The 72,089-nt window shown below is 31.3% G+C and overlaps 2 protein-coding genes across 2 annotated transcripts in view; both read right to left on the bottom strand.

Moving 5' to 3' along the window:
- LOC139529888 (cell death abnormality protein 1-like) overlaps positions 1–19,230 on the bottom strand; it is a 21,174-nt gene extending 1,944 nt beyond the window's left edge. Inside the window, exons 1-8 of the mRNA XM_071325878.1 lie at positions 19,017–19,230; positions 18,380–18,580; positions 16,865–17,038; positions 15,216–15,416; positions 5,796–5,930; positions 5,368–5,503; positions 3,612–3,719; positions 1,424–1,453 (exon numbers count right to left, since the gene is read on the bottom strand). Coding sequence (XP_071181979.1) covers positions 1,424–1,453; positions 3,612–3,719; positions 5,368–5,503; positions 5,796–5,930; positions 15,216–15,416; positions 16,865–17,038; positions 18,380–18,580; positions 19,017–19,230 — 1,199 coding nt within the window. The remainder of the gene's footprint in view (positions 1–1,423; positions 1,454–3,611; positions 3,720–5,367; positions 5,504–5,795; positions 5,931–15,215; positions 15,417–16,864; positions 17,039–18,379; positions 18,581–19,016) is intronic.
- An 8,972-nt stretch (positions 19,231–28,202) lies between these two features.
- Positions 28,203–64,471, bottom strand: LOC139487913 (platelet endothelial aggregation receptor 1-like). Its single transcript, XM_071273147.1, has 13 exons — positions 64,287–64,471; positions 62,712–62,812; positions 58,874–59,095; positions 56,032–56,262; positions 40,821–41,021; positions 40,014–40,187; positions 38,397–38,591; positions 37,348–37,482; positions 36,466–36,609; positions 35,652–35,786; positions 31,476–31,622; positions 29,909–29,939; positions 28,203–28,703 (listed from the first exon to the last, which is right to left on the bottom strand). Exons 2-13 carry the CDS (start codon positions 62,794–62,796, stop codon positions 28,571–28,573), a joined length of 1,833 nt encoding a protein of 610 aa, XP_071129248.1. The 5' UTR covers positions 62,797–62,812; positions 64,287–64,471; the 3' UTR covers positions 28,203–28,570.
- Positions 64,472–72,089: the final 7,618 nt, after the last annotated feature.

Below are 72,089 nucleotides of genomic sequence, written 5' to 3'. Positions count from 1 at the left end.
ACATATCTCTAGTAAAATACCAGACACAATGCCTGGAGATGGACAAAACAGATATTTTATAAGATGATTATTGATTGTTGATTATAGTTGATACAACTATTTATCAACCATATTAGTCATGTAGGTGTCAAAATATTCGTCTCGGCTATTCTTCTTAGTAGATATCACATCTATTGTTTGGAGTAAATCATTGAAACTGATTAGATTCAAATAACTGTATAATATTACTGTGACTTAAATGCAAATGTTGCATTTTTCTTTCGTCTGTGATTCATTCAATTAGTATTTTTCAAACCTAACTGTTCAACTAGTTAGAAAACTGCTGTACAAAACCATGGTCAAGTCATGAAAGTGCAAGGTTATAAAATAAATAAAACTACAATCATATAAGTCATTAATTCCACTTCATTGCCAATATGAAAATGTGGCAAAAAATTATATAATATAGTTATTGTAATGAGTCACTTAAAAGGGGAGAGGCAGTTTTAAATTACACCGAAGAAAATTTTTACAAGTCGTCTGATATCAAAATTGGGTACTTTATTTTTAGAATTGGACTAGCGATAGAATAATAAACTATTCTAAGCGATTAACTAGGAAATGAATAGTTTGTTTTCTCCATTGTTATTTTTCATAACAGATTGAATGAAAAATCGAACTATTTGAATGTTGCCTTGAAGGTGCTATGACACATGCAATTTATTGAAAGAACAATCGCGTTTATGCCATATAACATGAAAATCGTTTAAAGTCATATGAAACTTCAAATTAAAAAACATATTATGCATATGCTTTTCTAACTAAATGGCTAGTTTTTATTATAAAACTTATGTACATATACTGTTTTCTCAAGAAAATTCTACAATTTGACAATTTAGAAGAAATTAACTTTTTTAATTGCTTGTTTCTAGCTAACACTTCGCCGACATGTTTTCTGTATACAGCGTGACCTTTCTCGTATATATCCGGTGATCGTAATACGCAAGTGCGAATGGAAAACCAAACGTAAACATTGCACCGATCCGTTATCAAGATTATCTATATCTTATTGTACCTGTTATTATACCTGTTATATATACACGTGCTTATCTGAATATCCATTCTTCTTTGTTGATTGTTTACAACCTTGTGATAATCGTTAATTGTCAATAATTTGATAAATTTCAACCAATAGTTTTCTAATCATAATGTATTGGTTAAAATGGACTAAAATCAAGTTAGGAAAAGTTTAACTATTTTGATGTATACTTTGGATGTCACTCAATTCATTCCTACTATTGGTATTACAATATTTTGTTAAGTAATGTTTTTGTGGAATGTTTCCTTATTGTTCTGATTTACATGATTAAGTAAATTGATAATTTACAAACAGCAAAGTTTGGTAAATAAATAATTACATTTTACAAGACTACAAAACTCATACCTCTGTGTTTTTCTTTTTTCTTTTCTTTTCCTATAAACCAATATACATTGAAAAAAACAACATTAAACGTATAAAAGTTATTTTCTAGAAGGAACTTTAGAAATACAAATATTGTTAGTTAATTCTAGATAGTTAGTGCAACTGTCAAATGTTAACGTTTATTAGTACTGATAAAGTGACATTACAAACAGCACCTGATCCAAATAAAGAACAGCTTTTAATACATTAATGACTCTAACGCAAGCAGCTTTAAGAGTTACAATACTAAAAATAATCTTTCTCTGATCTTTTAAATTACTCCTGATTCCGAGCCGAACAGTCCTTTGTCTTAATTCTATATGTTGCATGCTTAGGAAAGACCAAGTAAACACTAGATTTCATGTCTGAAGTGTCGCCTGGCTTTCAAACCAAGGAGCTGTCTCACTTGGGGAGACGATTGAATTATGTATACTTTGTTAGTTAGTAGTGGCAAATTGTATAAAAACGAGGATTATAACACTCCAAAATGCATCAATTCCTATTTGAAACATACATTTTAATATAAACGTCGTCTGAACAATTAATTGCTAAGTCATGTTCAGTCTTCATTCAATTTTAAGAATGTTCTATTGCAATCTATTTAGTAATGTTCAAACCAATTGTTTACAGTCAGGTCATTATTGCTCAGTCGCATTTCAGACAAATCAGTATGAATCGGAAATAATAGTTATGGTATGATTGCAAAAGAGACACCTATCTATCATAGATCAGATAACAAATAAGTTTTTTTTATCATTCATTTGTCATTGGTCCTCTTATTTTCTCTCTTACAGAAATGCAATTTTTAAAAAGAATAATTAGTTATCAAAGGTACCAGGATTATAATTTATAGTACGCCAGACGCGCGTTTCGTCTACATAAGACTCATCAGTGACGCTCATATCAAAATATTTATAAAGCCAAACAAGTACAAAGTTGAAGAGCATTAACATTAACGATAAAAACAAGAAATTAAAATGTTTTTTTTCTCAATATTTCGATTTTTATATGTTATTGAATGTCTGAAAAAAATGTAAATTTAAATCCTCTCCATCCCCATCCCCAAAGATTAAAAGTCAAATATGCGGAATTGACCGTGTGTTTTAGGTAGGATAAAAAAGGAATACCAAGAACAGGACATTTCAACCCATCTATATAACTTTCTTTCGCAAAAAGGAGATTGGTCTGGTGTGTCCTTAAAACATAAAAAAAAACAATGTTTAAAAATTGAAAAAAGGGAACATCACTTAATTGTTCAAAGATATGGCGAAACTGCTTATAATAGAGGTGGAGTGAATCAATTGTGGCTACTACAAAAATCCAAAGATCTATAAGAGTGCATACACTCTTAGATTCTTTCATCTCACAATAGTACTTATTATATCAAAACAGTTGATTTTTCTACACTTCAAACAAGTATTCCCTTGTCGAAACTAAAAGACAAATTTAAAGAGTTGGTATTGCTTTGTTACATAAAAAAGAATGGCCAACGTATGTACAAGTATCTTGTCTTAGGGAGGGATACATCCTACTTTGTAAAGAATCACTCTGATTTATAAAAAAATTTCTCTGAAACTGACATTATGAAGATGCTTGATTTCTTGATTGACAACACATTTGGTACATTTTCATTCCTCTATCAAGAAAATCATGACAGGAAATGCAAGCAAGGGACTATCGTATCAATTGGCAGGTATATACCTCGTATGCAGGTGCTGTTGGAATGTTGCTACTTAGAAATTGAAAGTTCACAATTGGAAAGCTGAAATCATCTCTTTTGTTGTAAAGTTTTGTTTTCTACTGACCCTCATTGTCAATTTCTAAATATTAGTCAAGGTCTGAGACCGACTTAACTGTATCTGTTGTATCCCTTATCTCTAGCTCGATGGGATAGATGCGTTCAACATAGTGACCACATTTTGAATTATTTAGTGAAAGAACATCATCTATATAGCGGAAAGTAGAGTTAAAGGATATTGCTAACTTCTTGTATTTCTTTCTTGGAAGTTCCCGTATGAAGTCAGCCTCATAATGATAAAGAAACCATTCAACCTTTCATTAACCTGCCTTTCCATTATGACGACCTATATCGCACAAATGTTGAGGTTTCACAAACAAGACTAACGATAATATTGGTTAAGATAGTACTTTCCAGAAATAATGAACTCACTTGTAAATTATCAATCCTGCTAACATTATCAAAATAACTGTAACGACAACACCAATGCTTCCACCTATCGCTGCACCGTTCAATTCCGTCTGCAATGCTGGTGTCTCTAAAAAAAACGCAAGGTGATTTGCGAAGATAGTAGATTATGATCTATATAGTAGAACATATTCATTTTATTAACCTTATAAAATATTTCCTTGTACAAAAATATAGTCCGTTGAATGAAAAGAAGTCCGGTAAATGGAACTTGTAAAATTGGGTTATTGCAGAAGATAAATTATCTATATCTTTTTATAAAAATGAAATCTGCCTCCACATACTAGAATGATATTTAAAAAAAAAATTAAAAAAAATCACCTTTTGTCTTATAAGTCAAACGAACACTGGTTGCCGTATTAAAGACCAGTTTAATCAAAGTGTGCCAAATAAACGACTCATAATACAAATTTCGAGTCATACTTTAGCATAATTAAGTTTTAAGGAACCAAAGAAATTTAAAAGTTTGGCGTTTTGGATATTTAAGAAATAATTCATGTGGGCTTCAATATATCGTGATTTTACCACTGGTTGGCCCTTTATTAGAAATATTTTACCCTGAACGATAGCAAGTGGTAAAATATCGGCAGAAAGGGACAACCCGTGGTAAAATCACAATATATTCAAGCCCCCATGAATTATTTCGTTTCTAATAGGACAAATAGTGCACTTGTTTTTGATCGAAGCGCTCTAGGTGAAGACATTATTTGCCGTTGCCATAAATAAACCCATTATCAAATTGACGTAAAAGAACGTAGCAAATTGAACAAGTGACATGCTTAAACTATTTACAATAACATATTTACATAGGTTTGGATAAATTTAAATGATAATTGTACTTAAATGTCTTTTATGTATACAAAAAAAGACTTATATAACACATTTTAGCATCGTTTGCTTACGTGTTTTTCCCCGTAAAATGCCTATATTCTGACGTCAACGTTTTATGACGTCGGGTAGCTCATTCATAAAAAACATATGACCTGGGAGTACGATCGGAACAGCTCAAACAATATATTAATATTTTACCACGGGTGTGTACTCGAAGCATTTGAAGGACTTCATGTTATAATGAGTATTATACCATGCTATAAAAAATGTTGATTTTCCAATCAATAAAGGACATATGTGACAAGCCATGAGATGAGTCAAAATGATTTGTTTACCTATATTCAAACCACCATGAGAAGTTATTATGCTAGATTCTTACAAATAACAAAATTATGGTAATTTTTGTAGCTTCGAATAAATTAATTTTTTTCATTCTCTTTCCTCAATTTTATACATGTAAGTTGTTGTATTATAAGTTGCTATGTCATATAAACGTTGGGCTTGTTTTTGGTTGTTTTTTTTTGTTTTCTATTTTTATGATCAGCTTTAGAACGTTTTATTAATCAAAACATTATAGAACTGTTGATAACTAAATAACTGAAGAATTTTAATTTTATTTCAAAATTCGCAATGTTTTGGAATCTGCAATCAAATTCATAATGACTTGACAGTTATCTTTCTTCCGAAAACTACATCAATTCTAGGAAAGTCAATACCAGGATATAAACCTCTCATGGAGTTATGCATTATGTATTATGCTTTTTAATGTTCATTGGTCTAATTTTGTTTGAATCGGTACCTTAAGTTCTCTGGAAAATGATACGACCTTGCTCTCTTTATAAGTAACACCGATTTCATATTGAAAAAAAAAATAAAGCAATAATATCCTTGTGTACAATCGAATCCCGTCCATCCGCTATTACATCCACCAACGCATTCACCAGTGGTGTGCAAACACGATGAAATTAAACAGTTAATTGAACAATTTTGAAGGCACTCACTTCCATAAAAGCCAGAACTACACGCTGTAAAAAAAATCACTAATATTGAAAATACTATTTGAAACTTTTTTTTCCACATATGCAGTCATCTTTTCATTTTAATCAAAACTTGGTATTTTGTTTGTTCTTTTAATCGTTGTTTTTCGTATTATTGGTTTAAAAAAATAGAATTGTGATGGAAGTACTAGTTATGTCTTCATTCATGCTACACTGATTGGAATTACGCATAGATGCCCTCACCAATGTTAATACTCATTAAGTAAAATAAATGCAAAATATGAAAGTTTAAATATACAAATAGATTGATTATGTATACTTTGTTCACAATTTACACCAATCCATCCATTTGAGCAGCCAAATATACAACGTCCGGTTTCAAGTTCACATGGTCCATGACAATTTTCTGGACATGCCTTACTACAAAGTGGACCATATTTTGTAGACGGACATCCTTTAAAAAAATCATATATAAGCTAAAAGAGATTTTCTATGACATTATTATATTAAAAGATTGGATTAAAAATTGTCGCAGTTGTTTTTCGTCATCTTAGTTTGCAAATAATTTTGTAGAATAGGACACAGCTTGATTTTTGTTTAGGTATGACAATTGCAAATCCAAAAAGAACAATTATTTAGAAATAAAGATAACTTAGTTTCGATACAAATTATAGTATACTACTGACGAAATACAAATATTAAATTATATGTACAGTTATAACACATATATCATATATGTTTCTCTTTAAAACCCAATATTTTCTATAGAAAAAACAATAGAATAAAAAGAAAATTAACAAAGTCTGTTCCAGTTATAAGTAAAGTTTAAAATAAAAAAAAAGAATCCATAACTAAATGAAAAAAAGAAGACAAATTGTCGTCTTTTGTCATTACCATAACATAAAGATAAAGAACTGCAAGGAATCGCTAAATCAATTATTGTTTAAAGCGAGATAGGCTGACAGACACAAAGACAGACATCGGTACAAAATAGATACTTCTGTCTTTGTCGGAGACCAAGTTTATCGATATTTAACTCAAAAATTGAAATCTTATCGGAGTTCACAAGTTACAATTAACTAATAATGCATGATAACAATGAAAATAAAAGTGATGTTTATTCGAGGCATCAGCATTAGTAATTAAAAAAAAATAAAATAAAAAATAGAACGAAATATGAGACAGAAAAAGAGTTCCTGGATGTTATTGATATATGTTTCACTTCTTATTCTCCTTTTCGGTAATCGGATAATCGCATTTGCGCGGTGATGTATGCTACTTTATAATGTTTATGATGAATCATTAAACTTGAAAACCGGAAAGAAGGAGATTTCTACCATGTTGCAGTAGGACAACCGGATGTGCCTTTTTGGCCAAAATGTGATTCGGCGGCGCTCAGTAGTCCTACGCCGAATATTGGACTTTTTTGCGTCGGCCGACGTCAGCTGAAAAATGGCGCGCTTTTGTAAAAACATTTCATTCGTTTACAGCAAAGTACCGGCGGTAAATGCTGTTGATTGTAAGCACATTTATAAGAGAAAAATATATGAGTTTACTTATTATTTACATGTTTGAACAAAAAAATAAAAGAAAATCTTATTTTTTCACATCTGAACATAGAATTTCGGATTTCGATATTCTGCACTGTAGAATTAAATAGCGATATTAAAAAGGGGTACAAAAAAAAGCCTATCCTTCAATTACCTTAAATTTTTTACATCGTAATTTCGCTAGTTTTTCAAATCGAAATCCGTAAAGAAAAGGGGTGTCCAAAGTAGGGCAAAAAATTGTACCCATTTTAAAGTAGGGGTCTAAGTTTTTTGAAGGTTTTTCCTTGCATGGCCGGTAGAATTAGCAATTGGAAAAGATTCTGTTTTTAAAGTAAATATTCATTCAACTATGAAGAATAGCTGAATCCTTATATATGTAACCCCTATAAAAATATCAATATGTGTCAATAAATTGTAAAATTATAGATTTTTTTTCGAAAATGAAGAAGACGCCATTTTCGCCTATTTCTCTATTACGTCTATTGGTCTGCTATAATTATTAGATGATTCTAAAAAATCTCCGCCTCGATTTTTTTTATACTTTCATTTTATAATCTTTGGTACATAATGCAGATGTTATGAAAAAATTAGGCACTTCTATCGAGTAGAAATGGAGAACGGTCATCTTTATTTTGTATGTCCCCACTATGGGGGCGTGGTCATCCTTTCACCTTGATTCTGAAGTACACGATAGCTATTCATCTCTCGAAATTAATTATCAAATAAATATCATTGAAACAAAATGAATATATTTTAAGACATCAATAAATTTTAAGTGCTACTGATTTGTTTAACAGAATATGCCGGAATCGATCCCATCCGATGTTGTGTCAATACATAGTTCAACGTTGTCAATTTCCGGCGCCGAAAATGTCATAAAAGTTGGAATCTTTTCTTCTTTGTGTCAATTTGGTTTATCTTAATGTCAAGAAAGTCATGCAATATGTTGAATCCATATCAACGTTATACCAAAACAGGCCTTACTTGGTAAACTAACAGTTTGAGGCCTACATCATCACCATGAGATTGACTTGTTGACATCGTACTTGTAGTTGATCAAGATTCATTTCGTGCATGTTGTTACCAGGTTACCGGTCGCTGAGTTTTTAAAATGAACAACTTTTCTGTTTGGTCATATTGATTTCTTTCATAATTTTCTTTTCGTTCGTTAATACATTTATCGTTATGTGTTTTGTTTTGTTTCCTTTTTTGGGTCAAAAAGGGGGTTGGGGTGGGGTGCTCTTTTAATTTTATCAAAGACATGCGTGATTTTTAGGGGCTTATGGTTCTCAATTTCTGGTTTGCAGTTAAGGTTCAATATCTACTTGACTTTACTTATTTCAAATCTGCAGTTTCTTAGAACAATGATTATTTATAATTACTATATTAGTACTACAAATATATAGTAATATATCTTGCATAGGGGAGGGGGTGACCATTTGCTTTTCTAGGTATGACTAGGTGGTGGGAATTCAAAGAGAATCCTGGTGTGTTTGTTTTAGTGCTAATATAAAAAAGAAGATGTGGTATGAGACAACTATCCACAAAAGACCAAAATGACACAAACATTAACAACTATAGGTCACCGTACGGCCTTCAACAATGAGTCTTTCAAACAATTGCTTGTCTGTCCTAGGTGCTTTACCTTTATATCCATTCAAAGGTACCTGTTCATTTTTTTTTGTTATTTTGTTTACTGTAAATTATTTGAATGAAGTATGTAAAAGTTTGTTGCCAACTTTTTTAATAAACCGCATAAACCATAACATTGGGGATCTATAGGATTTTTTTCTAGATTGACTATTTATTAATTTGCATCCATTGCATCATATGATTTTATTTCTAAATATATTTCACTATTGCATACAGACACAGAATATATTCCTTTTCAGGTCGTCTTGTGTCATGTTATTTAGGGGTCTTTTGTATATGTAGCTTACTATACGTTATTGGTTCTGCTAAAATAAATGTTGAAGGTTGATCATAAAATATTTCCATACACCAAATATAGTTGACCAATTGCATATAGTATTAGAAAAAAGACCAAAACTAAAAAACTTAACTTTGACCACTGAACCATGAAAATGAGGTCAAGGTTAGATGACACCTGCCAGCTAGATATGTTCACCTTACAATCATTCCATACACCAAATACAGTAGACCTATTGCATACAGAATAAGAGAAAAACAGACCAAAACTCAAAAACTTAACTATAACCACTGAACCAAGAAAATGAGGTCAGGTCAGATGACACCTGCCAGTTGTACATGTACACCTTACAGTTCTTCCATACACCAAATATCCTAGACCTATCTCTTATAGTATTTGAGATATGGACTTGACCACCAAAACTTAACCTTGTTCACTGATCCATGAAATGAGGTCGAGGTCAATTGAAAACTGCCTGACGGGCATGAGGACCCCGAAGATATGACATACCAAATATAGTTATCCTATAACTTATAATGAGAGAGAATTTAATATTACAAAAAATCTTATCCTTTTTTTCAAGAAGTCACTGAACCATGAAAATGAGGTCTAGGACATTGGACATGTGACTGACGGAAACTTCTTAACATGAGGCATCTATATACCAAGGATGAAGCATCCAGGTCCTAAACCTTCTAAAATATAGAGCTTTTAAGTAATTATCTAACATCGCCGCCTTAGCAGCCGGATCACTGTCCCTTTGTCTAGCTTTCTGCAACAAAATTCGCAGGCTCGACAAAAATGAGGAATCTTATAAATTATACAACAGTGATATTCCTTTGAAATTTTTTTTTCATAAAAACAACTGAGACAATAATCTGAATTTTTTACTAAATATGGTGACATTTCACTGTCACTTATGCACATTTTAATGTTGATGAGTCTTGCATATTTCAAAATCCTCTTTTTACTACACATTGAGCCCATAGTCAGCTTAAGACTGAGTTAAGTTTCATTTATTCAAATCCTGCACAAGTTCAACAAAAATGTCTGCTAATAACTCCTGAACCACATCGGTTACCATTCTGTACATGAATATATCTCTCATAACAAATTTCATATAAATTTTGCTGATTCCAGGTATCAAAATTTTCATCCTCCAGTAAAATTATTTTTCTGACAGGATGTGTTGTGTACTGAAAATAAAAAAAAATATTTTGTTATTATTAAATTAAGTTTGTTGATTCAATTGAAAAGTAATGATGAATGATAATTAAATTATATTATATTTCATTGTTATTGGCATCTTTGACCAAAATATGGTCTGCTTAAGTCATTCTCTTATCTGAAGAAAATGGTCAATTTTATTAAACCACTTCATTCTCATGAATATGATGCACATCAAGTAAGAGTTAATTCCCTTATATTGTTTTTTTTATCTTTATAAATTAATTTTAAATTACAGTACCCTTCATTCTTGAAATTTGGTTTTACATCCAAATGAAACTATATTGAAATTATACAGCATAGATAAAAGTATAAAATCTTTAAACTATTAAAAGTATACCATTTGGCCTTCAAGTCTGTGTATGATTTGACCTATAAATGTGCATTTCATAAATAAATATAAACTATAAATTTTAACTTCCATTCCCAATTTATTCCATTGGCAATTTTCTTGTCTGACTGTTAAATGTAAGATATTTACAGTCTATTTCCTTATCAAAATAGTTTTAATACATAATCATGAAAATGTCTTATCATGTTTTTGTTTCATATTTGAGGGATTGAAATCATAGCGCATTGTAAATAACCCACTGTTGTTACCCATAACAAACACATTTGGATTACTTAACCTTAATATATTCTAGTCATATTATTTTGTATTAACAAAATAATTTTGCTTTAGACATTACTGGTTGTTGACTCTCTATTTGATTACTGTTTTCCTGCTGTATGTAGATCAATCATACATGTGCATGTACTGCAATTGTTTTTGTTGATATATAAAAGTCCTCTGTTTTGAATTTTTGATTCATAGTGAACATCTTTCTCCATCCTGTATATATAAAGCAAATGTACATACAATTACTAAATAAGCTGAATATATACTAAATTATTCAAAGCAAAATTAAACTTTGCATTGTTATTATCAACACATGAATATAAATTTGCCAAATAAATGACCAAGAAAAAAACATATTTTCTTGCTCCAATGAAGACCCATTGGTGGCCGTCGACTGTTGTCTGCTCTTTGTTTGGGTTGCTGGTTCTTTGACATATTATCCATTTCCATTCTCAATTTTATATATTTATTATGTATTAGAAATTGTTATGCTCTAGCATTTCTGCTCAAAACATAAAAGTTACAGGCAAATAAAACATACATGTATTATAATAGTGTACATAAATATCTAACATGTCAATTGTACAATGCAAGCTGAAATTTTATACATTTTGGGGGCACTCACAACCTAGTTTTAATTTAAATTCATGAACCATCACTGTCATAACACCATTAATTGGATAATATTATGATATTAATGAAGTTGGGGTACATTTTTTTAAAGTAATTACTACAATGTATTGTCAATGGATTATCATTTCTAATTAGTTTGTATATATATATATATATATGACTATAGCCTATAGGATTAATATAACTTGATGGATATAAAGAAATTGTACAGGCATATTAAATTTGTAACATATCCTGCCATTCCTGGTCATGGGGATACATGTTAATGCATGTGTAAGCTCCCTAATGGGTGGGTGATTCAGTGGTTAATTTCAATGAGTAAATTTCTTTTAAAATATGAGATATAAATTTAGAGAATGGCTATCTTTTTTTTTTTTTTTTGTATATGTGAAAGAGAAATCTGTGACTGTGATCGCTTTCCCTTTGTATTTTTTGTCTATGAAAGATTTAATTTTTATGAATATAACATGTTGGTGTATATGAAATCAGGGACACAAAAATGTTTTTTCAAATGAAATATTATAGTAAATTGACCCATACAAATCAAGTGGTTGATTACTAAATTTTGTACACTGTCTCATTTTTAGTACAAATATCTTACTTTTGTAAATTCTCAAAAAAAAAAAAAAAACACTCACTTTTTGAGTTATCTGTGCCTATAGAAAATTTTGTTTTCATTTAGAGTACATAGAAAGTCTAAGCTTTAATTTGAATTTGTTTGTTTTTTTGGTTTTGCTTTCTGTTTTGTTTTTAGTATTTGTTAAAAAAAAATAAAAATTAGAAAGTTTGAATATCTTTTACTCCAAATAACTTAATATTTAAGACCAAACAAGTATTATAAAAAGTTAAATATACACTTGATATACAGCAGTTTGTGTTGTCTAGACACCCTGTAGCAATAGAACATTGTTTATCTATAACTGCTCAATTTTATTGTAAGAGCATTACCTTATATTTTTATTTGTATTTTAACATCTTGTTATTATGTGTCATAGTAAAGCTAATAGATCTGTTCCATCAAGATCTCAAGGTAATGCATGTAATTCTAGTAAACCAAAAGTAAAGAAAGATCTTAAATTTTGCTTCTGGAATGTTGGAGGCATAGTGCATGGTGGTATGAACAAATTGGACGATGATATGTTTCTGTCCGAGATCAAAGCATATGATATTATTCTCCTAGCGGAAACACAGATAGGGTATAATACCCCCCTCTCTATAGATGGTTATAAATACTACCCTGTTTGTCGACCCATTTCTGGCAACGGTAGATATTTTGGAGGGTTGGCTATATTTATCAAACAGGCCCTAAAGCCTCATATTTCTTTGCTAGTGAACTCACAAAAAGACTTTCAGTGGATGAAATTTGATAAATCTTATTTTAACTTTAATCATGATTTATATAAAAGAGGGACGAAAGATACCAAAGGGACAGTCAAACTCATAAATCTAAAACAAACTGACAACGCCATGGCTAAAAATGAAAAAGACAAACAGAAAAACAATAGTACACATGACACAACATAGAAAACTAAAGAAATAAACAACACGAACCCCACCAAAAACTAGGGGTGATCTCAGGTGCTCCGGAAGGGTAAGCAGATCCTGCTCCACATGCGGCACCCGTCGTGTTGCTTATGTGATTACAAATCCGGTAAATAGTCTAATTCGGTAGGTCAAATTCATGAAAGGGAAGGGGATTGTAGTTACGACGTGAGGAACATATCCGATATCATTTGTGAAATGGTTATTCCATAACGGTCAACCAACTCGTGATGGCGTCCGTAAAATTTACGAAGGGATGATTTCAACTTCACCATTTGGAACTCTTGATTTAATAGCTTCCTTGTGAGCAGTAAACCTCTATCAAGAAAATCATGATAGGAAATGCAAGCACGGGAATATCGTATCAATTGAGAGATATATACCCCGTATGCAGGTGCTGCTGGAATGTTGCTACTTAGAAATGGAAAGTTCACAATTGGAAAGCTGAAATCATCTCTTTTGTCGTAAAGTTTTGTCTTCAACTATAATATGCTTGGCATATGATCCACCAGCCCAATCCATTTATACTAAAAATCTGTCCACTGATATACTTCAGCTGTTAGAAAAGGACATATTACATTTCAAGTCTAAGGGTGATGTCCTACATTGTGGGGATTTTAATGCACGTTGTGGTAATCTATTAGACTTTGTGTCCTCGGACAGTACAGATCATCTTCCAATTAGTAATGATAATTATCCAGTTGATTTCAATTTAAATGTTAGAAACAGCAGAGATACAACAGTCGATACTAGAGGTAAAGAGCTGATTGAATTATGCCTGGGGAACCAAATTCGTTTGTTAAACGTTAGAACTTAAAATTGAAACTGGGAGATATTCCAAATTAGAAGTTCATCAAAGAATTTGTGATAAATGCGATTTGAATAAAGTGGAAGATGAACTTCATTTTCTTATAGAATGTCCTGTATACTCTAAGGATAGAGACATGTTATTTGATCTGATATTTAAAGAATGTAAAAATTTTTACTCCTTGGATATGGTCAATAAATTTATTTGGCTATTAAACTGTGAGTCTATTAATATTTTAAAACAACTTGGCTATTTCTTATCAAAACACCTGCCTTGAGTAAACATTTATAATATAACACTGGGATACTGTAAGTAATATTTAAAATGTCTAACTTTTTAAAGCATACTGTTTTGTTGTTTTGCTTTATTGTATTTGTAATTGTTTGTAACTATATATTGTCATGAATGTATATGCACTATGCCCCTTGAGGGTACCTCTTATGGAAATAAAAGATATTCTATTCTATTCTATTCTATTATACCAGGTATAAAATAGCCAACAGTGAAAGTAGGTGTCTTTAAATACATTCCAATGATTTAGTACATGGACTTTTAAGTTGAACCCGAGACGTTCAGCAGAATTCGTGTAGCCTCAGTAGCCTATAATTTGGGGCCTTGAAATTACCCCCCCCCCTTTTTTTTAGAGAACTTACAATCGGCATGAAACGTGATCATACGTGCTTTCGAATTTTATTCATTTTGGTCCGTATTTGCAGTTAGAGGTTTACAATGTTCTATTATCTGAGCAAGAAGTGAGTGCGTGAATATTTTCCATGGAGATCGTGAAGAACACCTTGACCAGTTTGAAAACGGATGTTGACAACTTGTGTGGGTGTAATATTTCCGGAAACAAGTGCGGATACCTAAGACCGAAATCCGAATGTAATACACGAGTAAATAGTTGATTAAATACTAGTATATGTCAGAAAAGGAAATGATTTCAATTTTCATCTTTGATATAATTTTACACTTTATTTTTACCGTTTAAATCATTTCTTTGGATCCGACTTATTTGATAATAATTAACTAAAATATCTGGAATAAACCTTTACCTTTTGTGTTGTTTAGCATAAAGTGTAAGCATCCAAGAATGTCATAAATGCAACTTTTCAGAGTGGAATGCCAAATCCAACGTCAAATAATGGCCGCCATTACGTGTTGACAACGTCGTCTAGTGAACCGTATCACTGAGCGCCGAAATCCTTACTCAGGCGCTTCCGGTTGTCCTGCTGTTGTTTAAGTTTTTAGTTTAGACGGTAGATCCAACGTAAAGAATCAATTCGACCTTTTTCTATCATTTATACCCCTTTCAAGAATAAGATAATTATTGGCAATCCTTTGCCTTATATAAAAATTTAATTAACGTTATGACTTCAACCTTATTCATTAACATTTTAAAATAATAAACTTATTTCGTTTCATATACTTACCAACGATTCCAATCTCACAAATTTCAAGATGCACCAATGCACTTTTTATAGATGGTATATATGTAAAGTATCTGAAAACGGAACTAACACTGAGATATCTTGGTAAATATTCTCCTTGATATAAAATACTTCCCTTTTCTGGGTCACCGCTAGAATTTGATGCGTAAAATTTATGGACAAGACCCTTTACTGTACTGTTAACTGAAAAAAATATTTATATTATTATATAATCAAAATACAAAAAACGCGTTTGATGTAGTCAAATAACGTGTTGTTTATCATAAGTTAGTGAAAGTCATCAATTGTGTAACGAATATTAACTAATCTTAATTTAATTATTTAGAGAATAATAGTATTGTACAAAATGATAACATATAATACTGATAAATTTTGTCATGATCTGTTTTCAGTTTTTTTTTGTTAAGTGATTTGCTTTGCTATATATATATATATATATGGTGAAAACAATGTATAATTATTGTTTTAACATTTTTTTTGTTTGTTTGATCATGTTTTTATTTGTGTCTTTTCGAATTAATTATCAGGTAGTGGCAATACTTGATTTTCAATTTACAATTATATCCCAGTCTTTTACAGTTTCGTTCTAATTTCTCGAACATGACTCAGCAAACCAGCCCATCTCCTGGAATGTCCTTACACCAGAAACACGACCCGTGTGATATGTGGATCAGGAATTGCTTACCCCTTCGGAGTAACCGAAATCATCACCTATTTGCATGGTCTTAATTAAGCTGTCTATGTTGTGTTTTTTGATTAATTGATATAATTTTTCATTTCGTCGTTTTTTTTTGCCATGTTAGTGTCTTTTTATCGACTGATGAATTTGAATATGACTTTTATATCTTTTTCCTCTCTTGTCTTAATCTACTTTCGAAATACAAACAAAACGGATGCCCCTCTTGTCGGATACATTGCTGTTGTTCGTGGGATTCCTCCCTAACCCATAGTGTATTGTGTGATTCTTCGTGGACTCTTATCATCTCTTTGTCAGTTTTCAATTGAAATCGGGCATTGTTTGTTCTTATAAAACATATTTTGAATATATTTTGTTTATTCTGATTTCGCTCCATTAATCATCAAAAACCGTACTTTAGTGACCTTGTTACGAAACACGATTTTTGATCTAAATTTGTTAGATGAGCCAGTTTACTAGCACTGGAAATATGTGAGATGATACCATTTTATACAGTGTCATCTTTCATAGAATTTTCAAAATTAAATCTTTGATTGTTCTTTTTCCAGCGTTTGGTGCAACAAACCAGGCAACGTTTGAACTATGTTAACCGATACATATGCCTATATCCTGGATTAGTCATCGATTGATTTATAAAATTTATATACATATATATTATTCTTTATACAAAATGCTAATATCAACACTGTTCGTATTGTGCAATGTGTAGGAGAGTGTTATAGTTAGATCAAACGTTTATAATTATGTTCACATACACCAAACAAACTCTGAAATCATGTTTAGACATCAAATATCTCAATTTGTAAAAACCGATTTGTCTCTTTTTATTTTAATCGCAAAGATATTAAGTTAGCAAATGGTCATTCTGAAGGAAAGGTTAGTTGGTGTTTGGTGTATTAAGTAGAATGTTTTATTTGGTCAACTATTAACATACCTTTGCTTGTTAGATAAATATTTGTCACAATGTTGATATTGTTCAAGTCAACCTGAAATCGTACGTTTGTTCCAACTGTTTCGAGACAAGATGTCTGATTGCCGTCATTTGCTTGATTTGCCGGTTTACTTCCACTTGGAATCTGTGATATTACACCATCATACGCAAGATTATCTGTCATAGAAAAATCATAAGTAATAGTTATATTCTGAAATAAACAAATGACCAAGCGGTCTGTGTGCATGTACCAATCCCGTAATGTATAAATATCGCTTTGTAAAAATGCCATTAAATGTGAGATGTTTCAATTGACACACTACCCAATAAAATAGTGGATGTTTTGCTTAGACAGTATATATATATATATATACATACAAATGTAAATTTTTGTGGCCTTGAGCTGTTTTCTGCTGTTTGGTTAGGTTGTTGTCTGTATGCTGTTTCTCCATTTTAATTCTCAATTTCATTTGTCAATTCCCCAAAAAAGTAATAAAACCATCTATATATTCATTGAAAATGTATATACAGGAAAATAAATGAATCCATGATAAAGATTTTGGTTTCGATGTTTTTAACGTTGTGTGTTTGGCTTTTCAAACGTGGTGTCTCTAGTTAAGTCGACGAAGGCTATCACAGGAACAAGGTTTGACGTCCATTACATACGCTTGTTTTGTGAATTATGTTTTTGACAAAAAAAACCTAATTTTGATAACAACGACTCTTGCCCTCATTTTTTGCATTTCAACTACACTTCGAAAGAAAAACCAAATACTGCTTCCCTCTGAATGGCCTTTTTAATAAATATATATGTCATATCTTGTTGCGATCTACTGTACAGATACGTTTGATTTTTATCGTCTTATACCTATTTACCTGTATCACAGTTTTAATTTGTAGAGGAACATGTTTCCTAACATTAGTTGAATGCAGTAATTTCTTTTTAGTAACTAAAGAGGGTTGACAAGCAAGGACACTTTATTGCACTTAATTTTTTCTGTCTAATTACCCTTCTTTACAGTTTGTACAATCCGTCATGGCGTGCTTTCAAAAATAAGTTTTACGTAGTAGCGCTGTTTTTATTGCATTTATAGCATTTCTAAGAGAAATTCAATCGTCAGCTAAAAAAGTATATCGCTCGTATAATCTGTCTGTCTGTTTGTCTGTCTGCTGGTTTGTTTGGGTGTCTGTTTGTATATTATATACGTATTTCTCACACTCTTTCTCTTTTCTTTCCTATTTTGTAATTATGGAATTACATATAGAGCTAGTTAACTATAATGCTCAGAATCTAATCATTTTTAACATTGTCATATGGGAATCATAAGTTTTGATTGCAGTATTCCTTGCACGATATGTTGACTAATCGGAAAATTAATTTGCCTTATGTTTTATGTTCGATTGTAAAGTTCATTTGATTATGTCTGCAGTGAAAATTCCATTGAATAAATTTCAATTAATACAAAACCATAGTGCAGGTTTCATCTCAAGTCAAACTTGAGGTATCAAATTGCTTACACTTGTTGCAAAAAAATCCAGTTCGTCTTTCCTTACAACCATTGGTACAGATTGCAGTGCTTTTATCGCAAACATCATTCATACAGCTTTTAGTGTTACACCCTAAGACGCACGAACCATTTCCTGGATAGCAATGTTTCTCTATACAACTTTCTGTACAGGAATTATTGCAGTTGATACCCCAAAAATTCTTTTTGCAACCTGGGAACAATTAAAAAAATTCAAAAAATAAGTGACAATTACAAATTATATTAGTACATTTTATTGCATAAGGTTTACATATGCCTTTTTTAGTATTTAATAGCATATTTTTCTTTTTACGCCAGGTTAACATGTTAACAATTGGTTTAGAATGGTCAAACTGGTCAACTGTTTGCAATTGTTTTTGAAATTTCAGGAAATTTACCACCTTTTTGCAATAAAGCATTCCTTTATGCGTATGATTCCTAAAATATGTTATTGAATTACATCATTAATACATTAGGCTTGTGGCGACAACGCGAATCAATTAGCGGTAATTCACCTTTAAATCTATTCAAATGATTGTTGTGTTCAACCTTATTTTTGAAAAAGAAATCTTTTCATTTTTTTTTATTTACATAAGAGAATATTTCCATACAGTTTAATATTAACTAACCATTTATGGCAACATAACACAATTCAATAACACTCCCATTCTCACCGCGTGCCGGAACATCATCATAATAAATGACGTATTGTCCAAGTTGATTGCATGAAATAGTCTGAGTGAGAGCTGGATAGGGATAACCTGCAGGATCTTGGTAGCAGAGATCATAACCATGAGGAGGAATGGTCCAGGAATTAGATACATACAATTTGAATCCATCCATTCGTCGTTGAACTGCAATAACATATACTAGTACCAGTTTCTACATACATGTACGTAAAGCTGTATTATACATGGTTTAATTTAGAGGCTAGTACATTTTCGTCTCTAAACGTTAGTTGTTACAATCAGTAATTATCACGTTTATGTTCTGTATGCATATATAAATTTAATAGAGAAATAGTTTGTATAGTATTCTAGCAATCAAGATTCATTATTTGATTTTTTTGATTTTTTGAAAAAAGAGTTTTAAACCATATATAAGAAATAATCGGATCTCATTTATCCAACAATTTCTGAAACGATTTTATTCTTGTTTAAGAATTAAATAAATGTATTTTTGAAAAGATTTTTATATTATGTTACACTCTAATTATGTGTTGAGATATAGAAACTTGAAAACCTTCTCAAACACTTTCTGGCTTTTATCAACTAATTTGAAAGTAGCTTATTTTTAACCGCATACTATTCTATATCTTAAAAATTCATCAATTGTAAATGAAAGTTCAGACTTGAGTGAACAGAATTATTGAATGTTACCAACACACTGAATTGTTTCATTTCTCACCATTCCAATTTGATCCATACTTGCGATATTTCAACTACAGGTACACGTATAAACGATTTCAAGCTTACCAATTTTAATATTCAGTCAACGTATTATTATATACACTATAGTATGATGAACATTAAGGGAATGGTGTATGTCTATTGCATTGAAATACACTAGTAAAAATGCTAATTTTATATAGATTTAGAAATTTGTTTTGCGTTAAATAAAGACAATTTTAATAAATCAATGTTTTGTGACACTGTGATAACGTAACTTAAAATTAAATAAATAACGGTAAAAACGTTCTGCAATAACAGCAACTATAGTTCGTTGATTGATATTTTTTTCCCGACTATAATGTGTGTAAAAAACCGACAAAAGGGTGACTTTCTTAAACAAATTTTTTAAATAAAAGTCACAAACACAGGATAATTATATGCCTATACAAAAAAAAAAATGTTTAGGTGTTCATTGTCTATATATTGAAATCAGAAGACAGCTTTTATGTATAATACTGACATGTCAGAAATTTCCTGAATGTGAAATGAATGTTAAGCATTACAGGTTTATATTTGCTGCACTAGAAGTGTGTTATTTAAATTTACCAAAATCATTGGATAAAAATGTCATGTTTAAGAAGTGGTAAGTGTATAAAATACATCAGATATACAGTACATTTAGCATTAATTTATTTAAATTAATTTCCTGAACATTTGCAGCTTCGCAACTCAAAGGATTGCCTCTGATTGATGCAAATGCTGTATTCTGAATCTCGAGTTATTTTATTTTATTTTCAAATTCGTCTTAGCATTTATACATTTTTTACCTTCCGAATCTCAGAACTACATTATGAATTATGATTTGAATATGAAGTAATCACACATTATCATTACTCTTACTTGACAAAAAAAAACCCATAGATGATGGCTTCACGACAAAAAAAAACAAAAAAACAAACACGTTTGATCTGCATTGCAAGTCAAGTTAAAAGACGCATACAGTGTAATATATATGTTTAACAAACTGATATTATGGCAGCTCCACAATAAAATGAATAAAAAAATAGTTAGATACCCAATGCATACGTACAGTGTTCTCTATAGTATATCTTGATATCTGTGATGAATACAATTCCATACGAAATATTGAACATCCACCAAGCTGGAGTTCGATCAAACACTGTGTGTGTACATTTCGTTAAACTCCATTCATTTGATATCGGTGGGTTAATTGCATTTTGTGGACCAGCACCAGCAATTGTTGTACTCTGTCTAGCACTACCAAACCGTGCAAGGTTCTTTAAAACAAAAGTTTCACTTGTAAAGACAAATTTGGGTTAGTATGTCAAAAACAATCTCAAAACTCAAAACAAAAATGAAAATAGTTGTCGATCAAAAGAATAAAGTACAAAAAACTTGCCCACATTGTGTATCAAATTTCTACATACTAAACGTTAAAAAATGTGTGAGTTCAAACTAAAAAAAAATAAATATATAATTTAAAGTACAATTATGTATTTCTTATTATTTGAAATAAATATTAAGTGTAATTACACTTATTCCACTTCAAATAAATACGAAAAGAATAATCGTGTCTGAATTTGAATTACCATTCTTAGAATTCTTTCTATTTTTTTGTTACAGAATATAATCGATACATCGGCAAACTTGTTAAAGCAACAGTACAAATATGAGTAAAGTTTTAACTTTGCATTTGTTAAACATATCGAAGACATTCTAAAACCGGAATCTCCTATGAAACCAAACAATGATTTGTGACGTCTAAAATCTTGTATTAAGATATTCGAGTTGAGAGTAATGGAGTAAACATTAACAGTACAATTTTTCCTCAAGCCCTCAAGTCATCGACACTTCCCAGTATGACCAGGGTTTCAAAAATGAGCATACCCAGAATCAATAATTAGAGTTATTTTTTGCAATCTGTAAACACCAGAAATGTCTGATCAACGTGTATCAATGGAATTAACAATGAATTGGTAACTTATGGAGCAGAAAGTTCTGAACCCTTCCAAGCGCTTGACTTAAACCATATCTACTAACTCCATTACTTCCACCTCGAACACCTTAATACAAGGATGAAGAGGTCACAAATCAATTTTTGGTCTCAAAGGCGATTAAGATTTAAAAATGCCGCCGATATATTTCCTTTATTTGTTTTTCATCTTTGTGTAAAAAAAAATTCGATGAAAAGTTAAAAACAATAATACGCAAAAAAAAACTTACCTTGTGCTGAAACAGCTATGAAAATAAGAAGATCACATGACATAGTAGCACATCTAATGGAACACGTCCAAACGAAACTTATTATCTGTCAGTTAAAACAATTACAACAAAAATGATAAAACTTCATGTAGAAACTTGAAGTGTTCGTCGATTAACATGTACAGGAAGTAAACAATAATGTGTTTTATCGTTAAGAAATATAAAATTAACCGGTACTGTTTGACCTTAATTTATTGATAACTTGAATATGTTAGATCATTTCATAAATTCTCTTATAATTTCAATATTATATTAAGGCACCAATGTCGTTAATGATAGACATGTACAAATACCATAACTAACATCTTTGGGAAATCAATTTGAATAATTTGTTAGCCCTCTAAAGTACATCAGTTATACACCGATAGGAAAATACAATTAAGATTAAAGTAAGATTCATTTTTATGATGTTATACGAAAGCAAGCTGAACAAAACGTGACATTTTTTTAAATATAAGAAATACAACTTGTTTTCAACAAATGGCTCATTATTATTTTTTTTTATTACACTTAAGTTGAATGATTACAAATTAACCTGGATCAAGGAATAGTAACATTAGGAACATTTTAAGGAATGTTAAGTAGCAATAAACATGCAAGTATCTTTTTGAAATGAATATAACATTTAAGTGATAAAAACCTGAATACTGTAATAACAACAGACGTGGAAGTCGAGAGTGTTTTCAATTGAATTTTGATACAAGCTTTAAAGGTTAATGAACAAATCATGTGCTTTCTGAATCCTTTTGAAGGTATCTTGTGGAAAGATTTAACTGACGTATAATTCAAATTTTTAAATAAAACACTTTTAACAGGTCGGGTACACTAACTTTTACGGACACACAAAATTAAGCACGCTAATAGACCCGCAACTTTCTTTAAATACTATCAACCCCAATTTTTCTTAATCTCATTCACTACTAAAATCTAAATGAGCTGCAATGCATACTGTTTTATTTAGCAGTTACTCATATATTTATAGAGAATATGCGTTTAAAATATGTCATGCTTATACAAAATGAAAGCAATTTTTTCATGTGGATTAATATTTCACATCAATACACAAAAACGGAAATTGAATAAATCATGATTTGGTAACGAATGCAGGCAAAACAGAAAAGTCAAGGCGCAATCAAAGATTATACAGACTAGGTAAATCATAATTTTGTACTTTTTAAAAAGTTACTGTATTTGTTTACCTTAACTATTGTGTATATATTTTTATTGTATGTTTCTCTATAAACTTGTATTTAGTTTTTTTAGAGAATAAAGTATCTATCTTTTAAGCTCACTTGACCCTTCATCTCCTTTAGTTTTATTCGTCATTTCTTTCTAAATATACATGAATTTTTGTAACTGGACGTCACTTCAGCAAACAACAAATTAAGCTTTCCTAAAACTGCTACGTAATTTGCATCTTGCAAACCAGCAATGCAAAATTTAAAATGGATAGAACAAAACAATTCTTAAAACATGACAAACAGCTGATAACAAACCTACAACCAGAAATTAGGTAGAAATAGAATTATTTATTTTTGCGGAAGAATCGGACTGTTTAAATGAATATCAGCACAAGATGTTTTGCATGGCATGGGTCAATACCACTGCTGGTTGACTGTGTTTAGGTACTGTAGCGAGTGCTTTTGTATTGACATGATTTACAACAACAACAAAAAATCGTAAATTATCCGTTGGTAAAATGAAAAGTTATATTTAGAATTTTAAGTTGCAACTCACTTAGGCAATATTGGGTCCACTCATTTTACACTGTATGACTGAATAAAGTAAATTCCGCGTTACGTAAAATTGAAAAATAAATATGATATCACTGACTACTGATATGGTGATACACTTGGAGAGGAACCCATACCAGCAGTGGCATGGACCCAGTGGTTATAAAAACTCACCAAAGATACAAGGCTTATAACTTTAAACTTTAAGTCTGTTATCTTTATTTTACAAAAACAATGATAGATATTGAGAAAAATCGTTTCTTACAGTTATGAAATCGGAAAATCATTCTTGCTTGTTTTTATTTTAGGAATAAACGATGTTTAACACACAATACTTTGAGTAAAAAATGTAAATTAGGGTTCTCATTCTTATTAATTTAATTTAATAGAGCGGACCGATGTAAAACTATTCTACCTATTTTTTACTGAGCAAAAATTTGTTTTTACATTTCATTCATCGATTTTTCTTACTTTAGTGAGCTAAAAGTGACCAGGTTATAAGATAACAATAAAAAAAGAGCAAAACACACAACTTACTTTGCATTATAAATGATAGTAATGATTAAGAAACACGCACAATATAATATCAAATATAATGAATCTCGTCAAACCATAACTATCAAAATGTTATTATAAGTAAAAGAAGGAATTAACATTCGTATAAAAAGAAATTCGATCTGTATTACTTTAGAATCAATATGTACAGGAAGTAAACACTTAAAGACCATGCGATGATTTATTGTTGGGTAAATTTTACGTCATTTTGTCTTTTGTGGAGAGATATCCAATTGGCATAGTATGTTTTCAGTATTATATGTCGCAGTAAACAGATCAAAATTAGAATCCAATGTAATTCTAATCAATACAATGAAAATGTTAGATCTCTACTTTATTAAGCCGTTTCAAGATTTCAATGATCATTTCTTTCTGCACATATCCATAAATGAACAAATATTGATTAACTAATTATCAGATCATATATAAAAATTAAGTGTAACCTCAGCGAAATATAAGCTAGGATCATCTAGATTATACATAACTGTAAAATCTAAAAAAGGTAATCAGTATATAAAAAATATATTGTGTAATTGTAAAATGGCTTAATAATACTTGTATTTTTGTCCATCTGATGAGTTAAGCCTTTTTCAACTGATTTTTATAGTTCGTTCTTATGTTGTACTGTTATACCACTGTCCCAGGTAAGGGGAGGGTTGGGATCCCACTAACATGTTTAACCCCACCACATTATTTATGTATGTGCCTGTCCCAAGTCAGTGTGTTACATATTTGTTTTTCGTTCATTTTTTACATAAATAAGGCCGTTAGTTTTCTCGTTTGAATTGTTTTACATTGTCTTATCGGGGCGTATTATAGCTGACTATGCGGTATGGGCTTTGCTCATTGTTGAAGGCCGTACGGTGACCTATAGTTGTTAATGTCTGTGTCATTTTGGTCTTTTGTGGATAGTTGTCTCATTGGCAATCATACCACATCTTCTTTTTTATATTAATAATAGTTTTACTAACTACTAATTTACCTCGCACGAAGAAAAAATAGAAGTACAACAAAAATAAAATAACAAGGCAGTATTTGAACGATTACTTCCTATAGTTTAACAATTCAATTCGCATTTTGTGTAGATACCTTTTAAAGACAAACAACTAAAAATTTGATAGGAATTAAAGGGAATCTAGTAGGTTTTTGTCAATGAAATATTATGACATACTTTAAAATATCATAAACATGATACATGCTAACTAAAATTTTCTGTCGTTATCTTGTGGAAAGATATGCATGATCTAGTTTAAAGTTCAAGTGAACATGAAACGATGCGGTATGATTGCCAATGAGAAAAAAAAGATGTTGACACTCGAACAATTATGTCGATAAAATGTGAAATTTAACAAAGTAATTACATTTACAGTTTTCTTTGCCATTCACAACACTTACAACACTAGAAAAAACGATGTATTGTGCACACGTCATACATTATATGTTTTTGGCTAATATTCTTTATAAATTTAAAGATTAAACAGCACTATTCCCCCTCAAATACAAGTTGCTTATTCCAGATCGAGAAAACATAATACGTAAAGATCAAAATTCATCTGACTCCATCTTTAAAAACAGTCTAAGCCAACAGGCAAATGCAATATACAATTTGAAAAGAATGTACAACTTTTTACCAAATATATTGCTCACTTATTACAGGTGATGTAAACGTTTGATAACAGAAAGCTCAGAAGCAGGGAACTAAGCGTATCATTCCGAGGCATTGTTACACTGCTATCATAACACTATACAAGTTTATTGGTTGGATGATATTAATTATACTTAATCTATTTAGCTCACAAAAAAATATTCAAACAAACAAAGAAGCAAACATTTTTTTCTATAATAAATGTTCTTTTTATAATAGTTTAAATATCAGATCAATATTTTCTGCAGTACTGCCTAAATGTGGTATAACCGTTATTGTGAAAATATTTGATATAATAAATTATTCAACTTCTTTGGTTGAACACTTTGTGACCCTTTTAAGTGTCTTCACCTACCTTTATTTTCTAAACGGGGACCATAAGCTTGTTTTAGGATATATTAAGATATAGAATGAACAACGGCGATATTGTGATGTTAACAAAGGGAATGAAAGATACCAAAAAGGGACAGTCAAACTCATAAATCGGACATAAATTGACAACGCCATGGCTAAAAATGAAAAGGGCTAACAAACAAAAGTACACATGCGACAACATAAAAAAACCAAAGAATAAACAACACGAACCCCAATGTATTCACGATATCATTGAATTACTAGCGTTTCAATCGTCAACAATATAAGGAAGCATCAACAGAATGTTCTGATATGGAAGTTGTTAGTCGGTATGGTATGTATGTTCTAGATCATCGTTTTTTTTTTTTATTATTTTCCGTTTCTTACAACTATGACCCCATTCATTATGAAAGAAACTTTAAAAATGATAAAATTTTATTTTCCTTGTTATATGTGTTATTTGCACGAACCTAGGATTTTGAAAAAAAAGAAACTGTTAAAACAAATTCTGACAATTTATAGTTATCTACAATGGAAAAATGACCTGTTCACTTGCCAGTAAAAACGTACTAGTAGTACTACCTAAGAAGTCGTTATTTTTGGATTTTGGTCGTAGTTAGTTATCAAAGGTATCAGGTTTGTATACGTAGATGAATGATTTTGTTTTATTAGTTTAACCATGGCTTTGGGCTAGCTTCCAGTAACTGCAAGTACTCACAGATCTTTTAAAGTGTCTTCTTGTTGTTGGGATGAATATGGTCTCTGTCACGAGTTTTATAGTTCATATGATGTACATATGTTTTTTACTGTTACATAACTGTTAGGGCGAGGGTTGTGTTTCCGCTTATATGTTTAACCCCGCAGTTAGTTTCTTTTTTTTTTAATCGATTTACATAAGTCTTTTCGGCGCATTTTAAAGATGATTATGCGGTGTTAGATTTAACACTTGTGGAAGGCCGTACATGTACGATGATCTAACATTTCCATGTCATTTGATCATTTGTGGAGTGTTTTTTTATTATGTTATAGGCAGTCATATCACTTGTTCTTATGTTTAAATGGTATCGTCATTTATAAGCGAAAACGCATGACTTTGGAAAAATAATATTGAACGGATAACATTATGAACCGCGAAGGAGGATTTTTTGCGAGAACGATTTTCTGGAAATCCTATAATCTATACTTATAATACACAGTAATAAAAAAACCCAGGAAGAGTATATGTGTAACAGCCACTATGTTCCGTCAGTTATTTTGTTCCGACGGAACTTTTCAACTAGTTATTTCGTTCCGGGGGAATTTTCCAACTAGTTGTTTTATTCCGAGTGCAGTCGAAAAGTTCTGGAAAAAAGTAGCTAGTTGAAAAGTCCCAGATCAATGTAGTTAGTTTTTTGTAGAAATAGGGTGAAGAATGAGTATCAGTATATATAAGAGCAAATCATACTTGTTAGTTCCGGTTTTGACTTATTTGCCAAAGAGGAACTTTGTGAATAGTTGATAAGTTCCTTTTGATTTTTGTAATCAGTATCTTGGTTTCCCTGTGAAAGGTTCAAATATACTATGTTGCGCTTTTACTTTGCATCAATTCTCCAAATGGAACTTTCTGCCTGGTTGATAAGTTCCGTTGGAACTTTTGGGCTAGTTTGTTAGTTCCGGTTTTGAATAATTTGGCATAAAGGAACTTTTTAACTAGTCACTTTGTTCAGATGGAACTTTTAAACCAGAGGAAGACCAAAGTAACTAGTTAATAAGTTCCTCCGGAACTTTTGTGCTAGTTAGTGATTTCCGCCCGGATCTTTGCAACGTCGGAACAAAAGAGCATTCACATATGCTCATCATCATGACAACTGTAAGTTAAGGAATTTTTCTAGGTTTTTATGAATGGTAATAATGCTACTGAATGAATATCGCTATACAAAAAAAATCACAATTTCATATCGAATCCCTATCATTGAATGGAAATTTTTCTAATATCTAATATCGCAATATTTCATTTTGCATTTTAGTCCATTCATCACAATTTGCAATGATACTTGCTTGCAATCATTTCTGAATTTACATATTCATACTGTTCATATTTCCTTTTAAGACCAGTCAATTACACAAAAATAGTTTTATGATTTCAATATCGTATGTCCTTCCGGCTCAATTGTATCATTTTATTACTTATGTAATCTAAATGGTGCACATTGTCTTATTTTAGAAAAAGCACTGTTAACTGCTTATTGATTAACATATGCTGTGTTTATCTGATCATAGTCATTTGATGTTGGACGTGTTTGATGTGTCATAAGATCTTGATAGGTACTAGATACATTTTCCATTTGAACATCGTCATACTGTTGCTGCCCATTACTACGAAAATAAATTAATCATATTATTAATATCAAACGTCTTAACGTTTGGTTTGTGAAGTAATTGAATTATTCAGTGATTTTGTTACTGTCAAAATACGCGATGTATGCCATATGTGGAGCAGGATCTGCTAACCTTTCTAGAGCACCTGAGATGACCCCAAGTGTTTTGTAGGGTTCGTGTTTCTAAATCTCCCGTTGTCAATGTTACGTTTTGTGTACAATTGTTTGTCTTTTCGTTTTTTTTCTATTTAAGCCACGGCGTTGTAAAGTTTATTCTCGACTTATGGGTTGGATTGCCTCATTGGTATCTTTTGCCTCCTTCTTATGTAATAATCTGAAGAATTACTGTTGTTTTATAATTCCAGTGGAAATAACTAGTATTATGTTTGAGTTTGATTCTGAATTTTACCGGAACGTAGCAAAGGTAAAACAGCTGTTTATATCATAACACCAGTTAAGATCATGTTGATGAATGCATGCAGATTTAACATGTTTAAATTTGGAAATTCTCATTGAATTACCTATGCCTGAAAAGTTGGTTATTTTGTTTTAGAATATAACGCAAAAGGACAGTAAAATAACAAATATATCTGACGACTGTATACAATATTGATCCAGGTGATAAATCGAGTAATACATCAAAAATCCACTGAATTGCTATTTCTCATAATTAGATAAAGGTAAAGTTTAAAACAATCAAATTTGATGTTTGATGATCAGAAGTTATGGTACTTAAAATGAGATAGATTTAATGGTGCCTTATGCTTAACGTTTGTGAGCTATTTTAACCGTTATACCGATCCTATCAAATTTGTGTATGTGTTGCTTTTCAAGAATTGACTAACTGTAAGTCAAGTTTTGTTTGGAAAATTTCAATTTTGCTGATGATCCTTGATTGAATAAAAAAAGTTATCTTTTTGTCGTTCCCTTGATACATCTTAGGAAAGTTCAATCGATTTCTTCCTACACCTTAGTATGTTAGTAATGTTGAAAACAATAGATGTAAAGATCGTATTATTTTTCATTTTTTACACAATTTAGTCGTGTTTGCTATTATTTTAACTGACTCTTTAATTGGAGCAATATTGTAACGTCGTTTATTTCTTGACCAAAAGAAGATTTGACAAATCGTCTTTTGGTAAAGATACTCTATTCCACATTTCCGAATGTTTAAGTTAACAGTAATGTAATACAAATTCATACCGTTGTGTTTTATCTGTTTTGTTTTCTTTTCCTACAACAAATATTATTTTGAAAGTATCAAAACATTTGTGAATTTTTGTTCTTTTCTGGAATTACATGCATGATTTCAATCACAATAAACGCTTGTACAAAGTGCTTTAGAAATCACAATATTGTTAGTGTATTGGAAACAAACAATTGCAACAGTCAAACGTTGAAAGGTTAAAGAGAACTGATGAAAATGGTTACAAAACAGAACAAATTCAATTAAGAACCAGGTTTACATAAAGTGTCACAAAATATAACCAGCCTTTACGATATAAATAGAACAATGAAATGAATTACTAATAAAAAATAAATATTCTCCAATTTCCATGAACTTCAAAATAATCTTCCATTGTGCAGTTAAGACTAACATATGAATCAAACAAAAGATCTGAAACCTCATCAGTGCATGATTTGAAGTAGCCTGTTTGTTTTGAATGCTAGATATTGTACATGGGTAAGAACACAGGCCAGGACTTTGAAATTGGTATTTGCTATGTCATTACTAAGAACGCGACATTAAGGAGTTGTAGCAAACAGTGATCGGCTCAGAGTCAGAATACAGTTCCAGAAAAGGGGTGTCCTAACAAACAATACAGTTAGTACATTATATAAACACTAAACGGTTTAATAACGATGCAGTGGCTGACAAAACAGTCTTGGTGTGGTTTTTGTCATCTGTGTTGCGGAATGCCACTAAAAATACATTATTACATATACATACTACCAGGATGCAGTGGTATCTTGTATTTGTGAAACTGTAAAAGCATTCATTTTGGCAACATAGGCTCAAAACATGCACAAATTGAATGGCACATGTAGATGGTCATACGATGGCGTCTTGTCACTAATACATACGAATTGCTGATTCTTCATAATGATTTAAGACATTGTCAATTGTATTTAATGGGAAATTTTGAATTTCTGTATTGAAATACGTCTTTTATTCATAAAAAAAATTCTGACGGGGAACTTTAAATTACTTTAATTCAAGTGAAAAATCAATCTATATAAAAATTTAGATATAATGTAATAATGAATTTTCTAATTTTACTTTTAATTAAAGTTTGGGCAAACTGTTGTTATTTCAAAAATAAATTTCTATATACACAAGCATCTTAATTAAATGATTTGTATGGTAAAAAATAACCTCATCAAAGATTCCAGGCAAATAATTTTATAAGCAAGACGCAGGTGTCGTCGACACTAGTCTCGTCAGTGTATACAAATCAACATATTTTAAAAAACCAAAGAAGATTATTAAGAACAAAAAAAAACTCAAAACGCTGTACAAATCACGCCAACAGCAATCATAGACCAGGGTAAAACATTAGTGTATTGATAATTTACCCATTCAAAAATGGGAAATCGATACGTCAGACGTGCGTTTTAGTCCACGACAGTAATAAAAGATATCAGTTTCGGTGAATTCGATATTTTACCAAACAGTTTATATGATTTAGTTTGTGGTATACAGTATTAAGTGTCTTTCAAGTATTTCTGTGTAGCAATATCCATGTTTATGTATAACACAATTCCATACCTTGTTTTTCCCGTAGTTTTCGTTTAATTCTTACTAAAAAGAATGTGGCTGCCGTCGTCAGACCTCCTAACAAAACGCCTCCGACGAAAAGACCAATCTGAGTTGATATGACAGAGGTGGCTGCCACTGTAACATGTTTTGTTGAAACTGAAAAAAAATAGCCATTTTAAATCAATTTTACGGAAAAAGGTATAAATTTAAACTAAATTCATAAGTTACGTATATTATGCAGTTTACATGGTTTAGTTGAATCTTATATTGTAGAACAAGTATGTTAAGCAAGACAAGACCACGGTCTCACAACGCTCACTTTGATCTTAAATAAATTCAGATCGTGGTGAGGTAGCAGTATGAGCGGCATAAAAATGTTTTCTTTTTCTTTTCGCGATTCTACTACGTTCTCATAACGCTTTTACAACGATTCCACTACGTTTATACCACGTTCTCACCACGCTTATCCTGTGACCTCAATACGAATATCATGATTTTACTACAGTCGTCACGTTCTCACTACGACCATGCTACGATTTATCCGATTGCAACACGATCTTACCACGCTTCTCTTGCCACGAATATACAACGTTCATACCACGGTCATATAATAGTGGGAGGGTTGTGCTAGAGGCAGAGAGAGCTCTGATAGCCAGTAACGAAAAATGATCCGGTAGAGATGTTTGACGGACCAATTCAAGCTAAATCACAATTTATGGCTGGAACATCAAGAACAAATGACAATGTTTAAGTGAACAATAGTAAGGATGGCACAGATTCGTCACGCATGGTTTAGACGTTGGAGAAAAAGATAAAGTAGTCAAAATTACATACATACAAACAAAACCTGGTGAGCTTTTATATATTTCATGTGACAACGACATTTCACATGATGGTCGTGGTATGAACGTAGTCAGGTTGTAAAAAGGGCGTGATGTGGACGGCATGGGCGTCCTAGAATCGTCTCATTGTCTTGAACAGCGTGATATATAGTCATAGTGAACGCGTGGTAGAGTTGCGGTGAGGAGGTGATGTTCGTGGAAAAGTCGCAGTAATGTCGCTGTGAGATCGTAGCGCAATCTCAGACTAGAATCGCGTTTTCACTACGATCTCACTACGATGAAACTGCGACCTTTACGATTTTACCACGACCTTACTGCGCTCTCAATACCCTTCTACTACGACCTGATTTCGCGACATCCACACCACGATTGTTTAGAACATGGTCAAAGTTGGCAACGCTCATCACGATCGTGAAGACCTCACCACGACCGCACTGTGACCTTACTGCGATATACACGATCGTCAAAATTTGCGTTTTCACAGATCGTAGTGCTATCGTGGCATAGAGTGACTGTGGTATTAATCTAACTTGTACGTGCATGCACATACAAAGTGTAAAAAATGACTTGTCCTATGAAAATCACTAGAACGTCACAGAACATAAATCGTCAGAAGAATCATCACCAAAAGTTACGGATCCGTGCATAAATTTGATTTACTGATCGATCGATGACCTTTGTCACGGTAACTCTCATATAGGTTATTTGACTTATCTGACAGATCCTATGGGTCAACGATCACCGATAACTCATCGATCAGTCAAACATCCTTCACCGAAAATTCAACGATCAGTCAAGTTCACGTCAAACAGTAACTTGCCTAAGGTTGCAAGTATTGTATGTCATATGGTGTTTTTTGACGTGTTGTATCATTGGCTATAATACCACATCTCCTTTCTTATATTTGGTATGTAGTCGGTTTTTCACCTTTTCACTTCTATACTCGTACCCTGAACAACAAATATATCTTTTTTGTGAAACACGTTTACTCCCGAAACCAAAATTATTATATTAAAACCTACCTGTGTACGCTGTTTTATTCAAAGCCATTTTTTTTACCATGTGATTATAGACTTTCCGAATTGATTTTCCTCTGAATTAAGTATTTTTGTGATTTTACTTTTTAAATTTAGTCATAGATCAAACATATTTGTTCAGAGTGTGCTTACTTGTTTATGTTTAAATGTCTTTGTGATACAGTTAAGTCATTCAAATCGATATCTTATATTGTGTTTTTCATGTTGTAATGTTGCACTACAGTCTCAGGATTGGTTGAAGGTTGACGCCTATTAAAACGATTGAAGACGTTGCATTTTTGTGCACCTTTCCTCAGTTAGGAGTATATTGTTCAGTGGTTGACGTTTGATGGTATGGTTCAAAGGTGTGTCTCGTTTCACTCTTTTTAATGTAGAATAAACCGTTGGTTTCTCTGTTTGAATGGTTAAAAACTAGAAAAATACGGGGCATTCTGCTGTTTGCTGTTAGCTTAGGCTCCGTGTATACGCCGTACTATGACCTAAAACTGTTAACTTTATATACTTTGGGACTTGAAAGTGAGTGGACATCATGTAACATCTTCTGTTACACACAGATAACAAAGAAATACATAACAGAAACAGCCAAATTCTTGAAGCCGATAATTTATCTGGTAGAAGTCCATTAATAAATTCTACCCGACCCAGTGATTTTTATCCATGGAATCGTCCGATACCAAAACAACGAAAAAGTCTGAAGCGGAACAGAATTAAATCTGATGAACCTGATTTGTAAAACCTGGCCAATATAAAATCAACGCAAAGTGCATGAACTCTATTAATAATCTATCTTGAAAATGTTTATTCTACGTTAGTATTATTCTGAACTTTTTTTTCACAAATACTGAATTCTTTTCATAAAAGGTTGCGTTATTTTTTCTTTGATATAATTATTGTCCTATTTATTATTGTATACTATATTATATTGCTCTTGTTGTACACAATTTGCGCTTGATTGATTTTGAATAATAATAATAATAACCGTTTAATATCTGAGTGCACCAAACGTATTTTGAAATTCTTGCGCTGGATCAATACCGCTACACCTGGACTAATTATTACAGTGGTTATCAATAGTTCTGTAGCATATAATTATCTGGCATGATTTAAAACCCATTTTATTTGCTTTTTTGTCACTTTTGTTTTTTCCAGCTTCCATTCTCTATTTTATTGTCGTTACTGTTGATAAATGTTTCAAGTATTTATATACTGAGCTTTTAATTCCTTCATGCATATATATAGATGATATAGTTATTCTTTGAAATTTCTTATCATATCACTCACAATAACTTAAATACCGACAAATTCATGGCTTTTTGTTTTTGGTAAACAAATTGTATCCCTTAAACTCATCATGTAAGGCAATAAGCAATCGAAATAAAAACCACCATGGCAACTCGACACAAAAGATACCAAAGAGACCTTCAAAACTCATACAATCAGAAAAACTGACAATCAATTATATGATTTCTTTTTTATAAAATTACTGCAAAGTCAGAATTATTCTAAATACTAAAACAATCTTATCTCAGACATATACATATATATTGGCCGTATTTGGCACATCTTCTTGGAATTTTCGTCATCAATGCTCTTCAACGTAACAATTTTACTTGTTTGGCTTTCTTTACTATTTTGATCTGAGAGTCACTGGTGGGTCTTGTTTGGATTAAAAGCACGTGTGGTGTGTTAATTTATAAGCCATGTACATTTGGTAACTATGTCCAAATGACTTATTGTAATGTTTATTTGTGTATTTCTCTGTCCTGAATGTTCTTGCATTTATTTGCACTGTAGTCCTGTCATGTAATGTTGCTATTTCAGTGTTATGTTTAACAATGCCATTAAAGCGCGACGTTTTGATAACCGCAAATCCGGTTCAGCTAACCATTGTTTTCTTAAAATGTCATGTTCAAAGTCAGGAAAATGGCAGTTGTTAACTGGTAGTTCGTTTATGTGTGTATTGCATTTTAGTGTTTCTGTTGTGTTGTTGTTCTCCTTTTATATTTGATGTGTTCCCTCAGTTTCAGTTTGTAATTAATATTTGTTTTTTTTCTCAATCGATTTATGAATTTCAAACAGCTTTGAAAGAGTGGGAAATTTCTATTCCAAAGTCGCCTTCGTCGTTGTACTCATGTTAAATACAAAAATATTAGATGCAACTCATTCGGCGACGTCACAATCCAGGATAGATTCGTATCTTAAGACCTATGGAATATGACAACTCGAAGACACATGGACATGTTGTATAACAAGAAGAAACAACAAAAACTACAGATCAAAATCTGTATCTCTCTTTTGTTTCTTACCTTCATCACATGATTCGCCCTGCCATCCGTTTTTACAACCCATTAATGGGCAATTTCCTGTAAACACATTACAAGGTCCCCTCAAGCAATAACAATTTCTTGTACAGTTGTTACCGAAATACCACATGTCGCATGCTTCAATGCAAATGAATTATATATAACTAAAATAATTGATATTTCTAAAAACAGACTAAATATAAATATGTATGTTATCGGGTCAATGCAATTATTTCAGACTCATTGGAACTTGGATATACTTTTGTGTATTTTAAGAATGTTATAAATAAAAAAAAAAGAATTTGATTCAAAACGATGAACATGAATTTGACAGCTAAGGCCCCTATGATCATACATTAGCATTCTAAAGATAAATGTAATAAATCAAAGCAACATTACACATTATTTCGAAAAAAACCTCATTGGACATAAGTTCTGCCAGGAGATTTTAGTTTTGATGAAATCTGTATGTCTTTTTATCAGTATGAATCATGTCAATATTGTATTGTCACTCCCAACAAACTAGTCAAATTGGATGAGTTATCATGCCCAACTGATGACGAATATAGTGTTACACGTGGCAATGTTTTTTTATAATACAGTCAACATACACTAGTTATGAAAAAGACTGTGTGTTGTATTATGCTGTCGGAGAACATCGTTTTTCTGAATTTTTCGTTTATTTCAAGACATCTTAATTCAATCAATACACAAACTATATTTAAAAATGCAGTTAATTTTAAAAATTACCATAACTAATTGATATGTATTACATATTTAATTGAATTCCGAATCAAAATACACAAACTGTACATACTTTTGTTGCAGTATTCTTCATATATATAACCAGGGTTACACGCAGTTGTGTTTTCACATAAACCATCAACATTACTACACATACGTGATAAACACCCCTCACAAAACTCCGAACAGTTTTTTCCAAATTGACCAGTTGGACATTCTGCAAAAAGTAGAGAAATAATTTATACATATTATATTAATGTATTAGAAGAGGATAATTAGTTCGTCGCGGAACACTACAGTTACAAGTATGTTTTTTACATTTATGTTTGTTTTTAAATTGACAGTTTTGCTTGCAACTATGATAATATACGATATTAGAATGATATATAAATACCAAATGCATTTATATTAGTTTGATAGCTGAAATCTACACGTAGAGGGACAACATACGGTCAACAATCAAAGAACGGTGCCTATACAGTAGTATGTCAAGCTAATTCCCAAACAAAGACATCATTGACTGAATTCCTCACATGGGACAGACACACTAAATATTCTTGTTTTCTCAGGATCTCAATCCTCCAATTTTTAATCTCGATTTTTTACACAAAGGTACTTAAAAATGAAAACGTACAATAGAAGACAGTGTAATACAAAACAATAACTTGTTTTTAACAAATATGATTACAATATAAAAACAAAATGTTTTGATCGATTGTCGCTCTAAATGCTTTAGCGTTTGCTGTCCCTTTATTTCTTTTTTTTTAATTTGATCGCAAAAATACCATATATACATTTGAATTTTCGCGGCTGCCTAAATACATTAATGACATACATAATTTAAAAGATTATTGATAATGTGTCCCACATTTGTAAAATGATCGATTTGATTCTAAAGATTTTGATGAAAACGCAAATGACCAATTACTGAGATTACGTTGAAAATGTGTTTTACCTTGAGCACATGTATTACCAGTCCAGCCATTTAAACATCCAAATATACAAATCCCGGATTCAAGGTCACATGGTCCTTTACAGTTTTGTGGACAGGATCTATTACAAAGAGGTCCATAGTGTGTAGGTGGACAGCCTAAAAGAAATTGGCAAACAGAACATGCAACTAATTGAAATAACATGTTCTGATTCTCTCTTGAAAATGAGTGATGCAATATGAACCGTTCATTGTTCCAGTAAATGTCTTTTCAGGTTTAGTTGTGATGAACGGTCGCTATCTACATGTATGTACGCATTCCCTCTCAAACTTTATAATAGTAATTAATGAGGTATAGGATATTTTTCCACTCAATGTATTTTTACTTGCAGTTGCAAAGCACAATGAACAGTTTGTGTCAAAATATTGATTATTCCAGGCCTCTCTTTCGTTACATCGGTATGAAACAGTACAAATTACCAATAATTAAGTATATGATAAGTTAAACAGACCAATTGTTGTTAAAAAAAGTTAACATTTGAATATTTCGTTTGAGACAGAGTTATATTTTTTTGTGTAGGACGCAGTTTACTTAATATATAAATAGAACTTACATATATACATGGTATACGAACCAATTTTATCTTCGGACATTATCTTTTTAACAACATAATACTATTAAATATCGGTAGAGGTCCAAAGCGACATGACCGATTCTATTTATTTACATTTTTGTAACAGCCTCCTCGTACATTTTTATGTAAACAAAACGATCTCATTAGAACCATAGACGGATGTGGAACACACATTTACTAAAAAATGCTAACAAATAATGAAGATTTTATAATTAACTCTAAAATGATATAACTTGGAGTCCTGTCCATGTCGCCACAACATTGTAATTCCCATTGTTTGCTTACTACATGCAAACGGATGATGTCGCTATTTCAATTCATTTTTTTCCTGCGCATTAGCTACATGTTACAGGTTGTGTTTTGATGATAGTAAGACAACTTCATATGATGTTCAAATATTGTCAAATTTTAATGTTTTGTGTTGATTGAAAAACTCACCAAGAACCCCAATTTCACATATTTCAAGAGAAGCATCCGGATCACCTGGAGGTACATAAGTCAAGTATCTGAAAATGGCAAAGAAGCTGATTGCAGTAGGTAATGTTTTTTCTTTATATAAAACAGTTCCACTTTTCCAACCAGAGCTTGTATTTGAAGCGTAGACAGCATGATCTCCTTCAGTAGAATTATTTTCTAAAATTAGAAAATTAACAATCTCACTATTGAATAGAACTACACATGAACTAATGACTAATTCATTTCGATGGCCACAATTTTATCGGTCAAACATGGGATGTGCGATATAAGCTTTATGAAAGGGTTTTTCAAGAAGAATAAAAGAACAGACTAGTTTAACGCTTAAAAGTTATATGAAATCCTTAAAATATATTTGTTGAATCATTCAATCATATACAACTATTTAAATGTGTTTTTCGTTAAATAACTTCAAAAATGTAAAATGTTTTAAAGAGTATAAGGTGAAGTACTACAATTGATTTCTCCTATGTCATGTATGTCTTTGATAACTCTACACTTTTCCAAAAAAAAATGACCATACACATAATTTCAATGATCATTTGTCGATTTGAAGCCTTTAGTATTGCTAAGTTGTTTCTCATTATTTTACTGTTTAAAATATAATCACACCAAGTACAGCGCTTTGACTCCACCAAAAGCACATAGCAGTTACATCACAAGCGGATGACAGAAATTGTCCGTGAGCTTTAGTTTTGTAAATACAAAAGAAGGGCCCTTTCTTAATAAAGGTTTAGTTCCATAAAACGAAAGGGATAGTTTCAATTTAAAAAAAAAACCTTGGTGCAGATGGTACTAAAATTATAAAGATAGATACGAAATGCAAATTATATGCATGGTCATTTAATTTTCGTTTTTGTCATGCCTTATGCAGTTGACTATCTATATACGGTATGAATTTTAGTCATTGTTGAAGTTCATACTGTAAACTATAATTTTCTAATACCGTTTCATTTCTTCACACTTTGATCACGTTGATAAATGTCTCATTCATTATTCTATATATTATAAAAGCTTTACAGCTGGTCAAACCTATGTATTCCTATATATATATACCAGAACTGAAACCATAACAAACACAAAATAATGAATTCGATTTAAAATAATTATATTTGGAATTACTTCCTTTGGTTAAGACTCCACTTGCATTGTACAATGCTTCAATAATTACTTTATCAAACTGCTAATTTGGTCTTAATAGCTTAATTGCATGAAACGTTACACATTTGAATAAAAAAAATATTAAAAAAAAATAGTTTGTCCTTATAATAACAGCTAAAAGTGTATTTTATTGTACATTTAAAGTTATCAGAATCTTAACAAATATTACAAATTACAATACAAATAGAACCACAGCGAATATGTCATTGCAATTGTAACAATTAAAACTAATTCGAAATCGTACGTAAATTGAAACGGTCCATTTCGCAATGATAGGTGAACTGATATTTTTATAACTTAAGATATTTCCTATACCCGTATTGATAACATCACATTGACTTTGATGTATACAGTTTTTCTTTGAGTGGATATTCAGAGAATTCATTATAGAATTCATTTTAAAACAATCAGATAGCATACCACCAAATGTTAATAATATTCCTGTTACAATGCTTGCTTCCATAAGATCAACCTGAAATGTTACAGATGATCCTTTAGTTCTTGAGCATGAAAATTTATCTCCATCAATAACTAAACTAGCAGGTACACTACCACTTGGAATCTGTGTGACCAAACTGTATGATGCCAGGTTATCTATGATTAAACGATTTATAAATTATATTTTATCTTTGTGTTTTAAACTAAAACAAATAGACACATGGAGTACATTATGTTTATTATTGTGTTAACTTAACAATCATCCATATCATAATATCTATTATACATCCAACGCTGGTCATCCTGCTATAAATAAATCGTTTTTGACTATTAAGATAAAAACGGAAATCAAATATATTCAAAACAGTCCAGTTTGAAGATCATCTGAGTGATTTTAAACTGTGCCTGTCGTGAATAGCAAAAAGAGCAACATTGCAATTGATTCAATTAAACCATATCAATATTATAGTACTGGCATGAGTATATCAACCATCCATATTTAATAAAGCGAAAAAGTGAAAGAGTTAATTCTCAATCTTGTATTAATCGATTAAAATCTGCAATTTTAACGTGAGATACTATAATAAAACTGTTTCACCCTATTCATTTTGAGGCCCTTTATATCTTGATGTTCGGTGTGAGTGAGGGCTAAGAATTGAGGACCGTACTTTGACCAAAATAGTTTACTTTTACAAATTGTAACTTGGATGGAGAGTTGGCTCATTGGCACTCATACTACATCTTCTTATATCTATCAATATATAACACTTATATTACACAATTACTTACACTTATTACAATGATTGCCTGTTCGTCGTTCATTACAACCGTCAGTACAAACTGCAGTAATTTTATTGCAGACATCATGCAAGCAGTCGATAGAGTTACATCCCCAAATGCAAGAACCATTTCCAGGGAAGCAATTTCCTTCAATGCAATTTTCTGCACATGATGAATCACAATTATGTCCCCAAAAACTCTTTTGGCATCCTAGAAGGAACAATAAATCAAAGGATTGTACCATTAATCAGGGAAATACATTCAAAATGAATTAAAAAAAAAAGTTTATGTCGTGAATTGTAATAAATTTGTATGGATTTTGAAGTTCTGTATTTTTGTTATTTCATTTTTATAAAAGAACATGTTCTTGGATTAATTTGCACTTCTCATAAGTGCAAATTGGAACCACACTTTTTTTTGTCGTAGAATCATCAAATTTGGCAATAATGTACCTCTGGGGATAAATAACACAATACAAAAATAAATTTGATATGGCTCGCCCGGTTCGGCAACTGGAGCGAAAACAGTGACAAAATCCTGTAGGATATTTTTTTCTCCCATAGGATTTTTAAAAATCCTACAGGATTTTGAGAAATCCTATAGGATAAAGTCATAATCCCGTAGGATATTTTAAATATCCTATGGGATATATAAATCCTATCGGATTTATTTATCCTATAGGAAAATTTATCTCCTATGGGATTAAATTAATATCCTATGGGATTTAAAATCCTGTAGGATTTTCAAAAAAAGTGTTAAATCCGATAGGATTTTTTTTATCCTATAGGATTATCATGAAAGACTTTTTGACAGAAACTAATGTCCCTTAGGATATTTTTTTCTCCTAAGGGATTTATTTTGTCCTGTGGGATGTTTTTTCTCCCATGGGATATTTTTTTCTCCTACCGGATTTTTTTCTCTCCCTTAGGATAAATTTTGTCCTGTAAGATATTTTGTTTTCCCTTAGGATTAACTTTGTCCTATAGGATTATTTTTTCTCCCATAGGATTAAATTTTGATACGTTTTGTCATCTAAGATGGATTCTTCAGTTTTGTTGGTATCTTACAAACGTTAACAATTGTTGCTACATAGATATTGATCACTACGTAGCTACTACGATATTGAACTCAACCTTTGTATTTAGCCTAGCTGCTACATAGATATTGATACCAGGGATCAGTTCAATATCGTAGCAGCTACGTAGCGACTATGTAGCTGCTATCAAAATCTAAGTAATAACTAGTCTATAGCTACACGTTCAATAGTCAATATCTACGTAGCACTACGTAGCTGCTATGATATTGAACGCGTCCCAGGGTTGGGTTCAATATCGTAGCAGCTACGTAGCTGCTATCAATATTTATGTAACAACTAGTCTATAGCTACACATTCAATAGTCAAAATCTACGTAGCACTTCGTAGCTGCTACGATATTGAACTCGACCCATCTACGTAACCGCTACGATATTGAACACGACCTTGGGTTGTGTTCAATATCTTATCGGCTATATAGGGCTATGTAGATTTATGACTTTTGAACAGGTGGCTAGCCTAGCTGCTACATAGATATTAATAGCAGCTAAGCTAGCTGCTCGTTCAATAATCATAAATTTACGTCGCACTACGTAGCTGCTACGATATTGAACGCAACACTGAAAAGGGTCGTTATAGTTTCAATAATTATCGAAACGGATACAGGGAAATATTACTTTATAGGATTGTGCAAATCTTGCCTTCGTATATGGTTTTCGTGATATTAATTATTAATGAGTCTGTTTAATAAATGTTGTTTGTTTTACGTCCTGTGGCAAATATTACATGTATGTTCATAACGAGAACACAATAGGTAGGCTTTTCATAGAACTTGGAATGGTAATGCAAAATGAGGATATATTGAATAAAAACAGAGCTGCCTCAATTAATTGTGCAAGAGTACCAAATGTGCAGAGGTCTTCCGTGCATGAAATCTATGCTTAAATCGACCATCGTTTTTCAAGTACAGTTTTATAATAATATCAACTGGTTAAATGCATTTTGATGGCTTAAATAAAAGGGAGATTTCTTTTAGATTGGATTATTTATAGCACTTTAGTTTTTTTGGTATGATACTATATTTCAGATTTCTCTTGGTTATGTTTTTGCACTTAGTGCGGGAAATCGTGGGTTCAAATCCCGGCCTGGTCAATCCAAATACGTCAACATTTAAAATTGCTGTTCCTCCGCTAAGCAAGTGGAATTAATAATTTAATTACACCTCTCCTCCATTACATGATATATCTGTAAAAAAGACTGGTATGCTCGAGTGGCTAAATGATGTCCAAATGCGGAGTGTTACCTTGTGAACTAGCACGTTAAAAATCTTTCTCGACACTATCAGTCTAGAACAGGGTTCATATTCAGTATAACATTTGGAACTTGAATTTGTCTCTGGACAGGTCTGGATATATGGCATATTCAACGTTCATTATATATCTACTAAATCGTTAATAAATAGAGAAGTATTTTCCTTGTACTGATTTTTATTTCATGTACTTGGTTTGATTTCCACGAATTGATATTATAAAAATGGTATGGTTAAACTTTTCACAAAATATGTATGTGCCTTTTGTGATATTTTAAATGGCAGGTAATATGAAATTAGCTCCTTACTTTATTTATACATGGAACGTTTTTGTTTGGCTTGATAAGGTGTATAGGGATCTCTCTATAATAAAAAAAAAACAAACCCAAAAGACTGTAAAAAAAAATTTCAATCTCTTGATTGTCTGTGTTGTTGGGTTGTTGTCTCATCAATATTTACTCTTAATCCCTTTTTTCGAACCCAAAGGGTAGACTTGAGCACAGAAATATTGTCCACTCTTGACTTCATCAGCTCGACTTTCGACTTAACCTTGCTGAAAAAGTAAAGCCCCCTCCCCCTATTCCTACAAACGTGAAAATTAGTTAACAGACTAAGATGGCCACTACGATGCTTTATGCTGTTGTTTTTTAATCGCTGCCTATTGCAGCTATCATTCCCGGTTTTGGACAGAATAAAAAGTAGATGTGGTTCGATTGTGAATGAGACAACTTCAAACTATTGCTTTCCACCAAGGTCCACATGAAGCTGATGAACGCAAATTTATATAAAAAAAAGAAGATGTGGTATGTATTGATTGCCAAAGAGACGAATGACATAGAAATTAACAACTATACATGTAGTTCACCTTACGGCTTCCCACAATGAGCAAAGCTTTTGTATCTAATTTTATTTTATATGATTAATGTATTGCCTTGTGTCGTTTCTTTTGTTTACTAGTATATTGAATGTCTCTGGTGGTATGAATCTTACTTCATGAAATTTAAAATTATACCCTTTTTCAATAATAGGCTACCGCAATAAAGATATAAGCTTAATAAAATAATTATTTCAGATTTTCACTCGTTCAGGAAATGTCATACGGGACAAGAATGAGTTTTAATGGCGAAAAATAGTTAAAGAGAACATTTTATTTATTATATATACTTTATGTAAAATTAGGTGAAATTGAGGACGAGTTTCATTATAAAGTTGAAACAAAACGAAAAGTGTATTTAACGTTTTTTGTAAATAGCTTCTCAAATATTGAATTGATTTTATCAAAACAAAAAGTATAAGATCAAAAATTAAATTTTCTATCAAGATTCTTTATTTCTTATAAAACCAAGTTTAATGGTACAAGGAACGATATTTTTACATATAATAACATACAGATTTTGCGCATGACAAGTTTGCACAAAACGAGCAACAAGAATGAGAGATTGCATGGGGATCAACATACGTCTATATTGATATTTCTAATTAATTTACACAAATTTTTCAATACACGAATATTTTTTGAAATAAATAAAGTGCCGAATGCATATCTATACCACATCTTCCTATATCTCACACTCACACCACATCTTCCTATATCTATAACTTGCCTTGGGTATACTTTTTATGTCCCTATTCGTACAGGAAGTCCCGTGTTGTTATTTAGACGTACCGATCCACAATATCTGACACACATTTGCAAAACAGGTCATTTGTAATATAAGCTGGAAAAATTTCATAGTTTTAGAATAAAGCGGAGCATCGCAATTGCGTTTAAAATTAATATTTAGTTTCCTACCAAAAGATATTGGTTTTTGTTTTCAATTCTTTCTCAAATTTAGATATAGAGTTGACACTGCAATGTTTTGTATCAGGTTTATTCCACTCAGGAACTATAGAAGGAATAAACGATTCAGGGAAAGCCTGCAAAATGGAACCACAATTCAAAATTTTTGTGTTTACTTTGCCTTTGTTTTATTTTGTTTCTAAGGAAATTGTTAGGTAAGCTTCTTTGTTTATTTAAAGAAGCCAATTTTGAGATACAAAGTGAGAAACAAAGCTTTTGCGATTTCATTTCCTTATTTACAACACTAGAGTTTACAGACTATCATTATACCTTGAGAGACATATGAGAGTATGTGGCGTCCGTGGGGTTCTTCAAATTCGATTACAGAAGTAATATAGAAAAACTCCAAGGGGTAAATACTATATTACGTTTTTAAAAGAGAATATAAATCATAACTGTCTTCTATGAACAATAACTTTAAAACTGATGTCAATGCTTTTTTTTTAACAATTCATCTTTATTCAACAATTGAAGATGAATACCCTTTTATTGTATAATGTAATAAGCAGTGATGTAAGAAATATAATTCACAATGTGCATGGGAGAACTAAATAATGTAGTTAACTGAATCATATGACTCTTAAGCTCGTTCTGTCATTATTAAGAGACGCTAAAGAACTGGACAACTGTGGAAATATAAGATTTTAAGATTTGAAAATAACTGAAATTGGTGTCACAAATGGTATGTCTGCTTGTATTTGATTTTTTTTTATAAATATATATGATGCTCTTATACACAATTATTAATGGTTGTTTTACTTCGCTTAGTTATAGCATTTAACAAATAACTCTTTGTATTCTTAATTTCGGCATCAAATAAAATTTATAATGGAATATTTTTTAAAAGACAAGGAAAATGAAAAAAAATATATACAACAAAAATAAGCAAAAGGAGATGTAGTATGGCTGTCAATGAAACACCTATCCACAAACGTTGAAATTGAAGTAGCTGTAAGAAATAAATAAGTCATATTTACAGTCTAAAAATGTGTTTAGCCGGGGCCTGAACATCAAATTACACATATCTATACTTGTAATGCATTTGTAAACAAGTTCGTACCCTAAATATGTTCCTCTCCTAAACATGTCGAGGAAAGTGTTTAACCCTATATGTATTTAACCTGACCACATGTTAAAGATAAACATGTTTGGTACTGCCTCTTATAAATAAGTGAAACATTCTCAGTAAATCACATCAGAACTTAGATCAGACTAAAACCTCACTTAAACTGAATACATTTGTTTTTGTAGAACAGGAGTTTAGTATCCCATAAAACATAAATCATTATATAGAGACCTAGGCAGCAAAGATAGTCATTAGAATCTTTTTGCATTTGCCTGTGTTCTATCCTTTTAAAAACCTTGCGGTGAGGCATGGTTTCTGACATCAGAAAAAAAAGTGAAGTATAGGCCACTGGACGTTAAGCAACCAAGTATTAAACCTCACCTTTCCGTGAAGTGTTTACAATTATTTGTATTTTAAAAAAAAAAAAAAAAAGGATAAACATTTCCAAAAACTGAAAATATTTGAGAAGACGCTATTACCTTAGAAGTAAAAAATTTACCAGACAGAATAAACACGGCAGAAACAAACAAACGAAAAAAAACCAAGAGAACAATTTGAAATACCATATACAAACAAACAAACAAACAAACAAACAAATAATTTATTAGAGTCTCACCTCTTTAAAACATTTGATATACACCACAATATAATATTAACAATTTATAAAAAAGAGCCACTCTAAAAAGAGTTATGAGAGACTGTAAAAACACAGATTAAAATACATTTATATTACATCTATTACATATATCAATATATCAATATAACACTTATACAAAAGAAAACAAACAACATTATAGAAACTTATTACGAGTATAAAATACACTTTCTCTTAAAAAGTACTTCATGGCAGATTTTGGCTGTAAAATAACAAACTCTATCATCATGAAACATAAATAAAAACCTTTACATGTTAAAATCGGTATATATTATAAACGGGACAGGGTTGAGCGAACATGAATTTCTACTGATTACACTAAAGGTGGCAATCAACCGATTGAAGCACGTGTCGAGAAAATATTAGATAACTTTCTAATTAAAAATGACATAATTATAAAATTTGATTTTATGATTTTTTACAAAGTCTTTTTCTAGATGCCATATCCGTTGTGATAGTATCTTTCCATCAGGTCATTAGTGTACAATTTTGTTCTTAGTGCACTAAGGAGGTCCTTTGTAGTATTTCTACGAATCCCATGATTTACATGTATGCTGAGGGAAAAGTCGCACATGTTTTTATAAGTAGGACGAAAGTCACAAAAATGTAATCAAAGTGTACACGTTGGGAAAAAGTCTGTGAGAAAGGTTTAAATAATTCTATTTAACATCTTCATATTTTTTTCTGCGAAATCATAACTTTGCTAGCCGTTAAGACGGAACGATATTCCATACCGCAGATACCATTTAATGATAGACTTTGTAAATTTTGTAGTTCGAACTGTGTGGAAAACGAAATACATGTTTTAATGGTCTGTCTTTTATATACAGACTTCCGATATGAACTTTTTAAAACATCACGTGAACATATTAACTTTGACAGAATGAACACAGAGAAAAGATGTATAATTGCTCATATGAACTGTAAATACAAACAAAAGTTTTTAGCTCGTACAATTAATAATAGTTTTTTTATTAGAAGAAAAAAGTTTTTATGAAATTATGATTTACAAACAATATATCTTCAGTATTATTTTTGTCTTTCTTTGTGCATATTTGTTTCTTACATAAAGGTTACTGTGATGTGTTTCAAATAAAATCCCAAGTTTATATACCTTTATTTTCTTTTGCAAAGATAATTTCAATTGACAATTTTATTATAATATCCATCATCAGAATATTAGCATTTTAATAAAGATTTTATTCGTTTATTTTGTTACTTATATCAGGGACATATAATACATATGTATTATATGTCTCTGCTTATATCAAATGTGGATATTATTTTAATTTCATCAAAGATTTACTAAACAAATCCTGGATTTCATTGATAAAGATGTGTGTGTAACTATACAAATCCTTGTTGTAACTAATTCATAATTGTATATATTTTAATTAATTTTATTGTAAATTTAGTGTCTCGTAATTTTATGAAGGCTGGCTATCGATCTTTGTTTTAACTGTAAGACCAATGTGCGACACTATAATGAAATAATCATTATATTCATCTTTTATATTTAATCTCAATTACCAGATTAAAATTTCACACCTAATTGAACATTGCAGATGTACGCTGACCACTATGTGTATATACCAAGAAACTGCTACATGTAGGTGTGAAAATAAGATGTGTCAATTGTATGAGGACCTGTACGGGGTCCTTAATTATATAATTGTTCAATCTTTTTCTGTGTTCTTTATATATATAAGCACTTCGTCATTCTCTATTCCTTATCTTTTTCTCTATGTTTCTGTAGTCATTATTTATTTTCCTTTATTCGGCACTTTTAACCCATTATTCACTATTCATCGACCCCATCCTGACCCTCTTTTTTAATGAACCGTTAGCAAATACGTCTCGAAGGTGGCAGCATACACCACAGTCCACGACATTATAAACTAGTAAGGCACACATACTGCTGGTGATCAACCTTTGATTTATAAACTAGAATAAATATACTAAAAAATTTTAAAGATAATATATATTTTTTACAATTTCGTTCGTCCGTTTTTTATCGACAAATGGTTCAGTTTTTTTCCCGCAGTTTTTTAAAAGTAACGTTATAATATATATATTTTATAGAATAGCTTCAAAGCAGATACATATCTTTATTTCGTGTCAAACCATTTCTTGGAACTTGTGAAGCTTTTTATGATAAATGGAATATTTTTTTTCCCGATTGACATATTGATATCCATAATTTGTTTTATAAACCAATTGAAATACCAAACACATGACGAAAAAACAGTCGCCGAAAAAACATATTCATAGTCAAACTGTTTGTACACACGTGCGTTATTAGCGGTCCATGGTTGAATGATCACGAATTTCAATCGATTACACAGATTGCAATCAATATTGAACGTGGCATGTGTCGATAAAACATTAAATTTTGTAATTCTTAAAGATGTTATTAATATAAAATATTGAATTATTTATTTTGAAATAGTTTACTTCTATAATTCATTCCCTAGTGCCAATTATATCATATCGTCTGGTCCCTTGTACTTGCATCACTTTTTATTAAAATTGTCATAAGAATCTTTCGACAATTTCGATCACACAGATGAAGCTTTAAAAAGTTGAAAAATATTTTCACGAGTCCAACAGTTGACGTGCTTTCTTTATCATGTTTAAGCATGCGAAAATGTATTCTTAAAAAATCTAAGAGACACAGAAAACGTAATACTACTAGTATACGAAATCATTCAATTTTGCATAAAGATAATAACTCTAACTTTAAAAAAAAAAACGTTCAGAAATATGAAAAGGAAAAGATGGACTTCTTTCTTGACCAAAATACAAAACTAGTAAACGGTGAATGTATATGTACTACTGTAGACTTTGTTATGATGACCTTTAACTTAATAAATATTTATTTTTTATTATTTCAATCAACAGGTATACCTTAATTAAATTTTTTCTGAAATAGTCATTTCTTTTTCTGGAAAAGTAATACCAATTTGCGGAAACTTAAAAACGCCGCTACTTATTTCGGAAAAGTAATGCACGAAAATGCGGAAACGTGAAATTGGACTTTTGGAAAAAAAATAACTACTAAAGGACATGTTAGCGCCGACATGAGTTGTAAGAAAAGATTTCCAAAACAACCATATCATTAAGAAGGAATGTTTACATGCTATACTCTCGTACTAGTATTACAGGGTTCTTGTGGCGTTCACCTTAGACACACATCTTTTTAACGATGTTTAACAAGAAAATCACTATTTAGCGGACAAGCAATTTTTTTTTCTTCTGTTATTGAATATCGAGAAAGAAAATAAATCCCGAAATTAATTTGGAACTTTGATACTCGATAGTTTCCCATCAAAATATTCACAATTAGTGTTCGTCCAGTGGCATACATAACAATCTTATTTCTATATGCAATCAACAATGAGCAAAACCCTAACCTTGTAGTCATTTTTAAAAGACCCGAAATGATAAATGTATAAACAATTCAAACGAGAAAACTAACGGCCTGATTTATGTACAAAATGTGAAAATTCCTTGATGACCTGAATTTTCTTAATTATTTGCCTACAATATATAAGTCACTGTTTAAGAAAAATAAAAAATAAAATTCTGGGACTATTATATTAACGTTAGTATAATAGTCCAAGAATTAAAGTGTTGATAAAATAAGAGCCTCACATTTGAAAGTTTTAAAACATTTCGAAGATATAAAAAAAAAAAGTAAAAAAATATACAAAACAGACTTTTTCGTTCATTTTGTAACATGAATGAGGCAGTTAGTTTTCTCGACTGAATTGTTTTACATTGTCATTTCGGGGCCTTGTAAAACAGACTATGCGGTATGGACTTTGCCCATGTTGAAGGCCGTACAGTGACCTATAGTTGTTTATTTTTGTGACAATTTGGTCTCTTGTGAAATGTGGTCTCATTGGCAATCATACCACATCTTTTTTATATATTTAAATCATTTTACAAGACATCAAATTGTTATTTTGTGTGACTGTTGCAGACAATTCTTTTCAAATATTAAAAATTATTTTAATTAAATGGAATTTTGCATTTGCACCCGCTTGAAAAAAATAAAAACATATAAAGAAGCAACATCGAAATTCTCTGTACTTTAAGCGGCATTTTCACATGAGTAAAATATAAGGTCAACGTTTGAAACTTTTTCAGTCTTGTTCCATCTTGTTCCATAACTTTCAGTCTTGTTCCGTCTTGTTCCGTATTTTTCAGTCTTGTTCCGTAACTTTCTACCCAGTCGTATAAACGAATCGTCGACAAGTGCGTACATTTTTTGGAACAACGTCAAAATCGTTGTTTTATTAGGAACGTCGTGTAACGCTAAGTGGCACCAATACCGTGCGTAACGTCAATATAAATCTGTGATTTTACTATGTCCACAACTTCGATGAACCAAAGCAAGTTAAACATCGACCTGTATCTAAATCAAATTGGTTCTCTTCTTCTTCTTCGTCTTCTTCTTTTGGTATACAATAGTCTATCGACATTCGATGATTACATACTGTTGGCATACGTGGACTAGTCTATTTACAAAACTTTTACCCCAATTTATTCAAAATATATGTTTTTTTCTTATGTTTAATGTATACATGTATATATTTTAAATTGCGCTATAGTTCCGTAACTTTCTACCCAGTCGTATAGACGAATCATCGACAAGTGCGTACATTTTTTTAAATCAATATTTCTGGTATGTTCCAATCTGTCCTTCACTATTGACATCGAGTATATATTACATTTTCCCAAAGTCAACCTTGGAAAAAATATTTAAATAGATTGTAATTTCATCAAATCTTATTTTTTGGGTATTATTTATATTTTTATTTTACACCAGAAATGTTATTTATAAACAAGCGTATGAGTTTAGTTATGACAAGTAAGACAGAGTTGTATATTATACATCTGATAGTTCAAAATGGAAAGTTATAAGTTATCGGCCGTGTACACTGAATATTACCTGCAGAAGTGAAACGATGCATGAACTTGCAAGTCCGACAGGAAATCGCTTGAATACCTGGAAGTGTCACCTCACACCCCTTACAATACTTTTGGAAGTAATACCTTAAGCCATGCTGGTGATCAGATGAGGGAAGATCAGAATTTATTTGAAAAAAGTTTATTACTTTAAAGAATTATGAACAAATTATATTTTCGAAAACAATTTTCACGGAACACTTATTCATGATTTCAACTTTGACTCTTTACTTAATTCCAATATTAACAGTTTAAAAACAACAGACCATGGTTATTTAAAAAAAATGCAAATATTTTCCGTATAAAGTTAGTTAGTCGAATAAAACAACAGTACGATTGACAAGATATCGACACGCAATTACGACTACATCCTTATTCTTTCAAAAAGAGATTCCCAGGCAACCTAAGAATATAAAGTTTCAGGTTTTGTAAATATTAGTAGACCTGTTACTATTCTTGCGGCCTCTAATTGCAAATTTTCTAATTTCCAAGGATCCGTGTTGAAGGCTGTTCTTTGACCTATTCAATTTTTAAATAAAATATGTTTAAACAAAACGCAGCCTTGGCTATAAAAAGCCTCAAATGTTGAAGGCTATTCTTTGACCTATTAAATTTTTAATAGTCTTCAAATTTCAACAAAATTCCGCGTAAGGGACCACAACTTGGAAATGGAGATAGGTTTTTATAAAAAAAAAAAAATCAAAGAGAACACAGAGTGTGTAAAGTTTTAAAATTTTTGATGGATACGAACATTTTTCTCCATTGCCAAATCAACTGTAATATTAGCACTCATACCACTAATTATATTTATATCTATTTTCAGCATAGAATATCTCAGTTTGTTATTGTCGACATTTCTATTACATTTTCTTGATAAACATTTTAACAAGCTCACCATATTCTAATTTAAGAGTTGGCGCCCATCAAAGCCATGCACACGAAAATATTTATAGGAAGAGAAATAAAACAAAAGCAAAATGATTTGTCCTTTTAATCTCTGAAATTATCAGCAATAATGATTTTTTTAGTCATTTAGTAGGCGCACATCAAAGTCGTGCACCTGTGGCAAATAACTTTGTCGGGAAAGAAGTAAAACAAAAACAAAATTATTTGTTCTGTAATCATTTTTCATAAGAACAACACATTTAATTATAAATATTAAGCATACATTTTTTTAGATACAATTGTTTATTACCTAAAATAAAAAGATTATGATTGTTTAATGAATTGTTTTGTCATTTGGCACGTGTCAAACGGTTCATTGATTTTCGGCATATCAAAGAAAAACGGGCACGTGCCTAAATAATGTTGAATATCTTGTTTATTTATGATTATTTTTCTATAAAATTTGAAATTTATGCATGAAATATCAATCTCTAACATAATATGTAAAAATAATACACACAACAGCACTCCTTCTAGTCCTTAGTGGCATTGTATAGTCCTTAGTGCACTAAGGAGTCCTTAGCAGTGTTTAGAAGTACCGTGATATTCTAGCCTAACGTGTTGATGTGTCTGTTGTCAGAGATGCACATAGACCTAGGTGAACAATACTGTCTTTAGTTACATCTAGTGTTTAGTTCCATAAAATTTCAGTTATTATCAAATTTTGTTGAAGAATTTATTGGTGAAGGTTAATGTTAATGTTCAGTTGCAAATACTACATGCATATTGAGGACACAATAGAAGAAGTATGGTTACTGGCAAATCTATCCAGGCATCTCCACAATAAAAATATCTTCACGGAAAGCAAGCTATACTAAATAAAAATATCAAAAACACTTATGTACGATTTTCAAAGTTGTTTAAGTAATTGTAGTGTATTGGATATACCCGTTGGACGCATGTTTCTGTCTTGTCATTACTTTCAATGAAAAGCTGGTGGTATTCTTAGCCCCAACACCATGTGTTGTTTTAAAATTGCTTCTGATTTTATTCACAGTTTTTGTTCAGATGGTGTCACAGTCATGTCTCAGTACCCAACAAGTCGGTTGAGTACAGGAACCCTGATGAGTTCAAAATGATGAGTCCTCTATGCAGAAAGAAAATTCCGCACATAGAGGCGGGCCTCTTTTGGTCACTAAACAATAATGAATAATAGTTCAGAGAAATGGTTGCTACACTAAACACTAAAATGCACTTTTGAACTTAAATTGAAAAAAAGCACATGAGATTACCAAAGGATAAAGGTTTCTGCTTTGAGACAGGCGATGGATGTATACTCATGACTTTTGATATCTCAACCGGCCCCTATTCCTTTAGCAAATGAGGAATAAACAACCACAATGCATTAAACAAGAGAAAACTCGATTTAAAAGAAGCCAGAGTCAAATGTAGAAATAGGTAACAGAAGAAACTACGCAAATGGCAATAATAAACATAAAATAACAAACGGACCAGTAGCAGTAACTCAATGCAAGCTCAATGTTTGAAGTACACTTATCGGTAATTTGTGTCATTGGTAGAAAAATTAACAATTCTTAAACAATAATATCTGGGAATATTTGGTCTGCTCCAATAAAATAATATCCTTACCTACTACAAAAACATATAAAACTATTCTCTGTTCTTTGGTTGAGTTCACAAATAGATTTTTCTCTAAGATATTTCATTCTCCCATAGGATATTTGTTTCTCCTATAGGATATTTATTTCTCCTATAGGATATTTCTTTCTCCCATAGGATTTTTTTCTCTCTTATGAGTTGCTTTGATCTCCCATAGGATTTTTAATCTCCCTTAGGATTTTTAATCTCCCTTAGGATTTATTTATTACCCTTAGGATTCTTTTTTATCCCACAGGATATTTTTTCTGTTATGAAATCCCTTAGGATATTTATTAATCCTATCGGATATTTTTAATCCCATGGGATTATTTTATTAGACTAATATCCTGCAGGATAAAAAATATCCTATAGGAAATGCTTTTATTTTTCCTAAGGGATTTTTTTAATCCTAAGGGCGAAACTATATCCTATAGGATATTTTTATTCTCCTAAGGGATTATAAATCCCTTAGGATTTAAATATCCTGTAGGATATAAAAAATATCCTATGGGATTATGACTTTATCCTATAGGATTTCTCAAAATCCTGTAGGATTTTTAAAAATCCTATGGGAGAAAAAAATATCCTACAGGATTTTGTCACTATTTTCACTCCAGTTGCCGAACCGGGCGAGCCACACCAATTTTTTTTTTGTATTGTGTTATTTATCCCCAGAGGTACATTATTGCCAAATTTGATGATTCTACGACAAAAAAAAGTGTGGTTCCAATTTGCACTTATGAGAAGTGCAAATTAATCCAAGAACATGTTAAAGCATACACCATTATGATAATGTTTTTCAAATAGAAATATTTCCGAATGAGTTTTGTACATACATGTACAAAATGTAGGTAAACGGTCGATCCGCGCAAATCGATCCGTCCCATGTCGATCCGGCCTCATTATAAAATATGAATAAACTATATTGACTTTGGAGGATTTTGTGACACATTTTAATAGTATAAATGGCCATGAATTTGTAAAAAGTGTCGCTGATGGATGACAACAGGTAAGTGAAGTATTGGAGTACCAGTCAAAGAATTATTTCAAATCAATACGAAAATGAGTGTGATTGTGTCTGTTCACTTTGTATATCAGCTTCAACATATAAATATGAAGTTATTTTCCATGATACATTTGAATGTCATGGCGATTTGTATTTCATTTGATTCAGACACAGAAAAGCTAAATAAATATTTACAGTCCAATGGAACCTATATAAATTAACTAATCATTATAAATTGGTTAATCAATTTAAATGAAGCCAGGACTGGTTAGGATCACAGTCAATTAAGGGAAATTGCTAATTACTGCTGATTAATGTTGATATCTGTTAATTGTACTAAATTCTGTTATATACGTTTTTATTATATTCATACCCTGTAATCTTGAAAACTTGCTATGAAAACACAATCTACATAGAACTTTGTTTTATATTCATCTAAAGAAATTTGTTGTCAAAGACCCTTTTTTTTACCGTTTACATATAATAGAATTCATAAACATTGATGAATTACAATAAATATATTTATTTATTTTTATTTTTTATATTTATTTTATTGGGGCCGGATCGACTTTAAATATGGGCCGTATCGACGTTTGGCCGCATCGACGTGGGACGGATAGACTTGGGCCGAATCGACGTTGGAATGGATCGACATGAAAGTTACATGTACATGTTTAACACGTTTTGTCAGATCTCCATGAACATGCATTAAAGCTAACATATGTATAACCAATAACAAAATTAGAGAAATGCTAAATGTATGAAAAGTCATACATAATAATGTTGAACATACCATTAATTGCAATGTAACATAACTCAATAACAGGTCCATCGTAGCGACCATTATATTCTGTAGATCCTCTATCATCATAATAAATGACATATTTCCCAAGTTTATTCCAAGAAATAGTCTGATCTATGTTTGGTAGACCTGGTCCAGGATCTTTATAACATGTATCATTGTCAGGTGGAGTAGTTGGTGTATTGGTCAAACATAGTTTAAATCCATCCATACGACGAGCAACTGTAATACAATATATACCAGGTTTAGTATTTAACGTTTGATGACTATGGAAAATCCTTTGATTGTTTTGATTTATTTATTCGCTTAGTTTGAACTTGGAACGAAATGCATCTTGATACATTATATAGACACCTGTATATTGCAGATGTGCAGATGTTTTTTTGTTACATCGTGTTTTACTAACTCTGATATTGTGTACCCCCTAATTCCGTATATTCATACCATTATGTAACAATCCGACTTTTTTACCATCTGTCTCTTAGAATATTGGATGATTAACGACTTTTTGCTATGCTTTATTATGAGTTTTATTGCCTTTCCTGCATCCAGGTTTCATGAGATTCATAACTGGTAGTACATACAATAGTATCGGCAACATTATTTTATAAACATACATGTATTTTCTATATGCCTTTTGTGTTTGTATGATACATTTGACGTGGCTCTGTACTTTTACATCACGTCATTATGATATTGTGCTATTGTTAGTTTTGTATTCTTGTCTTTCATTTTTGCTTATGTTGCTTGTGTATATGGCTTTTTGTGCTTCTTTGTTTCATATTTGCTTGTTTTTATAGTGATTAAGATTAAAATATAATGTTGACTGATGTACCCCTTTTTTTGACATTTTTACATACGATATATATATATTTTGTTCACACATCGTTGTCAATATAAAGGTATATGTTGCGTCTGTCATACAAGTGAGAGGTTTTGCTAGCTATAAAACCAGGTTTAATTTACCATTTTCTACTTAAGAAAATGTCTGTACTGAGTCAGGAGTATGACAGTCATTATAAATTTGTTTGGTGTGTTTTAGCTTTTGATTTTGCCATTTGATTAGGGATTATTCATTTTTAGTTTTCCTTAGAGTCCAGTATTCTGAGGGTTTTACTTTTTTCAGTCTTTTCTGAAGATGATGATAAACCCCTATAGGGAGGGATTGTGCCTAATTTTATTAAATTAAAACATAACCTTGCAATCAGTTTAATTTGGGTCTGCAGCTGGCATGTCAGTAACTGCCTTATTTACGACTTTTTGCTATGCTTTTTTATGAGTTGTATTGCCTCTCCTGCATCCAGGTTTCATAAGAATCATAACTGGTAGTACAATAGTTTTCGGCGACATTATTTTATGAACATACATCTGATGAGTTAAACTGATTTGTATAGTTCGTTCTTATGTTGTACTGTTATACCACTGTCCCAGGTTATGGGGAGGGTTGGGATCCCGCTAACTTGTTTAATCCCGCCACATTATTTATGTATGTGCCTGTCCCAAGTCAAGAGCCAGTAATTTAGTGGTTGTCGTTTGTTCATGTGTTACACATTTGTTTTTCGTTAATTTTTTTATATAAATAAGACCGTTAGTTGTCTCGTTTGAATTGTTTTACATTGTCTTATCGGGGCCTTTATAAGTCTTATCGGGGCCTTTATAACTGTCTATGCGGTATTGGCTTTGCTCATTGTTGAAGGCCGTACGGTGACCTATAGTTGTTAATGTCTGTGTCATTTTGGTCTCTTGTGGACAGTTGTCTCATTAGCAATCATACCACATCTTCTTTTTTATATCAACCTTTTTTTAATTTATATAGCATTGTCATTTTGCTTACTTTAGTTGATAACCATTCAGCTAAGGACTCGGACTTCTTTTAAACTTAGTGTTACTGTGCGTATTGTTATGAGTTTGTTTACTCTACATGGGCTAGAGAAATAGGTGTAGGGTTAAGATCACACAAAAAATGTTTAATCCCAACGCTTGTTTGAGCCTTTATCGAGTAAGTAGCCTCTGGCCTTTGTGAGTATTGTATGCTATTTTTTTTTTATTTTTTTTTTTATCTTTGTTCATTTATATGTTTTTGAGTTTATTGTGACGTCCATTTTCACTAAACTAGTACACGTACACATTTTTGTGTAGGGGCCAAATGAAGACCTCCTCCGAGTGCGGAATTTTCTCGTTGTGTTGAAGACCCATTGGTGGTCTTGGACTGTTTTCAGCTCTTTGGTCGGGTTTTTCCCTTTGACACTTTCTCCATGTTTATTCTTAATTTTATCATGTATTGTATGGTAAATGAAATCTCCTGTCATTAATCCGAGCATATTATGCAATTTGTGTCTTGGGCATCGAACATTCGTCGTCAAAGGTTTTAACATTACACAGAAGCAAAATAATAATTTGATTTATGAATGAAGAACAACATCCATTCTAGAAGCCCAGAACTAACCGACAAACAGTCATTGCAAGAAATTTTATATTTGAATGTCACGGAGCTCTGTTAGCTAGAAGAAACATTATCAAATGAAATCATGATTTTCATATAATTTATGTTACAAATATTTTACTGCTAAGGATTCTGCTATCAAACAATCTTTTTAAATTTGACAATCAAATGGAGAGTGTCAAAATAGGATTTCATTTTAATTCAATTCATTCAAACTTTACAACAATTTTTTCCGGTTGTTGTCCGCTACAACCATATTTGACAATGAATTCTATTTCGTTTAATTTGATCACTTTAAGTAGGAGTTATATCATTCGTATGTTCTTGTAGCTCAACTGTGAACAGGGATAGGACCTGTTTTGATCATTAATATTTCATTTGTATACTTACAGCCTTCTCTGTAGTATATTGTTATATTTGTAATGAATGCTGATCCAAAAGAAAATTGGAACATCCACCAATCTGGTGTACTAGAATTGCCTATAGTTGTATGGGAACAAAATTTCATAGAGAATTGGTTTGATATTGGTGGGTTTATAGCATTTTCTGGTCTACCAATATTTCTTCCGTAGCTAGAACTTTGTGTAGCTGTTCCAAATGGTGTAAGGTTATCTGTAAGGTAAAAACAATAAATATATGATTATAATAACTCTTCACATCTTTACATTATTTTTGATTTATAAGAATAAAAACATGTGGTATGATTACCAAATGAGACAACTATCCAACAAAGTTCGAACGTAGTACGCAATTATAGGCAATTAAAGGCTTCAACAATGAAAACACCAATACCGTAAGATCGGCTATAGAATAATTGAGTTAAGATTTTCGGTAGTTTGTGGTAAGTAAATCCCTGACTTAATATCATACTGGTAATAAAATTGAGAATGGAAATGGGGAATGTGCCAAAGAGACAACAACCCGACCATAGAAAAAAACAACAGCAGAAGGTCACAAACAGGTCTTCAATGTAGCGAGAAATTCCTGCACCCGGAGGCGTCCTTCAACTGGCCCCTAAACAAATATATACTAGTTCAGTGATAATGAACGCCATGTTAGTGAATTATGTAATAAAGGAGCAAAGACTGGCGTCAAAGATATGAACCAGTATACAATAATTTAAGTTATGTAAAATTGAAAAATCTGTTCGGCTAAAAATGTCAAACGGTATCAGTATTAATTACCCGTAAAAAAAGGGTACATCAGGGTAGGACTGATAGCTGACTAAATAGTAGAATGGGGCTGAATATATTGAATAACTACTTTTTGATAAATATTCCTAAAGTAATGAACTAGAGCAGTTCTCGCTCGGACACACACTCCATAATCTAGTACATTATAAGAGCATAAACATGAAGCACGGGGAGGAACTCTACTGCCTCCACACGGCACTAAAGACAAACTCTGTTAAAAAAATAAAATTCAGATTGGAAATGGGGAATGTGCCAAAGAGACAACAACCCGACCATAGAAAAATACAACAGCAGAAGGTCACCAACAGGTCTTCAATGTAGCGAGAAATTCCCGCTCATTAAAATAAAAAACGTCACTACACACACTAGCATATCTAACGTGTTGTGATATATAACATGTATAATCATCGTACGAATGTTGCTAATGATCACCATCGTCTAAAAAATAGAGAAAGACAATTGGTTTGTAGAGTTTCTGGTGTAAAACTGAATTATCTAAATCTAGAAAAGGACAGTTACATGTATTGCTGTTGATATAAGGTTAATCTACAGTAAGTTCCTTTTGACAATTGAAGCAGTCAGAGAGTTCTTTATTATATAACGAAAAAATATAATCAGGATAATAAGTATTGTTGAATATATCAATTTTATGGAATTGCCATAAACCTTGATACATAACAGTTAAGGAACAAGTCTGCCATTTGAAGGACATAATTAGTGCCTGCCAATATAATCTGTAGATTAACTTTCTTGTCGAAACGTATATAAATGCCGTATATTTTCCTTTCTCATTAGAAAAATAAATGCAGCAAATAAATTTTCAACAAGATATTTATCAAACCATCTATTTAGATAAGAATTTTGTTTGATGCGATTATTTGGAAGTGTAGTATAAAGAGCGGAAAAGGGTCAAACCGAAAGGAAAATCATAAGCACGTAATTTATCTAATATATTTTTTAAATTCAAAAAACCATTCCACTGTGTTTATGTGTTTTATGACAGAAAGTTATATTATAGAAGTATAAGGAACTAGTAAACAACAATGAACTATTAATATTAGAACACTTTCTAGAGGCTGAAATTAAACCATGTTTTATGTGTTTGTTTTTGTGTTACATCAAACATATTCATGTTAAAAGAAGAACTTATTACTTAAAAATTTAATGCTTCTTTTTGTAAATTCATTGGGGTGTAAAAGCGTTGACCAAAGAACATTTTGTATGAAGCGCGGAAGCGCTTCATTCTAAAAATGTACGCACGGTCGACGCTTTGACAACCCTATGAAGTTACAAAAAGAAGCATTCAATACTTATAATTACATTTTATAGCTAGGATCATGAAAACACGAATTGTATCAATTTTTTATTTAATTCACCTGTGCACTTCATTGTGGGACCTCGTGTTATAATGGTTGATAAGTTTTATTGTGTAATGCAATTTCTTAAGGAATAACACGTGATGTGCAATTAGCCAATCATAATAACATATTATAATGAAACATACACCTAATGTAATTATTAAACAGTATGTTATCACTAGAACGTATAAACAAATGTCAAGCCTTCAGACTCGAGCATACCCTAGACTCTGATCAGTATTATCGATCCGCACAAGAATACATATTGTGACGGATAAGATGAGAAGAAGCGTAATTGTAACAATTGTTGTATTAATTTCTGCAAACTATGTTATTCATCAAATACAGTTAATGTATGTTTACTTAATGAATGGCTATTATTTATTTCGAAATTATCGAGCCGTAAAATTAATTTTTGACTTTTCACATTGAATTATTGCCATTCATTATACATAAATTTCTATTAAAAATAAGTCTCAAAGAGCTTTTTATATAATATAACTAACAATAACAACGTACACACATGTTGGCGTATGAAGACACAACGTCAGAGAAGGCGTACGTGTCATCATAAAAATTGACGACATTGAAAATAAAACTAATACTTTTAACCAATCAGAAGTCAGTTAATACACCAAATTTATTATATGTATATACAGCAAAGTAGAGATTTGATTTTTTAGGCTCGAGCATTACAAATGAGGATTCATTCCCAAAAGCGGCTCGAACGTAGGAAATTCTAATATGTTGTTTTCCTTTGCAGTCAGAATTGAAAACAGCTTTTCATCATGTGTTGTTAAAAAAACTGTACTACTTCTACGTTATCGTTTGTCGCTAGCTAACATGTATGGATTATGAACATACGATCTTGCATAATAATATACAATTTATCAAATCAACTATACCGTAGATCTTTCAAAACTGTAGCTTTAAATCTTTCAATCTATATGAGCAACATTTCGGGTGCCACATGTGGAGCAAGATCTGCTTATCCGTCTGGAGCACTTGAGATCACCCACAGGTTTTAGTAGGGGTCGTGTTGCTGAGTTTTTAGTTTTCTATGTTGTGTCATGTGTACTAATATTTTTCTGTTTGTCTTTTTCATTTTTAACCATGGCGTTGTTAGTTTATTTTCGAGTTATTAGTTTGACTGTCCCTCTGGTACCTTTCACCCCTCTTCTATAGAAAACTTTGTAACCGTAACTCTAATAACTGTTTCTGGATCAAACATGCGACAGGTTTCAATTATAACTGTATAAAAAGGGGTAAACGGCATAAATGAAACCCATTAGATCTTAGTAGTCAATTCATATTGAACTTTACAAACTATTAAAGTAGGAGTAAGAATATTAGAAAGTTATACTATTGATTCTACAAATTTGAAAATATATTTTTGCAATACGTTTTGTTTGGCTAAGTTTTATACTTTTTTTGTCTTTTTGTTTAAAGCCAAACTATATGTATCAATATCTTATGTTAAGCTTACGATACTTATTTCATAGTTACATTTACAAAAGAAGTACTCACAATGTTTTCATTTAACTTATGCTGTAAATGAAATATTTGACAAATGAAAAAATATTATAAGGATAAAAAGCATAGGTAGTCTGGATTTGGAGAGTAATTTAAGAACGTACAACTTTACTTATATATTGATAATATCTACAATGTACTTACGCTGTGCTATAACGACCAACAGAACAGTCGTGGGTATGAGGTATGCTAATAACAAATCAGCTGTTTTCATTTCCAGCAAATACATTTGAACAGATATTATGCTGAAATTAATTAAAGAAAAATTATTAGTGAATGCATCAAATATTATATAAAGTTTTGAAAAGGTAACATTATATAATGTGTTATCTGTAGTTATCGTAATATATCATATTATGTTGATCGCTTCATTTAACATGATTTGTCAACCAATTTCTTAAAATAAAATCTTTGATATTAAAAAAGAATATAAATAAATTAAATTATTATCGTTCTTGTTACTTGGAAATTGCAAAAGCTGCATACATATACTTCAAATCAAATGAGCAATTTCCTTGAAAATTAATTTAAACAATACCATACGTTTTGTTTATCCAAAACATTCAAAGAATTACCAACACGTAATCTCCATTTTCATTCTCAGTTTTAGACTAAGGACTAACTAAGGACTTCCAATGTTACGTTCAGCAGAGGAGTATATTTTTAGTAATTCCATTGATAATATATGTCATACTATCACCACATTGTTTGCTGCTTTGTCGATCAGTATGAATAAGGATTAACCATGATCAGCTTGTCAGGCGACACATTTTTTTGCATGTTAACTCTTGCTTAACTATATGTAGTGAAGTCTGTTTCAATAAGGTCTGTGTAATTGTATTAGTAATAGAGTCAATAGGCAAATACAATATAAATATTCTATATTTGTATTTATATATTTACATGTATATACTTATTAATTTAAGTATCATGAATGAAAATCTGCCTTAAAAGATGATTCTTGCTATAACATGTATAGTAGCTAGTGTATATTCAGTGACGTTGGACGCTATTCATTTTTAACACGTCTACACCAATTTGCTAATTGAAAATCAATCTGAATAAGATAAGTTAAGGCAGCAGAGAATATAACACTGTTTAAATAGTTATTACTTAGACTTAAATATAGAGAGCTATGTGTACTGTAAATTTATGATGTCTCTAGTCTGGTCCAAGGGTCAACTGTCCTACTTAATTAAACGATAAATTGTTAAAATTAGATAATATGTTTTTACGTGCAGAGAAAAATTACCTATGACCAATGCAGGATTGTATTTCATCTGTCTTATTGGTCAATGATCTTGCGGGGTCAGCACAAGTTCACGTGTAAGTGCGTTGTGGTCACACAAAAAATATGTGGATGGTTTCTTCGTTCCTTTTATATGTTGCTTAGGGATATACAAGCTACAACACATCCTATTCAAATCTGCTCATATGCAATTTCATTAGAAGTAAAGAGTCATTGTTTTCGAATACACCATCTGAACAGAATATACATGCACATACAAAAACATTTACATTATACACAAACATTATTGCATTGTCGTATAACAACACTATACATACATGTAAGAAATTGTATTTTAAAATGACGGAAGTGTTTTCATTGTCGCGAATTAACTATTTTGTTTATCCTTTCAACGTTAACTTAAATGGTAGAGAATATTTGGTAGCAAATTCTTCAAGTAACAAGCTATGTGTTAAATTAAGACGTCGTACCTTGATTCGTGAATTCCACCAGATCATACACATTAAAATAAAAAACTATTAGTTTATATCAGACATTGTTTCCGACTTCTGTCTACAATTCGTTTTTCCTACTTGAAAATACGTGTACAGCTTATGCTACACACTTCCTCATTCCGCTACATACTTTTAATGTATGTTTGTGAACTTAATACTAACCAACATTTTTTATTTAGGAAATATGATATTCTCAATATCCCACCTTCTTTTTAAACACTGTTAAATACACACATCTGCAATGGTTGATCACATAACGTATAAAACATGCTTTCCTTATCATTGGATAAAAATACCCAGTTCTCAGGGACAACTTGATTGTTCGTATATATATGACTATAATTATTATATTTTCATTAAAACCTCTGTAACAGTTGAAAAATTGCAATTGTATTATTCAGCGAGTCGTCAGTAGAGGAGTAAAAATAAGTGGAGGAGATAGGTTATTTTGTTTCTGTTATCGATTTTTTTTTCGTTTAAACTGATCTTTATATAGTTTTAGGATATATGAACGATTGCAAAGGGTGTGAAACCTATTATGTAGGTTTTTTGAAACCCTTTTATAGCTTGTTGTTTGGTGTGAGCGTAGGCTCCGTGTTAAAGACCGTCCATTGATCTATAATGGTTTACTTTAATGATTTTGATAGAGAGTTGTCTAGTTTCTCAAGCCACAACCTTCTTATTTCTTTTTGTCATTCAGCCGTTGTTACTTATGAACAAATAAAAAGGGGCGGGGGATGGTGAATTAAAGATAAAAATGTGATATATGTAACCCATTAGTGTCTTAAACGTGTATTTGCATGGAATTTTATTTTTCTTAGGATTTAAATTGTAATCGATTTATTATGATTGTAATGTGTTGCATTCCGAAATTGACTTATTTGACTTAGATACGACGACCGTGCATACTGGCTGTTCACATTCCACCCTCTGTAAAATCACAGTGCCAGTCGTTTGCTTCTTTACAAACAAAAAAGGGAGGTTAATGGAAGAGCCAACATAAACGCTTTTACTCTTTATCTCAGACATGCTAAAAGTGAAGAAGGAACAAATCCACTTGTTTCAGACGAGTATCAACCCTCGAATAGTATGAAATTCAAAACAGTGTAGCTGTGGCCATTGATTGACCCATCAAAATCATCCATTGACTGGGACAATTTACGTGAACGTTTGTCTGTAACAACCACTGTTCATGACGTACCTACGATAGACATTTAAACTGTGGGGTCAACAAAGGTTTCTTAACGCCTTTAATTATAAAATAATTCGAAAAATTAATCAGGAATAACCTTTGTGTTTTGATTTATAAAATTGATATAAATCAAAATATCGTGTTATTTCTGATTAATTTTTCGAATTACTTTATTTAGGTGTTGAGAACCTTTGGTGACCCCATAGTTTGAGTGTCTTTAAAAAGTACATAGTGAGCATTGGTCGTTACATACAAACGTTCACCTAAATTGTCCCAGTCAATGAATGATTTTAATGTGTCAATCAATGGCCACAGCTACACTGTTTTGAATTTCATACTAATTCAATCTTGATTTGGATGTGTTCATAAAAAGATAAATTGTAGGTTGGTTTTCAAGTTGAGTCGACTATCATATGTGTTTGTGCGTTTCGATTCTCTGTAATAGAAGTTCTTGCGTATGTTTGTGATGTGTATCTGTCACATACGCAGTGTTGCCATTTTAGGGATATATTTTTAACATTCTCATAAAGCAAGCGGTTTGGCTAGAATCAAACAAAGTTAAGCTCACTATTTTTTTCTGAAAATGTCCTGTACCAAGTTAGGAATATGGCAGTTGTTATCAAATAGTTGGTAGATTTTGTCTGTTGGCGACTTTAGTGTTCCTGTTGTTCCTTTATTTCCATGGCTTAGTTGATGTGTTTCCCTCGGTTGCAGTTTGTGTCCCGGATTTGTTTTCTCTTAATCGATTTCTAACTTTTGAACACCGGTATACTACTACATTATTTATATTTTTGCAAGAGTTAAGATTACATGATATATCCATTTACCAGAATTGGGCTTTTTACTAGCCTTTTCTGTTGTTTGTGTGCGCAGTATCGACCTAATTAGTAAGTCAATTTCTATCAAACTGATCATATGTTATGTCGTAGTAGCACCTCTGGTGAAAGATTGGAATGGGAAAATATGCATTATATTCCAACATTCTTTATGTGCAAGCGTTATCAATGTAAGCAAGTAACCTATTGGCTGTCGTTGTTGTTTTCATTATATATATGTCGTTCTTTCCATTAGTATAATTAAACCTGTGGGTTTTCTCATTTGAATGGTTGCCATGTCGCTATACTCGGTTTAAAAAAAAGATTCATTTTCATGTCGAAGCAAAATGATTAACGCATCAGCTATATAATATACCTTGAAACTTAAACGGTGATATATTTCATTATCGTTAAAAAAATAATAATATCTTTGCGTTTAGATTAAATCATTTAACAAGTACAAGACATTTACTGCGCGAATTCACTGTTCACACAATAGTTTACCTAGATTAATTATACAAAGACTTGCGAGTTAATTTAATATCTACAAAGTAATAGTGGTTATTTTTTACAGACATTATTGAAACATACTTCTTATATTCAATTCAAGTATAATGAGAAATCATTGTTATAAACTCATGAGTACACCTTTCAAATGTTTGCATTCTGTATAAGGTTTAACTGGTAATGCAGTACTTAAACAATGAATACATACCTTTTATCAGATAAATTATCATATAAGAACACATAAACCTCCTACACACCTTAAAGGGTTTCAGTGATAGACTCATTTGACAAAAGGACTCATCTTGTATCAGTAAAGCGATTACGAATACTTGAAGTTGTTCTCCGATATTTCGTTTGTTATATGCATATCTACATATCACGTTTACGTTAGAATGATTCTATCGTAAAGTTTACAAACATGTATTTTTTTTTCGGAGTTTAAAGAAATACTGAATGGAATTTCTTCATATTAAGATAACATATTAAATAAACCATTTCTTCATAAAACAAAATACATGAATACCTCTTTCGATGCTCCATCGCCCAGATAACTTTTAAAAAACAGCATTACCAATTTATTTCTTCTATGTTGTTTAATTATATTTTGCTTTGAATATGGTTTTTTATTAATAAACTTATACTTTTAAACGTCAAATAATTATAATTTATTCAGTAGTACAATTTAAAAGAAGACAAACATGTGTACCTGCCATCGGATAAATCATTTTTCTATTAACAATTAAAATGTGCAAAGAAATATGAATACTTTTACATAAGAATATATTATCACCTATATAAAATTCAAGCCCCCATTTGTAATCCAATATCAGGTCATGAATACCTAACTATTACATGTTTAAAAAATGATTTCATTAAAATGTACGATTTGTTGAAGGGCACACACAGAAGGTTTTTGTTCCGTCAAATACAAACTTGGTTATATAAATTTCAAGGAGAACAAGATAGACAATAATGTGTAATGGTGTGAGAAAACACCTATGCACCAGTTTCTACTGAAACATTTAAAGCAATTTCCAAGTGAAAACTGAATGCCTGATTCCAGGTTATAACACAAAAACCCGGTAGTGACACATATAGAGTTATTAACCACTGAATAGACTATTTATAGTTTTTGACAATCTTCAAAATATGACTGGTTCAAAATATGCTGAGGATTACAAATCTCCTAGTCCTTTTTGACAGCTGTTAAATGAATATTGCACGCAACCAACCAATCTGGAAAATCCTTGAACAGTGCTTGCGTCGTACGACCGGTATTTAAGTTTGTTATTTCGTATCTTCCCAGAAAGCAGTAACTTCTTCAGATCTTCAGCTGTAAAATTGATTAATTAAACTATAAATATATATAATATACTTGATTGTTAATTTATGTATACTTCTTGAATTAAGTGTATATATCTATTAACGACGTGACTACATTAAAAACATGATTGCAGCAGGAAAGAGACACTGAGTAGCCATGACTACTTGAGAACAAATTTCTCTTCTAATTGTTATGGTCACTCCGTATATATTGTTTTTGTGTGTTGGTAATTTGTCAAACAATGCGATTGATTGTAGGAGTGTAACCGCACATGACAATATAGTTATTGAATCAGATGACGTTGCATATGAAAGTATTTTTTTTATACGACTTGCACTTCCAACGCTTCTTTTTCAGTTTGATGGATTGATAAATCAACGACCTGGTGCTGTTAAATTCGTCGTCTCTAATTTAGGAGAATGAATATCAATGAACGTCTTTTTTTAACTGGTATTTATTAAGCTTCTCTGCTAATATAGTTTGTTAGTAACAGTTGAAATCTATGTTGAACTTATATGAAAATTCAATGTATCTTTGTTAAATACTCTAGTTTATTCTTTCATGTAAAAACAGAAACCTTATAATAGGACTGATATCATATTGGGTTATCTTTCAAAACGTTTACTAATCCCATTATGACTATATCTTTGCACAATACATTGGAATTTTTATATTTATTTAACAGTTTAATTTTTTTTTTGCCGTCAACATTTTCTATTTAAAAAATCTATATCAAAAACACAGATACGCTTTTGCGAACAATAGAACAGATATTTGGCCAAACAGTGATTATCCTTTTCAGACATATGTCTGTCTTTACTATGTTTTACTATGTCCGTGTTCTCATTGACCTAAACTCGGTGTCGTGTTAGTGTAATTCACACGTAAACTAAACACAGTTACGTTCCCATTGATAAAACTCAATGTTTACATGTAGTTTAAATCATGTTTACATGTAGTTTAAATCATGTTTTGTCTACATGCAGTCGATAGTCAATGTAGAACTTGTGTGGTTAACTGTACGTATTTAGAACATGTATTTTATCATGTATATTTGAAGGAGAAACGTTCTATTTTTAATAAAACTGATATTTTTAACAATTATTTATGTAGGTTTTTTTTCTAATTATTTGTCTAAACTCATTAAGTCAATTGGTTTTTTTATAAGAAAAGCAACACTTTTCACTAGCCTTTTTAGTGAGCAAATATTTAACTACAGGCGGGAAGATGGTTATGGTTTTTATGTTCGACACAGAAATTTTTTTTCGCGCATAGCACGAACATTTTTATTTAGTTTTTCAAAGCTATCACTCAAATAATTTGGTTCAAAATTTAACACTTTAAGTAATCGCGGAAATCTGAATTCAGAATTTATTTCCTCATTGAATAGAATATTTTTTCATCAAATTTAAAATCAGAATACTTTTTTATGGAGAAAAAAAAACAACCCACTGTTTTTAGTTGAATGGTCATTCCCTGAACTTCTAATCAGAACCCAAAGCATCATCATTGCCAAACACATAATTCATTTGAAAATGTCTTCCCGACTTGACTGGACGTACATTGAAGTATTTGCCACTGGTCAACGATTCATTCATAAATGCATTACTAAAACACCTTTAACATCTCAATTCTTCTTCTGCGTTTGTAGCCTACATGATGTATAGCGTAATAAGTGGCGGATCTAGATTGGGGGGGGGGGGGTAGGGGTTCCGGGGGTTGAAATCGCCTTTAGCGGACGATCAATGTTTGGAAGCCCATGCATTTTAAAAATGCCTTTATCCGCCTCTGGAGACATCTTTAGTATCTTTAAAATCAAGCTGTGTTTCATGACATCTAGAAAAGTTGTCCAAGAAATTTTAGTTCGATTTTAGTTCGATTCTATGTAATGAACATTTAAATGACATATAGTTGCACAGGTAACTAAACCAGGTGTATATATGGGAACAAACTTAATGTGAAACCAGTGTACATTACATTAAACTAATTGTAAACATATTTACTGTACATGGCGTTTGGTGTGAACACGGCCTATGTTATTCAATGTAGATAATTGCTTATACCATAAGTAACCGCATAATTATATTCTTACCATCAGGGAAATTCAATTAAAGCTGTTGTTTAAAGTTATTCATTGATTGTAACAATTACCACATGTCTATTTCCAAGTAAGACAACAAACTTGCAGAAATACTGCTATCCTGATCACGTTGTGCGTCAATCCCATAAGAGTGTAGATTGCCGTTCACCAATTGACGGATGTTGTATAGCAGAAAAAAAAGGACAAAAGGAAAATTACTGTGAATAATAATTAAAAACAAAAGACAAATAGCAACAGTGACTATGTAATAATGAAACTATCTGAACTCAATTTTTGAGTTCAAGATATGAATACAATTTCTAAAATTTCTAAAATGAATTGCAATGATGTTTATTTATATATTAAATATGTTAAAGAAATCATTTTGTTATCAAACATACAGAAATATCATTTCTAGGTAAACAGCATATAATTTGATTAAATATATTATTTTATTTCGATCCCAAAAAATTAAACGCAATGTAATTTCCCTTTTTTTAGAATGTCTTTCTTTTTAAAGAAGCTTACTGCACTTATATTTCTATAAATACACGAACATGTGACTGCCTGTGAACTAGTATATAACATGTACAAGTTAAAAATGAAAGGTGAAATACTTGTTCAAGAGTTCAGTGAAAGAACAATAAACGTATGGCATGGATGGAATAAAATTGAAAACACAAAACCTGTGTAGGACGACTATATCGTAAATACAATATTTTATTGTGAATATATCGTTTTATACTATAAACATACACTTAAAGCGTTCATTTTACATGTATAGTTATAGTATACGTTTTAAGCAAAACTTGAAGTCAAACATGGACAATCATTATGCATAAAATGCGTGATTTGTTAAGCAGCAACAGCCCTATAAGTCATTAAATTTGACATAACGTGATGAACTGCACATCCAAAACGTAACATGGTTTTGCATGTTTTTAAAGGGGATGTTAGTACTATACGTTATTACTTGATATTCATACATTTACTAATAATAGCTATTGATGTCATATACATAAAGTTAAAATAATATGACAAAATACATTATATAATATGATATCTGCAATGTGTGTTGCATTTGCAATAATCAAAATGCTGACTCAGCCAAATAACAAAAAATAGTTTAAACCGTAAGTTAAGTATGTGTTATAGTTCAATCAAAGATACGCGAAACTGTCTTGGTTATTATATTGACTTGTGGAAATCATCTTAAATACTTTTCCAAGTATGAAACAAAACATTATATGATTCTCAGGGATAATTCCCTAATTTCCAGTAGATGATTTATCATTAACAACTGATGATCAATTACTTACTTGTTATCAATGAACAAAACTGTCCAATCCATTCATTGACACAACCATCAGTACAAACACCTGTTTGTATATTGCATATATCGTTTAAACAGTTTTGTGTTTCACATCCCAAAATACATGAACCATTTCCAGGATAACAGTGTTGTTCTATACATGTTGATGGACATTCTTTTGTACAGTTTGTACCCCAAGTCCCATTCTCACATCCTGGAATGTTTAAAATGTTAATAACGATCAAATATGCGCGATATGTAAATCCTTTCATTTATCAGTTTAATAATTTTACATAGATAACATATCCAAAATAAAATGTTCGTTTTGCAGAATGGGCGTCAAGTTGGTTACCTATTCCCTATTCCCTATTCGTTACCTATTCCCTATTCCCTATTCGTTGCCTATTCGTTACCTATTCCCTATTCCCTATTCGTTACCTATTCGTTACCTATTCCCTATTCCCTATTCGTTACCTATTCGTTACCTATTCCCTATTCCCTATTCGTTGCCTATTCGTTACCTATTCGTTACTTATTTGATTTTTAATA

This window comes from Mytilus edulis, chromosome 1 (assembly GCF_963676685.1).
Source record: "Mytilus edulis chromosome 1, xbMytEdul2.2, whole genome shotgun sequence".
Taxonomy (NCBI): Eukaryota; Metazoa; Mollusca; class Bivalvia; order Mytilida; family Mytilidae; genus Mytilus; species Mytilus edulis.
This window is presented reverse-complemented; position numbering and strand designations above follow the sequence as displayed.

What these genes read in the sequence shown, in the direction of transcription:
- LOC139487913 (XM_071273147.1), bottom strand. Translation starts at nt 62,796, where the DNA reads ATGTATTTGCTGGAAATGAAAACAGCTGATTTGTTATTAGCATACCTC. An exon ending in AATATTATTAACATTTGGTG is followed by an intron (nt 38,592 to 40,013) that starts GTATGCTATCTG and finishes TTCTAATTTTAG; the next exon opens with AAAATAATTCTACTGAAGGA. An exon ending in GGGCGAATCATGTGATGAAG is followed by an intron (nt 31,623 to 35,651) that starts GTAAGAAACAAA and finishes ATTTTTTTTCAG; the next exon opens with TTTCAACAAAACATGTTACA.